At 34.6% G+C, this 72,089-nt stretch overlaps 1 protein-coding gene across 1 annotated transcript; it reads left to right on the forward strand.

Moving 5' to 3' along the window:
- The first annotated feature begins 17,624 nt into the window (after positions 1-17,624).
- On the forward strand, positions 17,625-27,794 carry LOC147391170 (small ribosomal subunit protein uS10y-like). The gene is made up of 3 exons (XM_086458141.1): positions 17,625-17,845; positions 17,957-18,070; positions 27,479-27,794. The coding sequence occupies exons 1-3, from the start codon at positions 17,734-17,736 to the stop codon at positions 27,619-27,621; spliced, it is 369 nt and encodes a 122-aa protein (XP_086314267.1). The 5' UTR covers positions 17,625-17,733; the 3' UTR covers positions 27,622-27,794.
- The last annotated feature ends 44,295 nt before the right edge of the window (positions 27,795-72,089 follow it).

The following is a 72,089-nucleotide window of genomic DNA, read 5'->3' on the forward strand; positions in this document are numbered from 1 at the left end:
GATATCTAAAATCTTGATTTAAGGCTATCTAACAAGAAAAATATGATTAATGTAGATCTATAATCCTCCTCGAAACTTCTGAAATCTTTACCTCAATCCTAGTTTATTGAGCATTGGTGGTGTACCTGAAAGCGCCCTCGATCCGCGGGGTGCGCGGATCCACTTTTGACCTTTGAGGTTTGGGAGTCGCCACCTAGTTATTACGGTCTAGGAACCGATCATTGACTCTAAAACAAAGACAACTAATTTATGAAAGAAAATATGGGTCCGGGGATCACGTTACAGGGTTGGAAGGTATTAAGCACCAACCCCGCCTGGCAAGTGCCGGTCTCTACTTCTTCCCAAAAATCGATTACATTGCAAAATAGACTAAAAATAACAAATAATTATAATAAAAAAAATATAAAAGAAAATTACCTTGTCGATTACAACGATTCCCTCAACACCAGCAACGAGTATCTACATATGTATTTCCTTGTTATTCGCCCGTCATCGAATTTGATTTTTGATCTCTAAGTTGAGGTATCTTCTTCTTAGATCTATGAGTTTTCTGATTTTTCTTATGAATTTGAAAGTGTTTTGGAAGGATTTTTGGGTGTTTTTTTAGCTAAAGTTGAGGTATGGATGTTAGGTAAGGAGTTAGGACTTCGAAATTAGGGTTTTGGAAAGGTTGGGGAAGCTTCTTAACCTACTTTTCCTAGGATTTATAATTTAATACGAAAATAGGGTGTGAGGACTCCTATTTATAGATTTTTTTTAAGGGTTGATTTAGATAGAATTAGTGTTTAATTAGAATTCTTTTAGTTAGAGTTGTATTTTAGTTAGAATTATTTTAGGTAGAGTTGTATTTTAATTAGAATTATTTTAGGTAGAGTTATATTTTAGTTAAAATTCTATTAAATACAGTTATTATTTAATTAGGACTCTATTAGGATTTTGACTTTTGGTCTTATTTGGTTGACTTTAAGATTTTGACTTTAGTCTTAATTGATTGACTTTAATATCTTAACTTTAGTCTTACTTAATCGACTTTAATTTTGACTTTTGACTTTAAAATTTTGATTTTAGTCTTACTTGATTGACTTTAATTTCTTGGAGAACCCCCCTCTATTATATATTTAATTCTTTGGACCCCCAAATGGAGGGGTCCTTGAAGAAATATCTTGCGAATCCTCAACAATTTTGCCTAAGAGCCTGATTGATCGATTTTTTTATTTTAAAATTTTAAATTAATTTTATTAATGTTTCACTTTAATTATTTAATATTTTATTTATTAATTTTAAAATTTTTAATTATAAAAATTGTGAAATTACCGTTTTACCCTCGGAGAGGACTTTTCGTGTTTCAAGTCGGTTTTTGATATTCTAGGATGTTTTATAATCTGTTTTTCATAAGGAATTCAATGAAAATATTGGTTTGTGTCATTTATAAAAAAATTTATGTGAAATGGTCGTGGACTTTATGAGGGGTATTTTCGTAATTTTATCAAATTCTGTGAAAATTGGTGAAATGATTTATTTGGTTTTGATTTGTTATTTTATGTGTTCGAAAGGTTTTTCCTAAACGTAATGTAGGCTCTAGGGATATTTTAAGGTTAGGGGTATTTTGGTAATTTGATCATCTTTTAATGATCTTTATCGTGAAGCTTCTTTTTGTCTGAAAAATGATGATTTCTAATCTTCTGGGGTTATATTTTCCTAGCATAGTATGGTTTCTACAGTTTTGTCAGTTTGAGATACCTCATCCGGATTTCTAAAACATATCTGGTAACAAAATAAAGCATTGGAATAAACATCCATCATTGGGAACCGTTGCAATCGGGTTGACGAGTTGATTAATTAGGCGAGTGCAAAAATGGGGTGTCTACAAATGCCCCTCTTTGGCAGAGGGTTGAAGCAAACTAAATAGCAAATCTATTTTGGTAGATAGTGCGATATCTGAATGCCAAAGCTAGTAACAGTTCATTTTGCAGCCTGATTTAGCAATTCGTGGGGGCGTTCGGATCCTTGAGCGTAAAACTCTTCCTGAACAAAAATGTTGTCAGGTCCTCGAGCGTGAGATCTCACTGACAGTGTCACATCTTTGAATTTTATAAAATTCTCCTTGACTAATGAAAAAGTGCACGTATGTGCAAAGGTGTGATGCTTACTGAGTAAAAATGTGTCAGGTCCTAGAGATCTTCTCTCACTGACAATAATGATTCAAAATTGAAATGTGCTTATGCAACAAAAGCAATCATGGCAAGGTCGAATAGTGAGGTAATTGGAGTCATAACATTGTAGAGTTCGAAAAAGTTTGAGTCTCGTTTATCGGACTCGAACCTATTATAGCCACGCTTCTTGGGCTAAAGAACTTAAACAATCCTGTTAATTCAATATATTTCAAACAAAGCTGGAGTCTCGTTTCTCGGACTCTGGCTAAGGTTTACAAGAACTTAAACAATCTTATTAAAATTGGAGTCTCGTTTTTCGGACTCGAACTAAGATTTATAGGCACTTCAAAAAAACTTAATCATTCTATAATTCAAAAAGTTGGAGTCTTGCTTCTCAGACTCGAACCTAGGTTTGTAGGCACTTCAAAAAACCTACTCCTTCTATGATTCAAAAAGTTGGAGTCTCGTTTCTCGGACTCGAACTTAAGTTTGTAGGCACTTCAAAAACCCTACTCATTCTATGATTCAAAAAGTTAGAGTCTCATTTCTCAGATTCGAACTTAGATTTATAGGCACTTCAAAAAGCCTATTCATTCTTTGATTCAAAAAGCTTGAGCCTCGTTTCTCGGACTCGAACTTAGGTTTGTAGGCACTTCAAAAAGCCCACTCATTCTATGATTCAAAAAGTTGGAGTCTCATTTCTCAGACTCGAACTTAGGTTTGTAGGCACTTCAAAAAGCCTATTCATTCTATGATTCAAAAAGTTGAAGTCTCGTTTCTCGGACTCGAACTTAGGTTTATAGGCACTTCAAAAAGCCTATTCATTCTATGATTCAAAAAGTTGGAGTCTCGTTTCTCGACTCGAACTTAGGTTTATAGGCACTTCAAAAAGCCTACTCATTCTATGATTCAAAAAGTTGGAGTCTCATTTCTAGGACTCGAATTTAGCTTTCTAGGCACTTCAAAAAGCCTACTCATTCTATGATTCAACAAGTTGGAGTCTCGTTTCTCGGACTCGAACTTAGGTTTCTAGGCACTTCAAAAAGCCTACTCATTCTATGATTCAACAAGTTGGAATTTCGTTTCTCAGAATCGAACTTGGGTTTGTAGGCACTTCAGAAAACCTACTCATTCTATGATTCAAAAAATTGGAGTCTCGTTTCTCAGACTCGAATATACTAAGCACATTTCTCGGGTTATAGAAATTTAAACAATCCTATTAATTCATTCTATGATTCAAAATCGAGTTCAAAGTTTGAAAGATTAGGCCTTTATTAACCTATCATGCATCTGGATTCATAATTATCATTGGACTTCATCGGACTTCTAAGTAAGATTTTTATTTTTATCATGTGATTAAGAACAAAACTTTAGAATTAAATGACTTTAAAAAATGCCTCTAGTTTCAAGGTTGGCTTTAACTGGAGCTTGACTACGAGACTGATGGAATGGATTACGCTTGAAAAATATGGACTTTGATGTATGACAGATAGAAGAACTAACGTTTCTTTAAATTTAAGACTCTTAAGGTTATCATATGTGCAATAAGGGATTGATCATTTTCTTTCGAATTTCTTTTGAAAAATGCTTGAGCTGGACTTAAGAAAATCTTGATAAATATTAAAATAGAAGATCTTTCTCTTCAAAGTGGTTGATGGTTCTACATCTTCCATTAGTGAATACTTGAACAAGTAAACATACTCTTGAAGGTCCTACAATGTTCAAGATGACTTCTGATTTTTTTGACTTCAACATTGTCTTCGTCGGATGTGAGCTCTTGGCTGAAAAATGAATATTGTGAGTTGAATGGTTCTGCATTTTCTAGTTTATGCACAAGCTTCCTTCTGAATTTTTCTTCTTGATGGGACCTTTCCTCCCATTTGGTGATGCCCTAATTTTTTTCTAGATTGTCTCTTCAGGTTTTCAATCTAGCGGGTTTTATTTTTTATTTTTTGATGATGTCTTGACTTTTGCCAAAGTCGCCTTTTCAGGTTTTCAACCTAGTAGGCTTTCTTTTTTATGGTTATGCCCTAAATTTTGCCTAAGTCGCCTTTTCGGATTTTCGACTTAGCAGACTTCTCTTTTTTCTTGATGATCTTAAATAACCAACTCGACAGCTTCTTGGTTCCCTATACCTTAACCGAGTCAATTAGCATTTAGGAGGACTTAATAGGTGGGCTTAGGATATGATTTAAAAAGAAAAGATATAAGGCTCAACTCCCCAAAATGCCCCTAGTTTGATATTCTCTCTTTTCTATCAATTATTTTGATTTTTTCTAAATGCCCCTAGTTTGGCATTCTTTTCTTTTTATCAATTCTTTTGATTCTTTTTTCTAATGCCTGTAGTTTGACATTCTTTTCTTTTGAACCTTTCAATAGGGGATTTTCCTTTTAAATGACACTTTTCTTAAGAGAGTACACTTATTCTTTACGTGACCAGGCCTGAAGTAACTTCTCAGGTTGCCTATATACCCCAAATATTTCTTTTTCTTTTGGGATCAGGTCAAAACGTAATTCATACATAGATTCCCTTCCAAGGTTGGTCGATGTGGTTAAGAAAGAAGAGGCTATTACTTTTATTTATTTTTTTTTAAAGGCTACGAAGGGCTAAAGAAGGTTTTTTTTCCTTTTTTGGTAAGATAGGAAAATTGTTCGATCAAAGAAGGCCTCATTTGGTAAATGCTGCTTGACTTGGTCAAAGTTTCAAGAATTCGATATCTGGCTTGCTTTGTCGAGTAAAGTCTTCTTTTGAGAATGAATATTCTTCAATCTTCTTTTGTGAAATCGAGTATGATCGAGTTTTCTAACTATTCAACTCCTCTAAAACTTTGAGAAAATCTTTTATTCTTTTATAAATGAAAACTCTCCTCTTTTGAGTGAAAAACATGGTAGATCCACTTATAAGTCTAAGCGTATTTGTCGATGCTTGTAACTATATCATTTTTTACTAATAATCTTTGACTTTGAAAATCATCATCGACTTTATGTCTTGATTTATTCTGGTGCAATCTATTCTGATGAGACCATGCAGGAATATTGTTGAATTTCTCAAGTAAATTTATTATTCTCTCATGTTCTCCTGAGGATAATGTATCACCGAGTTGCACTTCTTAAGTGTACTCTTTAATTCCAATATTTATTAAGTTTGATTAGTGAGCTCTAAGTCAATCCTCATGTTAGATATTATGCTCAAATCATTATTACACGCATGATAATCAAAAGCTTCTATATTTTATTGGAATTGAAAAACATAGATTGACAAACTCGACTACTGGATTTAAAGACTGACAAAAACTGGATTGAAACTCAAAGAAAACTCAGGGACAATTATCTACAAAGAGAGAAGGTCCTTTTGGGTGGATAAACTACTTGGACTTAACATTGGTACTTTGACTAGACGACTCTTTTGATGGACCCAAAATGACACAGATGAGGGTTTAGAACATTTAGGGGCACCTAAGATTAACCATTGATTCTGAAGGTTTCACTCTTAACCACATGATTAAAATTTTGATATAAATTAGCCCTCTGGTGGGAAATACCGAATCCAAATACACTATAAGTTATAGTGACCAAGAATGTGAAAAAGATTAATCACGGGTCTACCTTTGATTAGAATAGAACCTATGATCAAACAAAATATTTTGATCCTAAAATCAAATCTTTCTATATAAAGTGATCTAAATCTTTAAAAGTGAAACCAATTAGTCCAATTGATTTGGTATTGATCAGTTTGATCCATTTGTCAATTGGGCCAACTGGTTTAATTGATCCAAATTAATTGGTACATTTCACCGATTGGGTTAGATCGATATTGCGGATTTTGTTTGATTATTGTGGATCGGTCCGCCCACTTACATGTTGGTTGGATTGAATAAAGCAACCCAGGAACACCCATAGTCAGTTCGGGTTGTGACATATAGGAAGGCTTCTAGACTCTAGGTTTACTATGTGCAATGCAATTTATCTAGCCACCCTCGCCCAAGTACACCTATTACCTCTCAAGCGTACTCAATCAGACGGTACGTGGTGACTTGGTTTGTATACCGTACAGGTGATAATCTAAAACTTCAACTTACTTCTCTTAAGCCAAAAACAGTCAGTTTGATCCCCAATTGAGAGGTGGCGCACGATGCTAAGAAAGAGCCCACTTAAATACCTCTCGTCTAGAATAGACATAGTATATCCCCCTCGTACAGTAGGGTACAACGGGGCAAGATTTCGCTTAGACACCGGTTTTGACCAAGAAGTGCAATTGATATACTTAGATTATCTTTTACATACCTATAGGTACGGGTCAAGAGTTGTAGCTTTCATAAATGATTTGGCATCCCACGAGGGGACTGACTACGTACTAGTACTACATTGGCAATCGGGACATATGACTGTGTGGCTCACAATAGGTCAAAGACTCAGGTCGCTCCAGCCTTGGTGCATCAATATACCTCTTAGAATCACCTGATCAGACGGTACTGATGCCCCAGTTTGATATACCCTAAGGTATGTGACTGGAGTTGTGATTTTCATGAATGACGTCGCATCTCCGAAGAGATCGGGCCATGCACTAGTGCCACGTTGGCTATATGGGACGTGCAAACTTGTAAAACAGTAAACGTGCATGTGGTGTGTGCAAAATAAGGTGGGGTATGCCCAGGACTTTTTCAAATAAATGGGTCCATAGGCCTAATCAAACCATCACAACATGAATATTACCCACATAATTCATCACATCAAGATTAAGATCAAAGCATGCACATCAAAATATATCTATCAAGATCATGACAAATCAATTAATGAGCATGACATATAATAATTGATCAAACAAACATTGTAATAGGCATAATTTTTATAATTTTTAAGGTCCAATCAATTATCACTTTTGGGTGATCCAAAATAAATTGAGATTCCAATAGATTTTACATTGATGATAGAATGACAATTGTTGAGATGAGCTCACTCTCAGAAACATTAATTGTGCTAATATTAGATAAATTCATATTTTCTGTGAATTAGAAAAATACAATCCGAACTTGCATCGATGATATCTAAGGTTCCTGATAACGAAATCGAGTGAATTCAAGTCCTAAATTAATCTATTCAATGTGATCTACGTTTTATTAATAGGTGCCCAGACCTAATTCTAACTAGAATGTTCTATAAAAATGCTTTAACATTGTTATCCCAACCTTCATTCAGCAACAATTCTAGATTTACAGATTGAACTTGTATTGATGATATCTAAGGCTTTCGATAATGAAATTGAGTGAACTAAGGTTCTAAATTAATCTAATCGATGAGATCTACATTTTATTAAAGGTGCCTAGACTTAATTCTCACTAAAATATTCTATAAAAACGTTTTAACATTGCTGTCCCAACCTTCATTCAGCAACAATTCTAAATTTACAGATTGAACTTGCATCGATGATATCTAAGGCTTTCGATAACGAAATTGAGTGAACTCAGGTTTTAAATTAATCTACACGATGAGATCTATGTTTTATTAATAAGTTCCCAAACTTAATTCTCACTAAAATATTCTGTAAAAATGTCTTAACATTGCTATCCCAACCTTCATTCAGCAACAATTCCAAATTTATAGATTGAACTTGCATCAATGATATCTAAGACTTTCGATAATGAAATTGAGTGAACTCAGGTTCTAAATTAATCTACTCGATGAGATCTATGTTTTATTAAGAGGTTCCCAGACTTAATTCTCACTAAAATATTCTGTAAAAATATTTTAATATTGCTGTCCCAACCTTCATTCAGCAATAATTCCAGATTTATAGATTGAACTTGCATTGATGATATCTAAAGCTTCCAATAACGAAATTGAGTGAACTCAGGTTCTAAATTAATCTACTCGAGGAGATCTAAGTTTTATTAAAAGTTCCCAGACTTAATTCTCACTAGAATGTTCTGTAAAAACGTTTTAACATTTTTGTCCAACCTTCATCATTCCATTATTTTCATATGTCAATTTGAATCTTTCATTATTTAGGGGTCATCAAAAGTGATCCTTAATTGGAAAAAAATGCAATACCCAAAATCATCCACAATCAAGTCACAAAAATAAATAAATAAATAAATAAATTGAACTAAATAATAAAAAAAATTAGGTCATCCCGGCAATGCTCCCATACTTGGGGTTTTTCAAGTCTAATCCTCAATATTCTCTAGTGAAGTCGCCACTGAAAGCGCCCTCAATCCGTGGTTTGCGCGAATCCGCTTTTGACCTTTGAGGTTTGGGAGTCGCCACCTAGTTATTACGGTCTAGGAACCGATCATTGACTCTAAAAATAAAGACAACTAATCTACGAAAGAAAATACGGGTCCGGGGATCACGTTACGGGGTTGGAAGGTGTTAGGCACCAACCTTGCCCGGCAAGTGCCGGTCTCTACTTCTTCCCAAAAATCGGTTATATTGCAAAATAGACCAAAAATAACAAATAATTATAATAAAAAAAATATGAAAGAAAATTACCTTGCCGATTACAACGATTCCCTCAGCACCAGTGAAGAGTATCTACGTATGTATTTCCTTGCTATTCGCCCGTCACCGGATTTAATTTTTGATCTCCATGTTGAGGTATCTTCTTATTAGATTTATGAGTTTTCTGATTTTTCTTATGGATTTGAAGGTGTTTTGAAAGTGTTTTGGAAGTGTTTGAGGTATGGATGTTAGGTAAGGAGTTAGAGCTTCAAGATTAGGGTTTTGGGAAGGTTGGGGAGGCTTCTTGACCTACTTTTCCTAGGGTTATGATTTGATACGAAAATAGGGTGTGAGGACTCCTATTTATAGATTTTTGTAAGGGTTGATTTAGATAGAATTAGTATTTAATTAGAATTTTTATAGTTAGAGTTGTATTTTAGTTAGAATTATTTTAGGTAGAGTTGTATTTTAATTAGAATTGTTTTAGGTAGAGTTATATTTTAGTTAGAATTCTATTAAATACAGTTATTATTTAATTAGAACTCTATTAGGATTTTGACTTTTGGTCTTATTTGGTTGACTTTAAGATTTTGACTTTAGTCTTAATTGATTGACTTTAATATCTTGACTTTAGTCTTACTTAATCGACTTTAATTTCGACTTTTGACTTTAAAATTTTGATTTTAGTCTTACTTGATTGACTTTAATTTCTTGGAGAACCCCCCTCTATTATATATTTAATTCTTTGGACCCCCAAATGGAGGGGTCCTTGAAGAAATATCTTGCGAATCCTCAACAATTTTGCCTAAGAGCCTGATTGATCGATTTTTTTTATTTTAAAATTTTAAATTAATTTTATTAATGTTTCACTTTAATTATTTAATATTTTATTTATTAATTTTAAAATTTTTAATTATAAAAATTGTGAAATTACCGTTTTAACCCTCGGAGAGGACTTTTCGTGTTTCAAGTCGGTTTTTGATATTCTAGGATGTTTTATAATCTGTTTTTCATAAGGAATTCAATGAAAATATTGGTTTGTGTCATTTATAAAAAAATTTATGTGAAATGGTCGTGGACTTTATGAGGGGTATTTTCGTAATTTTATCAAATTCTGTGAAAATTGGTGAAATGATTTATTTGGTTTCGATTTGTTATTTTATGTGTTCGAAAGGTTTTTCCTAAACGTAATGTAGCCTCTAGGGATATTTTAAGGTTAGGGGTATTTTGGTAATTTGATCATCTTTTAATGATCTTTATCGTGAAGCTTCTTTTTGTCTGAAAAATGATGATTTCTAATCTTCTGGGGTTATATTTTCCTAGCATAGTATGGTTTCTACAGTTTTGTCAGTTTGAGATACCTCATCCGGATTTCTGAAACATATTTGGTAATAAAATAAAGCATTGGAATAAACATCCATCATTGGGAACTGTTGCAATCGGGTTGACAAGTTGATTAATTAGGCTTTTGCAAAAATGGGGTGTCTACAGTACTTGCAAAAGATTTTCCTACACACAAGTTAATCTTTGTGTTTTTATCTCTTAATCGTAGAGGATTGCATTCAGGGTACAATTTTTTTCCTCTCTTTTAATAATATATATGTAAGATAATATTTTTGTGATCTCCACCATGAATGGTGTCTTGATTGTGCATGTTACACAACTACTCCAAAAATGAACGTAAGAGCCAACTCCAACTGTCCTTTAAAACTTCAAGTATGGAGGCTTTGGTAATCGAACCAAACTCCTATTGTCCTTTGTTTTGAAGGAAGCCCCTTTGAATCGCGAATCATTGCTTCATATTTGAAGAGGAGATAAAAGATTTAAAGCTCCACCTCTATTACTATTCACCTTTTCCAATAAACCCTATTGTATCCCTTATTTGCATAAATGTCAATTTTAGCCTCCTATATTCATGTAACATGATTTAAATGTCACTTTTGTCCCTTACAAATTTTAAAATCTTTTCATTTAATATTTTCAAAATCAAATCAAATCAATTAATCAATCAAGCTCGATGGAAATTTATCACAAATTACGTTTGATTGTGATCCACCAATTTTGCAAGATATTCTTGTTTATAAAAATAAATTAAAGTAATATATATATATTATATGGGGAAAGTTTGGCAGACAATCTTAGGGGGGCAAAGTTGGGAAACAAAATTTGTTCTACATGGCTTAAAAGTTTCAGATTGGGCTGATTTTTTATGAGAATGATCTCTATGGTGAGGAGATCATCCTCACAAAAAATCAGTCCAATCCGAAACTTTTAAGCCATCTAGGAAATTTTTGTCTCCCAACATTGTCCCCCTAAAATTATTTGCCAAACGCTGCCTTATATATATATATATATAACATAAGCTTTGGTTCAAGTTATTACCTCAAGATTACAAAGCATCATATCACATTTAAACTACTTCTATAGTTGCTAGATCATTTATTTATTAATTTTGTGTGTGTGTGTGTGTTGGGGAGGGGGGGCATACGATTTTACGAGCCTAATCATAATTGTGAACAACTATTAATTTTTCTTTGAACAAGTATTATAATGTTTTGTAATGTTGAGATTATAATTTGAGACAAATCTTTCTAATGTTTAGAGAGTGTGGTAATTTTTTAATTGGGGTTTGATAAATAGTTTAAGAAATTGGGGGTGTAATAAATTAAAATTGGGGTGCCATAGCAATTCTCTTTTTTTTTTCTTTTAATTGGAGTATATTAAGTGAAAGTTAGAGTTCTAATAGCAACACTATTTTTATTATATATATATATATAATGTGCTTGAATAGTATTTTAGAGTAATGAATAGTGATTTGAAGGTGGAACCCATTGGAGTAGAAAAGTGGCTTGGAGCCTTCATTTTGAAGAAGATTCCAATTTGAAGGAAATTTAAAGCTTTCGGTTGGAGTTACTCTAATGCCTCAATTTTAAGATATTAGAGTCGCCAATGATTCTAGCTCAACTCCGAGCCCCTTGCCATTTCCCCTGAATCCACTAAAGGGACATCCCATTTGGACTTCATACTTAAGAGGCTTGACGTAATTTGACTCAAGTCTCAGGATGACTTGACTCAAATTTTGAGGTAACTCATGTTACTCCACGGAAAATCATAGAATTATCTCCCATAATCGTCCCTTCTTAATAAGTGGGCATCAGTGTTCGACTGCCAAAGAACCTCTCACAAGAATTTATTATGCCCTGAACATAGGTACAATGATGAGATCATCTGATGTTGAGTCGATGCTATAATGTGTCATCACTATGCACATTCTTTAGCATTTTTTTTGTCCATTGGGTCATACTAATATAATAATCGAATCCCTTCTCTTCTTCCTTTATATCAAGCTAGTTCCTTAAGTGTTTTTCTCTTCACTAAACTATCCTACCAAATCTATCTTTTGGACTTAGGTCCATCTTCTTTTTGAAGAAGTGCATTATTAAATGAACTTTTCCTATTTTCAAAAAGGGAGGGGAAAGAGCACCTTTGTTCCCTTCCTGAATTTGGAAGGATTGGTTTATGAATTCAATGTTTTCCTCTCATGCAATTGGGAGTTCATGGATGCCCCAAAAGGAAACTTCGTCTCCCCTTGCATACATTGAGCTTTCAACCTTACAAGTACATTTTTTTAATTTCTTTTCACCAATGCTTCGATTCTAAGTGACAATATTTTTACATTGCTTTTGATTTACAACTTATGTTATTGGATTTTCTTTTCTCCTGGTGCAAATGAAACAACACATCCGTTTTTTTTTTTTCTATTGGTTTTTGATAAAGTATGTTGTAGACACCCTACATTGTCCAAACTCAATGCAAGATCAAATCAAATAGCTTGTAAGCCACTAGAGGGAGCTTCATATTTTTTTATAAAATATTTACATGTTTGGCCCAAGGGTCATACCAAAGTTCTACCCTATTTGTCAGACTAAGATTTTGACTCACTATATCAGACAAAAGTTCGACCCATTGAATCGGACCCAACGTTTATCTATTAAGAATTATGGTCCCCACCATCCACTAGGTCTCTAAAGCTTGTGTTTGTTATGATTAAAACATGTGGCCTTCTCTAATTCGTTGAGAGCAACAAAATAAAATATCTTACGAGGGTTTTACTATTTTAACATCTTGGCTTTGTTTAATCTCAAGTCCACTCATGCACATGGTCTATGACTTTACTTTTTTGCCCCCACCTTCAATGAAAATTCTCCAATACAAATTTAGTTTGTAATGCAAATAAAAAGATATTCTAAGCTAGTTTGAGGATTAATTAATGGGAAATGTTCAGCAACAAACATTTTGGCAAACATTTCGGCAAAACATTTTTCAAAAGATGGGTTAGAGGTTTTGGAATGGGCTGATTTTTGGTGAGGATGATCAGCCCATTCCAAAACTTCTAACCCCATCAAAAATGGTTTACAAAAAATGGACGATCCACAATTTTTCAACTTGTAATTGGGGCTAAAAGTTTTGGAATGGGCTGATTTTTGGTGAGGATGATCTCCTCACCGTAGAGATCATCCTCACCAAAAATCAGCCCATTCCAAAACCTCTAACCCATGTTTTGAAAAATGTTTTGCCAAAATGTTTGTTGCTGAACGGGACCCTTAATTAATTGGACTTCAAGTCCTCAAAAGTTCTGTAGAGAATTTTAATGAAAACTTTCCACCTTAATCTTAATTTGTTATTGTAATGTCTTGAACATTTATTATGCATCTCGAGGTAACTAATTTTTATATATTATGAGTAACTCGTGGAATTTTAGTTACTATTGGAATTGGTCTTGTAGAAGGATTTAGGGGAGTAAATTTAGAATATTTGAAAAACATAACTCATGTTATAAATATATGAGAATCGAAGTTCAAACAAAAAAATTTGTATATGTCTTGATAAGCGTATAAATAACCCATCAAAATACGAGCTTTTTATATAAGTCATTTTATCAAAATTCGAGGATACCATAGATTTGTATAAAAAATAGACTATAAGTTTGAGCAAATCGAAGTCTCAAGCGTTAAGTTATTAACAAAAGAATATAATTAAGTAAATTATCATTACGTCCCTAATATCATATAAATACCAAACTTAAGAGAGAAAATCAAATTTCTCTTTCTTTTCCAACGGAGAACACCTAAACCCTAAACCTTCAAGCATCGATTAAAGCACCTTAGAGCAAGAATCGAGAGTTCGTAAAGAAGAAAAAAAGTTTACCTCGTTGAGATCTTCATTCTAAGTCAAAGAGCATGTGTTGGGACAAAAAACAAAGTTGGATTTCAAGTAAAGAGCAATTTTTAGAGTCATTCTTAACAAAATCGCATTATAGAAGATGAAAAATATGTAGAAAACATTTTCATCTACCTTTTAATTACTAAATTTTGAAGAAACATAGATTTATCAAAGGTATTTTGTTGAAGTTTCACATTTAGAGTTAATTCAATTAAAATAATACATGTTTAGGCATTTGATTCTATAGATTTATTTTTATTTAAGTTAAATAAGTTATTTTTACATTACCTTAAAAGTTTTAGGAAAGAAAATAACATGAAACAAGTTTTAACAAAATTTTAAGGAAAAATCCAAGAAGAAATTATGAGGAACGCATGCTTCACCCCTTCGATTGATATAATAGTGATCTCTAGTCATTATTTTGTGAATAACAATCCTTGATTGCTATGATGGTCTGATTGTTATTGTTTGTGTGTCATACACGTTTTCAGCACAGTATCAAATACGTTTCAACAGAGTGTTAGACACATTTCAACAATTTATTTTCGTCAAATGTCATATTTAATTTGAGTTTTTCATTTAGTTTAAGGTATTTAATAAAAATAAGGGAATACCTCTCATTTGAAAATAATAAAAATAGTTTAAAAATTAAAATCTCAAATAATCAAAAATTAATTTTTGGGTTAAAAAGCAAAACACAAACTTTAACATTTTTGTCAGATTTTCAAGTCTCATTTTCTTTGACCTTCCCTTCAAATTAAGCTCCAAAAATTATATAATATCAAATATTTTAATTAAGACTATTATTTTCGAAAATCCTTTTTACGTTTAAAGAACTTTGAAAAATCATATGTTTGACTTTTAGCCAAATTTTCATAGCTTTTTAGAACTTTAACTATTTATTGATTTATCATGTTTTTTGAGTGTGTCTACTCACTCAACTAAGGTCATCATATGGATTGTGGTTGATACCTTAGAATCACAAATATTTTAAAAAGATGTACTTTAATAGATAATTAGGAAAATAAATGATTAATTGACTGATTGATAGATGGATGGATAGTGAGAACATACATTTTTTACTATTTGATGGGATAGTGATTCTAGTCTTACGTCGTGGCCATGCCATGAAAAAGTGATAAATGGATAGATGGAAACAATATCTCACATTCCCATGATCACATGACATACGATCGATTGATGGATGAATTGACAAATGTATCTATGAGTCATTATCAAAATCTTATTTGTATTTTGTTAGAAAGAAACTATGTATATGTACACAAATCAAAACTATTTTTGTTTATTAAAAAAGAGTTGTAGAAAACCTATAATGAGTGATGTGTTGCTATATTTTCAAAAGTGGTAGGTCAATCACTTGAAAACAATAATTATAATAACAAGAAAAAAAATATGAGCATTTGGGGTTTGATGAAAAAGAAGAAAAAGAGGCACTATTAAGTAAGCCCAGATATTCCAAAGCCATATTACTAGATTCTAGATTTTACACAAGTTACTATAACAACAACAAGTCCAAATTAAAAAATTCGAAGAAAGAAAAATACCCCTAAAACATAAATAAGATTCAATGTGTGCGTGTGTGTGTGTTTGGAAACAAGAATGAAGAGAATTTGAAAGAGCTTTAAAAGTAAGGGAGATGGAGAGCTTGAAAGCTCGAGCTTTGACTGCAATGGTTTTGTTCAGCTTGGTTCGATCAACCGTGAGAGGATGAGGAGCAGTTAGTTGCGATTACAATAGAGAGATGTCGAAAGAGAGGGTTTGTTCTATTGGTCTATGGTTTTTGAAAGAGAATGAGAGGAAAAGAGATGTGGGAAAAAATGAGTATAAAGAGGGGATACTAAACATGTTTTTGGTCTAGGGTTTCTAAGAGAGGAGGAAAAGAGACGTGAGAAGAGATGAATTAGGGTTGAGGGAGGGAGGGCAACGTAAAATTATAAGTATAGAAGGAGGTTTCTGTAAAATAATGGAAAAATCTTTAAGTTGTAATGAAGATTAGAATGATATCGTTATATCGAATGTGATCTAACGGTTTGTATGAATAGGGTGCTCATTGTCTCCCCAATGTTGACTACTGAACACGACTCATAGTAAAGTTATGCCTTTTCATTTAGTTTCTAAAAAACAATGCCAAATTATGGATGCAAAAAACTCACAATTAGCCTCAAAATTTGCATAGTCTTTGATCCTTTCCTTGATCCAAGTTCAATGAACATGAAGGATTGTACTTACAAAAGATTTTCCGATAGACACAAGATCTTGACCTCGTAAACACAAAATCTATCAGTTGAAGATTATCCTTGAGATAATATCATAAGAATATGTATTGTTGAGATATGCATAAAATCTCAACCTTTAAATTTTGTGTTTACATGATCAAGATCTTGTGTCATATTTTTGAGTTAATAGAACTTTCTCTCTCTTTCTATATATATATATATATATATATATATTCTTGTAAGATGAAGTTTATGTGATTTCCGACATGAATGATGTCTTGATTGTGTAGGAGAATCACATGACTATGCTCTCGGACATTAGAGTTGATGTCACCAACAAACCTTGCTTGACTCTTGTCATTCCCCCCAAATCTAGTCCAATCTAAATGGATGTCCTATCCCAGACTGGGTCTTAGAGTATAACTTGATATAATTTCTCAAATTTCAAGATCATATAACTCAAATCTTAAGGTGACACATGTCACTCCTTGCCTAATTGGAGAATTATCTCCTAAAGCTACCTTTTCTGTGTGTTAAGTGAACTAGATACAACAATATATGATTAAGCATTAGAAAAATAAAAAAAAATACAAAATATATATTAATTTCAAGAAAATATATCTATATAAGGAAAATGTTTATGCATGACTTGTACTTTCCACACTTGTATACTTGTTTAATTTTCGTTTAAAGTTCATAGAATATGCATTCTTTTATTTATTTATTTTTTATCTATAATTTTTTCAAAATTCTAAATCTTATAACATATGCACTATCACCATGGTTTCAAAACTCGGTTTGACGTCTTGTCTCGTCCAAGGACGAGCTTGAATTGTCTTGGACGAGACAAACCATTTAACTTGATTTATTATAATAATAGATTTACATATATTTAATTAAAATAATTATAATTTTTTTTTTTTTATAAAATAAGGTACGTTAGAAGATTTTTAGTCATAAAATCATGTTTTCTTTATATAATAAATAGTTAAATTCTACAAAAAAATTTACTTATTTTAATCAAAATCTATCAAATCCGAATTGAGTTGGTTGAGTTTTATTGTTTTGGCCGAGATTTTTAAAATATTGTTCGAGGTACGTCATTTGTCTTGACAGATGATGTGAAGGTTGAGACACCAGGCATATCCATATCGTTGTTGAACAATATTGAGATGACTCGCCCAAATATTTTATATTTTACAAAATATTTTCTTTTTCGAATTGATCTAGATATAAAATCAAAATATTGAAATCTCTGTCCTTCTAAGTAACACAAACCAAAACTGATTAACAACATCGAGTCTATATCACATCTACCCATAATAGGTGTTGAGAACATAAGGTTACCAAACAATCCCTAATGTTTTTCTCTTTTAAGTTTAGGAATTAGGAACACGTGTCATATGGACCGATAAATCCAAACAGTCGGCCCAATTAACCCAGTATTAACTTTCAAGTAAACATGGCGTATCGCTAAAATGCACCGGGGAGATAAATCAGTAAATGTAACCTCCCATTCTCACAAAACCCTAATTCGATGTATTCTCGTCATCATATTTAAAGAAAGAAAGTAAGTTGAAGAGCCTCTCTCACCTCAAAGCTTGGATTGTCTTCAGAGGAGAAACAAGAACTCTCTCTCTGCGTGTGTGTGGAGGAAAACAAAATCAAGTTCAAAATCGATCATGGCGTACGCAGGGATGAAGCCTACAAAGCCTGGGTTTGAGGAACCCCAGGAGACTTTGCACCGTATCAGGATCACCCTTTCCTCTAAGAACGTCAAGAATCTCGAGAAAGGTTTTCTTGTTTTTTTTTCTTTGTTTGTTTTTCCAAATCAGATCATAGAGTATTGGATGGTTAAGATGACTTTTTTTTTTTGTTGTTGTTTGGTTTGGTTTGGGTGCACAGTGTGTGCAGATCTGGTTCGTGGAGCAAAGGACAAGCAGCTGAAAGTGAAGGGACCGGTGAGAATGCCCACTAAGGTTCTCCATATCACTACCAGGAAATCTCCTTGTGGTGAAGGTACTCTCTCTCTCTCTCTATCTCATGATTGGGTTTATTGTTTCACTCTGTTTCTGATTGTTCTGTCTGAACTGAATTAACCCTTGCAATGTGTATTTCATTGTCACTGTCAGAATTTTTCTTTTTTGCTCATCGATAGTTATCATTATCTTGATAAGAATTTTGACCGAGAATTATGACATTATTTGAACCCCCAAGGGTTGGTGAGATGGCCACACCTCAGGAACGGGAGGTTTTGTGTTTTGAATCCCCCTTGCCGTTTCTGAAGAAAAAAAATAAGTTAATTGAATAATGAAGGCTTACATGATAAACTGTTTCTTTGGAGGAGGAATGACTTCCTGCTCCACAAAGGATTATGTGACCTGGTGTAACAACCGAGCCTATGTGTACATCCTAAGCATGAGCTAAATATGATTCATGACTCCATCCCCTTTAGAGACAACCTTGTGCTCAAGGTTGATATTAGGGAATTGCTCTGGAAGTTTTTCTCATCATCCCCATCTGACTGATCACCTTCGGAGGGTGTTGGCTGAAATTATGCCTTCTGATCATCTGTCAATCTAGAATAGGCTATGGTTGTGTCTGAATAATGCCCTTTGCTGTGATACTTGTCAAGTAAATGTTAATGGTGTCATGGTTGATGAGTACTTTCTTGAGAGAAGAGATATAGAAAACATTGGATGTATGTTGGAGCCCACATGTAATTTAAGCTTATACACAATTGTTCCAACCCACACCAAAATCTCGCAGGGTTCATAGAAGTATGGTGATAGTTTCTGCAAGCTTCACATAATTACTTACATTTTTTTATAAGGTTGTAGCATTAATAGACCAAATCACCAATTCAAAATTGTCATTTTGTGTGATGTTGATATACATTACTTTTCATGCATGCTTGGGCCATTTGAATGCTATTCTTAAGTAACCAGATAATGCGATCATGGCCATTGAGTTTCACATTGACAAGATGGACATTAGTGGTTTGGTACAACCGTCTATCTTGCCTTTATGTTGCTCTCTATTTAATTTATATTAGAAATGGTTTTTCTTAGTCTTGTCTCAGGTGACAAACAAAAATGCTTTGACGATCAAGTATGCAAATAATTCAGTAAAATTTGGATTTTAGGAGGAAAAAAATTGTATGTCTTTGCCTTTTAATGGACTTTTATTTATAGAATTTATGTTGATAGATCATTCTCGAGAGTTGACATGTGATTAGACAAATATGTATTGACATCATATTGTCTTTGTTTATCTTATGCTCATATGATGAAGGCAGATATTATTGTAGCAGATTAAATCTCTCATTATGTTTACCAACCTTGGTAGGTCAACAACTTTGTCAGTCTAATCATTCTGGTAGGGATATCAGTACATAAGGTCTGATCAACCACCTTTGTCAATGCGCATGCGTGGATACATGAATTATCATCTTTTTTGAGGATATTATTGGCTCATCTTCTGTAATATGATAGGCAATGAACATTTACTACAATGTGTTCTTTTGAAGTGGGGTCAACTTAGATTAGGCTTGCAGATCGAGAGACTTATTCACATAAAGGAAATTTAATAGGTGTTATCAATATTTGATCTTGTAATAGGTGCTTAGTAGGATGCTATTGATTGTTGATCTCGGGATATTGTTTTCTATGATGTTATTGATGATTGATCCAGTGAGGATGCTTATTATTAAGGAATTATAAATCTTTGAGAAATTGTATCTCATGCAGAACTCTACTACTTTTGTCCCCATGAATCAGCGATTGTTATCACTTTTGAATGTGCATGGGATCCCAAATAGACAGATGATGTGTTCCTATAAGGATTTTCAAATTTCTTGCCCGCAAAAGTTGTTTAGTGGGACTGTTTCAAAGCATTTAGTAAAATAATCGATTTTTTACAAGTAAAGTTACTTGGGGCTCTTGTTAGCTTCTTGATGATGTCTAGACCTTGTTGAGTGATGGGGCAACAATGGTGAAATGGAGAGTAGACTGAAGGACAGTAGAAATATTGATATGGAGAGTGATAACATATTTATAGAAAGAGAAGTTGACTCAACATTTTAATTTTGGGGTATCACTAATGAGGGTAGTAATGCCCTCATTCCAAGCAAATTTGGCAGAGCAAGGGAATGTACCATAATCATGTTGTCATATAATGGGCTACTTGGGGAAATGACATGTCCACCTAGTACCAAGACAAATGTCGAACCATAGAATGGGTGAAGTGTGGCCACTATAGTTGAGTGGGATATGCTAAAAGGGTCTTGATTCACCATGTAAAAAAAAATCAAGTGCTTCATCACTTTTTAATTCATCATCTTTTCAATTTTTTTGAAAATTGAAGTTTTTGCCCAAAATTTGATTGTGTCTTGAGATGAGAGACCAGTAATCTCCCATTCAAGAAGGGCATTTATGATAGTAACAAAAATATGTTATTTAAGGTATATATGAAAATTCATATGGAAGAAGATGACCTCATGCTATCCTGAGAAGACATAACAATTTATCTACACATACGTATTAACAAAAGTGATTGACCTGATTTAATATATTAACATCCCCTGTCAGAGTGGTTAAACTGACAAAGTGGTTGACCTGCCGAGATAGGTAAATTGAAAGGAGTATACAATCTGATATAATGATGTCTGTCTTCATCACATGAGTATGAGATTATTCGCGAATTAGTGAGAGTTTGATACGTGTTTATTTAGTTATGTGTTAGTTCTCAAGAGCATAATATATGTCGAGTGATTCAAGATTTGGCCAAACAATCTAAACTTTATCAATAAAGGTTTATTGGAAGGTAAAAGTAAGTAATTTCTTCTACTTAAAATTTGAACTCTGTAGAGATTATCTACTAATTTATTGTCAACATATTTTTATAGGTTACAACAAACGAGATTAGGATAAGTCAATTCCCATTAAAATCAAAATGGGGTTACAAAGATTAGAGATGATTAGATTTTTGTACTCACATGTATCATAATCACCAAATCCTTTAACTGATTGAAAAAAGTCATGATTAAATCGTGACTTTTTCCCATCACTGATTTAATCAATGATTTAGATCTAACATTTTCAATAAGGTGTGATGTTTATGAATTTTGCGATTAAATCACAATCATTGTGATTGAATTAGAAAAAAAACAAAAAATGATCTTTATACATTAGTTGAAGGATGTAGCCTAGATGAAGATGATGGCTACCACTTTATTGACAAAATGTAAGATTTTTACAATGCAAATGATGATAACATTGATTTTGATGGTTTTGTAGACTTCTGGTTATTATTTATTTATTTTTGATAACCAAGACATGTGGTTATTTATGGTGGATGTATGGATGATATCAATATGGGATTCGATGATTTATTATTGTAGTTTAACGTGGGATTTGGTACAATATTATAGCACCAACTATAAAGAATAATTATACATGCCTAATCCTAGTTCTTTTTTTTTGTCTTCCAATTTTATCGAATTTTCCAAAAATTTCCCATGCCAATTTATTTTTCGCACTTGGACTCGTCTATTTCATACAAGGCGCTGGAAAGGGCTTTGGCAATTGCAATTCCAACATCATTACAAGAGATTGGGAAGGACTTTAGCTATTCCATCCTATCCAATTCATTTGGGGAGTCGGAAGGGCTGACTATTCAAATCATCAAGGGATGAGTTAGGGAGGGCTTTGACAACTTGAACTCATCTAAGGGATTGGGGAAATTGAGATATTCAAAGGGATTCAACTATTTCATTTACAAAAGAAAATTTGATGAGGACACAATAAAGATAGATTTGAAGTTAATAGAGACAACAAAACAAAATACATGGGATTTAGCATAATTAGATTTGGTTCCTTTGTGATGAATTATGTTTCTTGTAGTGCATTAGGTCATTATGGCCAAAAGCTTCTAAACCATCAGCGTACTATTTTTTTTTTCTAATTAATCTGATGGGAGTATATTATCAGGATTGTGGGAAGGCAATGGGATTGTTGCAATCCCATTTACAAGGGCTTGCTTGGTCATGGTAGGTGTAGAAGGGTTTGATGGATTTGTTGGTATGACAAGGTGTGTCATGAGGTAGAACTTTGCATTTGAATAGTTTGTTTCCTAGGCATTGGATGGATCTTACAATGCTAGGATTTCATAGCACTGTAAGATGGATTTGTTGGTATGACAAGGTGTGTCATGAGGTAGGGCTATGCAAACTAAACTATAATGATGTATTTGTGATCTCAAATAAATTACCAAGAACAAATAAAAGTATAAATAAGTTACATCTACCACAGGATATAAAGAAAATCTAATAGTTAATTAAATTGTGATCCTAGGCTAAGTTATAATTTTATAGGACTATTTCTAAATATTAAAGTAAAGGATCCTAACGAAGATAGAACTTCCAATCTAACTCATGGTCTCTATCCAATTGCTATCCAATAGCCAGTTTGAATTCTTTTGTTCTATGAAAGACTTCAAGAATTAGTTTAGGCCTAGAGGGTTTTATTGGCTATTTCGAAGGGTTTCAACTTTCAACAAGCCAATTGACTATGGTTTAACGGGTAATTACAAAATTTTGTGGTAGGGGTAAAATTAAACATTCACATTCACAAATAAAAAGGTGAAAGAAAAATAGGGGTACAGTTTAAATTAGGGTAGGTTGAAGAATGTTTAGGATGAATTGTAATAAGGTCAAAGGGTTGGTATGAGGCTGTACTTGGTGGGGAGGTGGGATATGGTATAAAAAACATTTTCAATAGACTGTATGAAGGTTTAGGGTTAATTGGCTAGTACTGAAGGCGTTTTTTTGTGCTGGCAGCAGTATGGGGTTGTTGTGATGATTTGGTTGGATTGGGTTGGGGTAGGAAAGTATTCAGTTGGAATCTAGATGGGTTTTGGGTAGATTGGGATTAGTCCAGTTAGCACCAAGGGTGCTGTTTTGGTGATGGCAATAGGTTTATTCAGGAGTTAGGGCAGGAATAACGAAGCTTTGGTGATGACTGATGAAACTATAGATATCTAATGTTTGGCTGGGTAGAAATAGCCAAACAAGGTTCGACTGAGGATTAGGTGGCTGGGTTTTGGTTTAAATAGGTAATAGCAGAGAAGAATAGGCGAAAGAGGAGAAGAGAAAAGCGAGATTTAAATCATACCTGAAGGAGAATAGTAGAGGATAGATGTTACCTTGGAATTAGGGGTGCAATTGGTTCGGTTTAGAGCCAAATCAGGACCAAACTGACGTAGGTCGGTTCTACTAAATAAGAATCAGAACCAAAACAAATTTCCATAGAACCAAACCAAGTCAAACTAAGGTCGTTTTGGTTCGATTCATTTGTATGGGTTGCCAATATCTTATAAACCTCTTCGAAAGCAATATATTTTAATGGAAATAAATACGTAATGAACATGGAAATTTCATATAATAAGTCATTTGTCTATCTATATGTAAAAAATCCTTTAAAAGAAGTCATTAATCTATGGCCTAATTCCTAAAAGGTAGCAAGTCATTAAGGATTCAGTTTGGTTCGGTTCTATACAAGCCTTGAACTGAAATCCAAACAAAATTTACTGGTCTCCATTTTTTCAATCCAGAACCGAACCACTACTTATCCTAAACCAAACCAGCCCAGCCCAAAGCTATCAGTTTGGTTCGGTTCTTGAGTGGACCAAGTTGCACTCCTACTTGGAATCACCAAGGGGGTCTCACACCATATCCAGTTATTGAAGAAGTCTCAAGAAGATTGGTAACATTTTATTCATTGGTTTCTAATCCAAAAAAATGAAATAATAATATATTTGTAGGACTCTAAAATCCTAATCTGATCTCAATCATTAAAAATAATTGAAGGTTAAGATTAAAATATTACTCAATAATCCTAATTAATATTGAACACAACTTAAATAGAATTAAATTGGAACTAATGTTAATCATTTATTAAACCTATAGTAATATTAATATAAATTTCTCTAAACTGCACAAAATATCTCTAGATAACAAAAAAACCCAATTTCTAGTCCATCGATTGAACCCTCATTGGGCCAAGTGTCTGTAATAAGAATTGTCCAATAAGTGGTCCAAGTGATTTCCTCACTTTCACTTTGGATTCTTAGCAACTCTTTTGCTTTGAATGCCTCTTTGATGCAGGACGGTAAGGGGAGAAGAAAATTTTGGGAATTAGAAAATTTTGTTTAGGATTTGTCTAGGATAGGGTAAGCCTAAAAGTAAAATATTTATTTTTCTCGCAATTACGACGAGATAGATGAAAATGGTTAAAGGTTAAGATTTATAGGGTAACGATTAAAGGTTAAGAGAATGGCGAAAAAATTAAGGGTTGAAGTTTGTAGCTTTCAAGAATCAAGAATTAAGAAAGGGATTTCAAGAATCAAGATTTAAGAAAGAGGTTTCAAGAATCCTACACTTCAAGAAATCAAGAATCAAGAATTCAAGATTTATTGAAAAATTAAGAAAAGGATTATAGGGTTCTTGATGTGAATTCTAAAGCTCGTCATGGTTTCTTAATATCACATGTCTCTTCAAAACCGAATGCTATCCCCACTACCAACTCTAAAAATGATCCACTTTCGAAATTTATCATACCCTTTTGTGATAATTTCCCATTTCTTTCCCTCTCTTTGTCCATTTCTTATTCCCTTTTTACCAGCTTGGCTTATATGTTTTGCTACACGTTGGTTTCCTTTTCCTCAATAGATTGGTTCCCATCTTCGATCGTGGAGATGTTTCTCCATCTCTTAATGAGAGCATTATTGAAGTCATTGGGTCATTCATTGGACCATTTTTATTACATATATTTAACCTAATAAAGGGTTGGACAACCAACCTAGTAGTTAGGATTTGTTTTATTATTTAAGGGTTAAGATTAATTTTAGTTTGGTTTTATTTAAGTCGTGTCAAATGTTAATTATGATTACTTGAGTCATGTTTTAATCTTGGTCCTTGATATTTTTTAATGGTTAAGACTAGATTAAGGTTTTGAAGTATTATAAATATATTATTATTTCATTGTATTGTATAAAAAAATTACAACTCCCTTTCAAGAATCGAGAACCTCTCCAGTGATTAGAATGCTTGGTGTGATGCCAAGAAGCTTTGGATTGATTCAGAGGTAATTATTTCTTCTTATTCTTCATCTACTCTTCTTTCTTTCTCTTCTTCACTTGTTTTTTTTTTCTATTTTATTCACCAATACCTGTTGGAACCTTTGATTGAATCCATCCTAAACTTTCATAGAGCCTATTGAATCTTTCTAAAATCCCGCTGGCCTTATTGCAGTATAAACATCTTTGACTCCTCACCCCCAGCCCTATTATACCTACTTTGTTGCTCCAAAACCTTGCTACCCAAATTGAGTCCCATATAAACCTAAACTGAATTCCCTAAACCCTTCAGCTGAATTCTATTGCATCATCCCTTTTGTTAGAAGTATTACTACTGGATTTGATGGGAATGCTTATTTTTTATTCTTATTGCAAAACTTTGCGTTTCACGTACCCAGTTGACCTTGTTGAAACCTTTCCCAAGGGAAAATTAAACCTTTTGAGCCTAAAACCTATTCTTGAAACCCTTGATCCCTCAGAAAAACTTAATTGATGTTGGATTGAAGCCATAAGTTAAGTTGGCTGTTCTATCTTTTTTAGGATCTTGTACTATAATATTTGGGAATAGCCATGTAGGAGCCTATCATTCTATGTTAATTTGCACTGGCTTGAATCGTCTGTCCTCATTCATTTAACTCGGGCTCCCCATGCAATTCTACCATTTCTATCATTTCATTGGTAAAAGACTGAAGTCAGAAATGATACCCTGGAGAATGTCTTGATGTTCTGCAATATTCACTCCACCTTTCATCTTCGTTTGAATTGTTTAGTTCGTCTTTGAGATGCGAATAAGGTAGCATTATCAAATTTCTTCATTGCAAATACCGAAATAATTCAACCATGTTTATGAAATTGAAGTTTTATTCTATTCATGTTCTGAATTTCGACTAGATGACTATCTTGATTCCTTCGTTCCCCATGGCTTCTTCTACCTTGGAATATTCTATTGAGTTTGCGCAGGAAGCTCTTGGACATAAAATTATTGAATTCTATTTACAACTTAACAAACTTCACCATGGGGCATATCTTGAGGCATAAGCCTTACATGCCTTCAAAGAGACTAGTGTGGATACATATGGATGTTGGTTGGAAAAAGACTAGATGTCAAAAATAAGATTGAGAGAAAATACATGAGTGCACTTAATAGGTTTGAACAGAATATTAAAACTATTCTGAGTGGAACATAGTATAACCAAAGAATAGGGTTTGAAAGATTTAAGCCTAATTTAAGCTTAAAGGGTTAAGTGGTGAAGGGTAAACACAATGTTTTGCAATAAGGTAGTGTAATTAGACTTAAAAGTATGAAATAGAGTTAGGTTTGATGGAAGGAGGGTTTGAAGGTTGTGGATTGGGCTGTACATTTTTTATACAAGTTTTGAAGGATTTTGGGTAGGTTTAAGATGCAAAAGGGAGGGTAGGTTTGGGTGGTTTCCTGTGGCCCAAGAAGTACTTGGTTGGATTGCTTTGAGTTTAGAAATCTAAACAAGTATAGAGAAAGATGGAAAGGATGAGATTATAGTGAAGGAGATGATAGTTTTACTTTTGTATTATACCAAGGATTTCAATGACATCACAGCACATGGTTTCTAATCACTAAACTTTAGAAAAGAGATATATACAATTTCCCTTCATTCATTCATTGTTTAATAATAATTTCTTACAATGGTTTAAAAAAACTAAAGACTTTTAATTTGACTTTACCTTGTACTATTTCCTAAAATAGTAACTTTTTCAAAAATAGTAAGATTTCTAATTCTAAAAAAAAAATCATACTAACTTTAAAATATCTGATAGTAGACTTCTAAAACAAGTACTCAAAACCTAAAACTAACAAAAGACTCTTTTATCTCTAAAATTTGTCCAATCCATTAATGGGTTATACTATTCTATGATGACTAATGTCCCCATCACTTATCACATTCTTAGGGGTGCTTGCATAAAAAACTCAAGAACTAATATTGCGTTCTTTTGGAGCAATACTTCGCTATAGTATCTCCATTTGGTATCTGCACTTTTTTAGTCATTAAGTGATGCCAGTTACAGGAAAAGAATGGCCAAACAATGTTTTGGCCCTCATGACTGGATTTTTTTTCCTTGGTTGTTTCAATGTTGATTGCATATCCTACCCACATAAACTTGGTACATCTTTAGTTGTGTATTTTGGATTTTCACTTTGATATCAGCATATACTGCGGATGATGCATACTTGGATGCACTATATATGCGTTTCTTGGCATAGATGATAATGCAAGTAATTGGAAAACTTTTCTGTTCTCTTTATATGATTCTCAGGAACAAACACATGGGATCGATTTGAACTCCGCGTACACAAACGAGTGATAGATCTCGTTAGCTCTGCTGATGTGGTGAAGCAGATCACCTCCATCACCATTGAACCTGGTGTGGAGGTTGAGGTTACGCTTTCTGATCCATGAGCATATGCTTGTTGTCTCTATTTTCTTGATACTATTTTTGTTCCTTGACTGTGTGGTTAATATAGATGTCTTTTTTTATTATGTTTGGAGTGGAAGAGGTACAACCTGCATCTTATCATTTAATATGTTGAGGGATTCGTTGGTTTTTAATGTGAACATGTCTTTGATCTCGATGATGGAACTCGAACTGTATCTTTCCTGCTTTTTTATGCCCCTGCTTGATGTTTCATGCGAGTGGCCAATTTTTTGAATCCTGTTCTCTTGCTGGATGCACCAATCCGGGGGTTTAGTCTCTCAAATCTGCTTAATGTTTCTTTTGGCGTGTTTGGTTCAGATTGTTAGATTTTGAGTTTGGCTAGGGAAAATCAGTTGTGGAAACCGATTTCGGAATCTCGGATCTTGTTATTATTTGGCTCAGATTGTTATTTTGGGAAATTGATTTGAGAATCTCCTTTGTGATAAACAAAATTATGTATGCATCGGTTCAATGCGGAAAAGTAGTAAGAAATTGATTCAAAATCGGGTCTGCATCTTTTTATCTTATTTTAATCAATTTCTGATTTTGATTATCAGGAATGACTTTTTATATTCCAAAACAGCCTTAGTATTGGATTCTAGATTTTGTTAAAAACCAATTTTAGAGTACAGAACAAATGCCCCATTGTTTGAGAAGAAGTCATGTAAAGGAAACAAAATGAAAAATAGAATTTTTGAGGGAATTTGGTACACGCTAGCTTTATCTATTGCCATTTTCAAAGGAATAGATAAGTGTATCTGAATATCTGTATATGTATGTATGTATTTACGTCATTGTGGAAGTATAATACCATTTTAAACTCAGATGGATGAACAAATTTTGTATAAAAATAATTACAGTTAATGTCACCCGTGCCTATCATGGTATGGAAGTAAACAAAATGTTTTTAACTGGGAGCGTAAGAGGCTCAAGACGTTTGGCTGAATCCCTCGCCTTGCCTCGCCTGTTCATCATTAATAATTCTACCGCACAGCGTATAGGGAAGAGGCCCAAGTGAATGTGATTTGAACTGCTTCTCATATCTCAAGAAAAAGAGAATTGTCAGAGGATCAGGGTTTATTTTAGACAACTTCTATTCTCACACCAACACTAAATGTGCTAATTTTAAATTGGTGATGTTATGTTTTCTTGATGATATAATGGTGACATTTTAATTTTTTTCAAAATTCTCTTCAAATGCTTAATTATTAAATCAAAATTTCACTGGTAAATCACCTTGACCTCTTGCATTTTCAAAAACACTCCCTTGATATCACCAATTTATAAAGGGGTGTTTTCCAAAATGCCCCTACTTTCGACATATGAATTGGGGTGGTATTGGTGTCTCGTTTTATCTGGTCCTTTGTTGTTGTTGTTGTTAGACTTTCAAGGCAAAGTTGTATAAAATTAATCTACTCTCACAGGGAGCTCCCTAAGTATCAGGGCTGCAACTTTGGGCTGGTTGGAGGGTAAACCCAGGTGCAACCCAAGCAGTAGAAACTTCAATCCGAGCTCAACTCAACGCAACCATCAGGCTTGAGCTCACTAACCTAAGTTCAACCCAAGCTTGATATTCCAAAATTGAATTGAGCTTGGGTTGACCCTAGTTAGGTAATTTTGGGTAGGTTGGGCTCATTGAACACCCTTATTTCATTTTAATCAATAAACACATTTTTTTATCTTAGAAAAAAACAAAAAACAAAAAACGAAAAATAAAAAACCAATAAACTTTATATAAACATACAGAAATAGACTCAAATGGAAAGAAAGGCAAAAAAAAAAAAAAATAATTATTTTCCGTAATTACTAAAAATATATGTAGGAAGAAATAAATAAATTAAAAATATTAGTATATACCATCGGGTTCGGGAGGAGTCAAGTTACTCAAACCTCTGACCTGAGCTCAATCTGAATTGAGGTTTGGTTGAGATATTCTAACCCAGATTCAACTCATGTTCTACATAACTTGGCTCAGGCTCACCCATCAATTGGTTGACCCCAGATTGAGATTGGGCCAGCTCGCCCAGGTTGCCACCCTACTATATATCAGTAATTTGTGGCCAATATTGTCAAAAGAGTTTTGGGTAATAATGCTTATTTTGCTATTCACAACTTTTATTGTACGCCTGGCCTCCAAAATGTAAAAAATTAGACTTGTTTTCAATCAATCAACAACATTCACCCATTGCAAGCTGAAATGGATCAAAAAGAAATATTTCTTATAGGAACAAAATCATCATTAATCTGAAAAGTAAAAGAACCTTACCCGAAAGGGTAATTCCACTTTTAATGGGAGGAGTATCCAGAAGGGTGTCCTGTTTCTGGGTCTACATGAAATTGGAGAATAAACACATTCGGCTGTGTGCATGGCTTGATTAAGATCTGAGTTGCTTTAAACTCCAACTAAAGCATGCCAGTAGACACTGTTCCCATATTCTAGGAACGTATTTGATCCTGAGTTTTGTGGGAAAGGGAAATGCTTGGCAATGCATAGGGGAGCAGACTTGTTTGCTCCCAAGGATATTTTCGGGTCTCGAGTTCAGCTGTGTATCTCCCTTGCCTACAAGCTATGTACCGATTATGTGTCCTGGTATTGAGAGGTCTATGCTATATGGACTTGAGAACTGTTTTAAGAAATTCCAATCAAACATGAAATCTTCAATCATAGGTTTGGTCATGGTTAATGATGATTTCCCTCGATTCAATGCACTTACATGCCCTTTTTTTTTTTTTAAAACTCTCATTTGTTAAATCTAATGCAAAAGGTATACATTTTTCTAATTTCCAAAAAAAAAAAAATAAAAAAAAATCATACAATTTAAAAATGTCGTAGAAGAATTGGCCATGAAGGACTTTCCCATGATTAACAGGATATAAAATTATGGCACCATCACAAAAACGCTGGCACAAAAATAATTAAGTCCAAGCTTTGGCCTTGAGTGTATAACATCATATCTCGCCAAAAAGAATCCATGAATTTTTGCAGCCTAGAGTGCTACTTCCAATGTTTTCCAAAATATTGGCAAAGATTTCTAGAATTCTATGATCATTGGAAAACCATCAAGGGAGTGACAAATTAGCTTAGTTGGTAATGATCGAGGAGTGTTATCTCACAACCTATATTCAAATCCCATTGAACCCACCTTCACCTCTACTAACTAGGGGTGCACATTGGATTGGATAAATCCGAGAACCGAACCAATCCGAAGCTTTTGGATTGGATTGGTTCGGATTGAACACACTCGTGGTTCGGGTACGGATTGAAAGAAAAAAAATCCGATTGATTTGGTTCGGTTCCGGATTAGACATATAATAGAACCGAACCAATCCGAAATCCGAACCAAATTTATATATAATATTAATATATATTTATATCTTTAATTATTAAAAAACAGAACTTTCGTTCTATATTTCTCTCCTTCTAGTTAGAAGAAGCCGAAAACCTCGCCACCGCCGTCGATCATCTCCCTCACTCACCTCACCTCGCCACCTCGCCATCTCGTCGGAAAACGAAGAGGTCACTCTCTCTCTCTCTCTCTCAACTATGTTAGGAAGAGGTAACAGTGCACTAACCCATATTAGTACTAACCACTAGCCCCTCTCTTGCCTAGCATAAAATAAAAAGGGAAAGTTATCTTAAGGACCCTGGCGGAGAGGCTACTTTCTAAATATTCCATAAGTCTTGGGTAGTAGCTTGATGGTCCATTTAGTAAACTTTCTGTTTCTTAATGGTCCCTCAACCTCATCTCACATTTTAATATTTTTTAAATACTCAAGCTACCCCTTTTCTCATCTTCTTCACATACTTGGATTTTCTAATGGTGATTGCAATCATTTCCAACTTTTTTTTTTTTTAAATTTTGAATAATGTATGGAAATGATATACTTCTAATTTTAAACATTTGGATATATATATATATATATATATATATATATATATATATATATAATTCAATGATTTACAACAAAAAATAAAGAACAAAGTTAAGATTCCGAAATTTTTATATAGTGTTGATCTCACCACTTTTTATTGTCAAGTTTGATATTTTTTTTTCAATTTTCATTCTTTTGACTTTTGTTTCTTTTTGATTTTTTCACTACATTCTACATTCCATACTTCACTTCTTTTTTTCTTTCTCAATTTTTGACATGACATTTTTCATCATTTTTTTAAGTAAGTAGTCTTTTTAAAAGTACCCAGTCTTATCCTAAGGTTGTTGTCCAAGACGTAAATATTCAGTTCTACTTTTCTTTTAAACTAGCCAACAAAAATACAAAGAAGTTAAAGTTCACTAGACTCAGTTTTCCCTAACACTCCAAGCAAACGAAAGTTTCACCTCACTATATTAATTTAGATTCTCAGAACTAGTCAGATGTGTAGTGAATTTTTTAGAGATGCAATACTTTAAAAAATCTAGTAAGTAAATGGTAATGACATGACTCAAATCTCAAGGCTCATTATTGAAATTTAAAATTTTCTAATTTTAATAAAATGTCTACTCATACTTTCTTTTTGAACACAAATACCAAAATGTTCTTTTTATATTTTTTTGGATTATCCAACTTATGTACTACCCACCCGTAAACCTAAATCAAATTTAGTCCTCAAAATTTGTAAATGATATGTAAGAATTAAAAGAGAAAGAAAGTACTAGTTGGATAATCCTGAAAAAGATTCTTGTATTGTAACTAAATATATGAATTTAAGCAAAAATACAGAATTTGATAAACAAATAAAAAAACTACAAATAACAACTAAACTATACTAATCATCCTCATCCTCATCATCTTGGTCCTACGCTCATCAGTCCTCTTGAGTTGATCAAGCCAAGCCACATAATTAAAGTCCAGATTGGACACTTTCTCTCGATGCTCAGTTGTCTACTCGCCGAACTTTGGCCCATGTTGTGCATAGCCATGTGAGCTTGGGTGTTCTGTAATTCCCTTGAACTCTGGCATCCACATACTTTGGACACATCACTACGTCACAAACAGTTAAAAACGACTAAATAGTGTGGACAAAACGACAGACTAAAGCCATCGTTTATATATGACGATTTTCACCAATTGTTTAACCCTTAATGACGTTTATAATAATCGATTATTAACAACTAATTTAATTCGTCATTTAATTAGTAAAAGAATCACTATTGCCACACCAAATTTTGCTAATGTTACACTGATGGTGGTGGCGTAAATAAAAATTGAGTACCACTATTGTGCCGCACCAACTTTACCAAATCTCATTTTCGATTTTTCTTTGTATCTTCTTCTTTTCTTCTATATATGTATCTTCTTCCTCTATAACACCCTAGAATTTTAAATCTCTAAAGAACAAATCCCAATTTTCGATTTCTTCTCTCGTTTGTATAGCTTCTTCCTCTAAAAAATCCTAGAGTTTTAAATCTCTAAAGAAAAATCCGATTTTCGATTTCTTCTCTCACGATCGATTTTGAGTTTCGGACTTAAGAAACCAAGCGAGGTTCACGTAGTAGTTCTCTCTCTCTCTCTTAGGCATAATGTTTTTCTACATCCATATTGAGAATGATCTCTATCTATTTCTTGAAATTAAGCTAGGTTTGCTTGAAATAATGGAGATTTCTAATGGTGAAATAGATTGTCATTCCACAGATGTTGATTGATCACTTCTTAACCTTTATTTAATTTGCAGATCTCAAAGTTCTGTTATGGATTCTGCGATTCCAGTATTGATTCGAAGGTTCGCTCATTGTTGGTTCTACTCATCTCTTGAGGCTGAGTAGATTGATCTGGTTGGATATCTTCCCGATTTCTTGGTATGATTTTAACGATCCTCACTGATTTTTTTTTTAGATTCTAGACTGAACTTCACTTATCTCCTTTAAGAAAATTTTATCACTCATCTATGAAATTTGCTATTGATTTGAAATTATGCATTTTTTTTTTTCGTTGATTTTGTTCTCTCATGGAGAATTCAAGTTCCTGTGAGTTTGGTTCGAGTGAGAAGTTTTGTGATCTCTCATCTAAGCAAATGATTTTTTTTTATTTTTTTATTTTATTTTCTTCTATTCATGTATGGAAACTTTTCCATTCATCAATTAGTATAGAAAGTTATATATGATAAAAACTCTGGAATTTGATAGAAAAAATATACAATATAATAATTTTTCACCATAGGTCTAGAATAATATATCTAGCTAGATGTCTTAGAAAGTTTGGGAAAATAATTAATGATAATTTAAGTTTTCTGAAAAAATCCTCTCCAATTGTGTATAAAGGGGAGAAGTTACTATTTGTGATCATCCTCTTTTGGATAACTAATGGGTATGAAGACCTTTAGTGTTGAGAGAACTCTTGGAACTCAATGTGATAATATTAACTTTGTAAGGTATAATTTCTATTTAATTAATTGGTTGATCATTACATGAGCCCTATTCGTGTTTGGATGTCCTCCAATTGCTTATAAATTTACACTCCTCCCACAATTCCCTTAATGCCTGTGTTTGGATTGAGAAAAATTTAGAGAAAAGAAGAGAAAATAAATGTGTTTTCTCCCATTTCTCTATAAATCTTTGAAGATATCAGTCTAATCCCAGCTATACCAAGGAACTAACTTCCTACAACCTATGAGACATATCACATGTTTTCTTGTGAAATTAATTAAGATTCTTTTGTTTAGGTGAGTTTAAGGGGAGCCACTTTACATCATCATCATCATCATCTTATCTTAACATAATCTATATTTCTTTCATCAGCTCAACTATGTTTAAACATTTTAAGTATCATTTTCCATTTCTTTGAGAAGAATGATTCATTGAAATTAGTGTTCTCTAGCCCCAAAAGTGGACACTTGATGCTCTATTTTGGTCCTACTGACCTCATTAATGGTTTATCTGCCCATTCAAGAGTTAGCAAACAAAAAAAATAAATTACTTCCATATGAATCTCCAAGCTCATATATAGGTGGATCAAGGTCACAAAACTTGGCGATTTTTCCAAAAAAATCAACGACATACAAATAAAAGACAGAGCTCTATCCCAATCCTTACACAATTTAGAGAGATGGTCAAATTTAAACTGCTGTGGAGTGTGTTGTTGTTGTATTTTTTTTAAGATGGGGGTAGGGGGGTCTACCGGAATATATAGTGCTATAATCTTAGTGTTCCTTCCATCATAGAACCGAAGTTTGGGCAAGCTAGAGTTATATCGCTTGGGTTGGGTTCAACACCAAAATCGTAGCCAAAGTGTTTTTGTCCTATAGGGGGTAAAGTTTCAAAATGAATTGATTTTTTGTGAGGGTAAAGATATAATCCTAAAAAAAAAATAAATTAGCCTATTTAGAAACTTCGAACCCTAGTAGTTGAAGAATCGTGGACCGTTAATTTTGAAACCACTTTTTATAGGGTTTGAAGTTTCAGAATGGCTGATTTTTTGTTTAGTATTGTTTTAACTATTGGAATTAATTGAAGGTGGGGATTTTTTTTCTATATTTATGGATGTTGTTGGAATCTATCTACATATGGTGTTAGTAGGTTTGATAGTTTGAATCTATCTATATATTGTGCCATTTCTATTTTGGGTTGCATAGTTCTTTGATTTCTCTTGCAAATTGTATATGTTGTGTAAGATAGATAATAGAGTGATTTGATGAAATATACTTGAAGTTGAAAGTCATTCAATTGTTTGTAAGTCATTCAATTGATTAATCTCCACCATGATAGAATTCCCATTCCTTCCTTTAAGAATTTTGGTTTTGTAACTTGTTTGTACTGTGTTTGTTTTAACTATGTTGTTGTTTCTCCACTCTCTCTTACTTTTCACATTTTCCTCTTTGAGACTCTATTTCTCTTAGTTCTTGTATTGGTTTTTTTTAATAGTTTGTTATTTTTTATATTTCTTAATTATTATTTACTTTGCAGGAGGCCATCAATAGAATGATTGCTAATGACCCTTCTCTAAAACATAACGAGTTAGACACCATGACCCCGTGGCTATGGTATGTGCATTATTTTGATTATGATATTTTGTAATTATGATATGATGTTGTGTAGTAGGCAGTGATATTAATAAGTATGATATCATATCGTTAGTAGGTATTGATATTATATATATTTTGTACAGGTTTGTGATCCGATAGTAGGGGTCCGAGTTCGGGGAAGGGGTTCAGGTGTTTCCAGATTTCCGTGTGTGTTTCAATTCCTTACAAGCAAGCCTTTGCGTATGAGACGACAATCCTTCATAATAGAGTGGATAAGTTGACAAGAAGATGTGCAAAAGATGAATGAGACTTTACAACAATCAAAATTTTTCTACTAGGACACCAATGCGGTCTTCCACCAATCTCTATAGTTTCTTCACGGTACAACATTGGTATTCAACCTACATTTTCTTGAATGTGTTCGTTTCAATTTCAAATTTATTTGTTGGAAGTAGCCTTAGTAATCTTTCATAGAATTCCTTATACAACTATGTTTACTAGTTTATCAGACACAGACCATTCAAGTGTGAATTTGTGGTTCTTTAGTGATAGTTCATATTACGTAGTTCATATCATGAGTCATGACTTTGTAGGTAAGGCCCGATTCTTCACATCATGAGTCATATTTAGACCCATCAAACATACAGACATGCCCTTGTAAGTTGAATCGTTACAACGACCAGATGATTGTGTTGCCAAAGGAAGACTGATCGGGGCATCTAATGTTGATTTAGATAGTTATGATATCCTTATAGATGAGGTCCTTGATGGAATGTGATTCTACAAAGTGAGATGAAACATTCGTGATTGGACATGTGATGATGTTTTGATTGGCCAAATTTACAATAAAGATATACTCTAAGAGGTACTTTTCTTTGGCTACCCTCTTCTTCTTACTTTATTCATATATATCTTTAAGTTTTGCATATCAGAAAAAATATGTATTGTGAGCATGTGTGTTAACTTGAAAGTCTATTATGGTTTTTAAAATCAATATTGTGACTATTTAGATTCCCAATATGGTTATGTGATAACAAAACATGTTGGATTTTTAATTTAGTGGATCTAAGGGATGCTGATCATTCATTTTTTATTTTTAACATTTCAGCTATGATTCTCATTGCGCAGAAAAAAACATCTCATTGTTTCTCATGTTGGATTACCAAAGTTTTTGAGAGGTTAGTTTATCATCATTAGAGGCTTTGTTGGTGGGTGTTGACGTGTTGCTGAGTTGGTAGACATTTGAGGTTGCAAATTTTCTAATATGCATAGGTTGGATCTATGTAAATCCAGATTCTAGTTGTAATGAATTCATTTTGAACTATAACTCACTTATTGTTTTAGTAATGAACCTTGATTTTAAATTGTAATTATTTGGATCAAAATCAATATAAGGAAAACAGAGTATTTTTCTATTCAATGCAATTTCCATTTATCTCACAAAAAAAATATTAAAACCACAAACAATGGCTGTCGTTAAAAAAATTTCGTCAAAAATAAAGATAATAACCGTCGTTTATAAGTTGCATGTCAAGGTAAAAAAAACGATGGTCTTCACTTGTCGTTTATAAAATTGACACAAAAATGAGGGTCGAGAACCGAAACCAGTCGTTTATTGCTACAGAGAAAAATCGTCGTTTAATGACATTTGTTTGCAGATAATATCCATCATTGTTGGAAAAACGACTTCATTTTTTACAACTACCCTTGCGACAGTAGGGACCATCGTTTTCTTTGGAAACGATGGCTTTGGGCCGTCGTTTTATTTGAATATGACGAAGTGCATGTTGTAAAGGAGTGACCTTCCACGAAGGGCTAAAGTGTCTCGATACTTCTCCTAGTGCCAACTAGGTTAGTTTAAGCCCCCATCTTCCGCTGTAGAATCTACACACTAAATGTGGCAAAACAAGCAAATGTGCTTGCGTTCTAGTGATGCTGAGCTATTGATTAGAATATTCAAGAGAAAAATTGAAAGACAAAACTGTGTGTTCCGACTCTGAATCTCGTGTAACACATATAATGGCTTAGAGTACATTAGAGTAATGTTCTAAATACCAAGATGTTAGAATGCTATCCAGCGCCAACATAGCATCTAGTTTAGAGCTAAACACTTAGACTAGAGACTCTCGTCTTTAGTGCAAATGTCTTGCTTAATAAGCCCTAAATGTGTGATGAAGAAATCAAAAGAAAGATTGGAAGTCTACTTACCATTTGCTAAGGAGCTAGCCCCTTAGATATCATTGATATCGACATTGTAGACGGTGAATTCAATATTTTGAATTTAAGGTGATGATGGGATCTTTGGACAGCAAGATACATTGAGGCATAAAATTCCTAGATTAATGAGTCAACATATGTCTCCATGCCAGTATAGAAGAGAGGATGCCACCCCCATGTGTTGAATTCGTAGTTGAAACCACACTCCAAGATTGGATGCAAAGGCATCACTATACTCTAATTCGGGAAGGATGGTTCTTGTGGCGAAAGATATAGTTTGCAATCAAATAAGAGGGAAAAACGATGATGTTGGAGAAGTTCGGGAGGAAGGCTTTGTTTTAACCGCGATGTGATAAGAGCAAGGAGTTGGAAAGTGAACTTGAAGGAGGGTGATCGAAATGTGGTGGAGATGGTTTTTCCTCGATTGATTTTTGTGAAGGTGTTTGCACAAATTCAAATCCGAGGAAAAAAAATCTGGTAGAATGGAGGAACAATAGGTTGGACTTGAAGAAGAATGAAGTTAAACTGAGTTTTTTTGTGGTCTTTGTGAGTTTCGCCCCCACTTCAAAATTTTCCATGGTTGGTTAATTGGAAAAATTAAAATGGTTTGAAAATGCGAATTTCTTAAGAAAATAAATTTCTTAGAAATGTAACCCCTACCCTTAATTCCGCTTAATTCAATTTGCACATACACACCCTACCCTAAAAAAAACTAAAAAATCCATGGGTTGCATCTTAGAAGCCCTAAGTCTTAACCGTCTTCTTCGGCCAGATAATTGACAATTTGTAATCCTAATCTAACTCGATCTTCAATTTATACCTCGTCACCCACTATAATGGAATAATCTAGATATGGCCTAGGTCTTTTGTCCATGACCTTTATTGACCTTGACCCTCGTTGGGGTTCTGAGCTTCTACGACCATAATTAGTGCACCTAGTGACTATGTATGGACCTGACCACATCTAGTTTTGAAGTTTTCAAGAAACATGATGTAACCTTGTATCATAGAGTAGAATTTTATGCTTTAGTGAAATTCTTTACTTAGGATGAGCTTTATTGTGCACCATTTTCATTCTTTCCTTACTTTCTTGGCACAATTGTAGGAATCATTCCTATTTCTTTCCCCCTCATTGATTGAAGTTTCTTGTACTTCCCTACCTGTCAAGATTAAATTTAGGTGGGTTAAATGCCCATATGCCTTTTGTGTTCTAACTGGATTGGAAAATGATAAGTTTTTCTAAAAAATGAGTCTATAAAGATACATTCTTAGGGGTTTCTTATAAGCTGCGCGATATGCCCATAAGACCGTTTGTGAATCGCAAACTAATTCTCCTTACAAATGGTGTTGACAGTTTTGTCCAAATTGTCTTTATCTTTTTATTAGAGATTTTCATTTGTCCCCTTGCTTGAAGATGACAAGGGTAGAAATTTATATGTGATTCCATACTTTCTCGTTACAAATTCGAAAGCAATTGCAAAAATATTTCCCCCATCGCTAATGATAGCTCGGGATGATCCGTAACGAGCAAATATGGTTTTTCTTTAGGAACATGACTATGTAGACACCCACCTTTTTGCATCCGCCTGATTAATCAAGTCGTCGACCCGATCGCAAAGGTTTCCCAATGAATGGATGTTCTATTCCAATGCTTTATTTTGTACCAGATATGTTTCAGAAATCCGGATGAGGTATCTTGAACTGACAAAACTTAGAACCACGCTACGCTAGGAAATACGACCCCAGAAACATAGAAATCATCATCTTGCAAATAAAAAGAGAAGCTTCACGATAAAAATCACTAAATTACCAAAATAAACCTCTAACATCAAAACAACTCTAGAGCTTGCATTACGCTTAGGAAAACCACTCAAACACAAAACAATAAATCGAAACCAAGTAAACCACTTCGCCAATTTTCACAAATTTGACAAAATTACGAAAATACCCCCCTCATAAAGTTCACGACATTTCATACAAAAAACTTCATAAATGACAAAAACCAACATTCCCATTGAATTCCTTACGAAAAACTGATTCCAAAACATCTTGGAACATTGAAAAATGACTAAAAACGTAAAATCCTCTCCGAGGGCAAAAACGTAATTTCACAATTTTGCATAATTAAAAAATTCGAAATTAATAAATAAACATTAAATAATAAAGTGAAATATTAAATGAAATTAATTTAAAAAGTTGAACCGAAAAAAAATCGATTAATTGGACTCTCAGGCAAAATTGTTGAGGGTTCGTGGGATATTTCTTTAAGGGACCCCTCCATTTGGGGGTCCAAATTAAAGATATAATAGAAAGGGGTTCTCCAAAAATTTAAAATCAATCAAGCAAGACTAAAGTCAAGATTAAAGTCAATCAAATAAGACCAAAGTCAAAAAATAAAGTAAATCAAGCAAGATTGAAGTCAAGGTCAATCAAGTGAGACTGAAGTCAAATTAAAGTCAATCAAGCAAGACTGAAAGTCAAAATAAAGAAAAAAGAAGTCAAAAAAAGAAAAAAAGAAGCAAGTCAAAACCCTAAATTAAAACCCTAATCTAAACTAATCAAGTCAATCTCATAGACTAAGGTCAAAACCCTAAATCAAAACCCTAATCTAAACTAATCAGTCAATTTCATAAGACTAAAGTCAAAACCCTAAAACCCTAAAGACTAAGTCAAAACCCTAATTGAAACCCTAAAAGAAATCCTAATCAAACCTAATGCTTCTAAAAACTTATAAATAGGAGCCTCCACACCTATTTTCGTATCAAAGAAGAAACCCTAGAAAAAGTAGGTGAAGAAGCCTCCACAACCCTCCCCAAAACCCTAATTTTGGAGTCCCAACTCCTTCCCTAACACCCCTACTACTTCCGATTTTAGCCTAAAAAACACCTAGAAACCTTTCAAAACACCCCAAAAATCCACCACAAATTCAAAGCATCCAGATCCAAGAAGGAGACAACCTTTGCCTCGGAGATCAGAAATCAGATCCGGGAACAAAACGAAGCAAGGAGTACGGTACAAGGAACTGTTTTTCAGATCTGAGGGAATAGTACTTTTGCAGATCGAAGGTAAGGTTTTTTTTATTATTTTTTTAATCTAGGTGTTTATCTTAGCGATGTAGTTATATTGGGAATAAGTAGAGACCGGCATTGGCCGGGCGGGGTTGGTGCCTAACACCTTCCAACCCCGTAACATGATCCCTGGATTCAGATTTCTTTAGTAGATTAGTTTTTTTATCCATTGTAGGGTCAATTTGGTTCCTAAACCGTAAAACTAGGTGGCGACTCCCAAACCTCAAGGGTCAAAAGCGGATCCGCGCACCCCGCGGATCGAGGGCGCTTTCAGTGGCGACTCCACTGGGGACATTGAGGATCAAACTTGAAAAACCCCCAAGTATGGGAGTATCGCTAAAATAATTTAGATTTTTTTATCATTATTTGCATTTTTTATTTTTGTTATTTTGTTATTTTTTTTTATTCTTTTCGATTACTAAGCATGCGTTGGGACTTTGAATATTGATAGCTTGACGTATATTTTAATCAAGCATTAGTCTGTGGGTCAATTGAGGGTCATTTAGGGTGACCCTACATAATGCAAAATCTCCAAAGATTGGGTGTTATTACGAATGAGTTAATGGTTGTGGAGCAGGGAGATCGTCGTTTTTTTTTTTAAAAAAAAAAAAAAATTTTGGCATACGTTGATCCATCCTTGGATGTTTTTTGAGGGAGAAAAACTTTTAATTTATTTTTTATTTTTATTTGTAGGGAGTGATCGATCTTTTGGTTGGCAATTTCTCTAATTTGATATGAACGATTTTTTTGATTAGATAACGTTGCTGTCCGTTGATCCGTTGACAGCAAGCAAAATGGTCAAAAATAAAAGAAAATAATAAGAAAAAGGGGGTTTAGAGGTTCTGTTCACAGAAACCCACAATCTGTTTTTTTTTAGGTGGTGTGCCCCTAGTCAAAATTTATATTTAACGACCGCACCTTTAATGCTTTTAATGGGATAAGTGGTGTGCCCACAACCAAAATCGGTTTTTGTTATGTTCATCTTCTCTCAAGTTGAGAAGGAAGGAACATCAGAAGATGAGAACGTCTCATCCTCTCTACTTTTGTCCCTCTCCTTCTCTCTGTGTGCGACACGATTAAAAGGGAAACTGAAATTTTAATGTCGTTGGCAGCAACCAAAATGGAAGGACGATTGGATCGGTGTGTTTTTTGAAAAACCCATATGTTTTTACAACTGTTTTCACAACTTGTTCATCGTCTCTAAAAGAGAGATCCATTCCAAATCATCTCGGAACCCAGATCAATCGTTTTTAGTAACGGTTCGGTCTGATTTCTTGCTCCAATCAATTCAGAAGCTGAAAAACCGTTAGTTTCCTCAGCTTACAATGGTTTTGAAACCCATTTTTTTTTTAAAAAAGAAAAAAGAAAAAGAAGAAACGATGTGAAGACCGATTGAGAAAGATCAATGGAGAGATCAATCCGAGATTTGTTTGATCAGAATTTTCCGATTCATCGAGCTAATACAGATTTTGTTTTCCAATTCAAAGCAGAAATTAAGATCGATGGCTGGTTCGATTATTGGAATTTATTTTATTTTTATTTAAAAATGTGTCTTTTTTAGGGAGAAACGTTGGAAACTTTAATTGGGTCAACCTCAATCTGGATATTCTGATATATGAAGTTGGTTTCGAAATGGAGATGGCGATAATGTCTCGTTGCAAAAATTCCAATCGTCATTTTTTTTTTTATTCCATTGGCCGAACTCTCAAAATATTTGTCATGGTTCGGAACCATGACACAGTAGGTGTTAATCCGACTTGGGTGTATTACTTGAATGAGGATAAGATGGAATTCAACATCATTAGTTGAGTTATTAAAAATTTTGGGATAAAAGTCAGCGAATTTGGACGTGGATTGATAATGGAGTGGGTTTTAATGTGATATTTTCTAACCAATAAACATCTTTGTTCGATTGATTTTTTTTTTTTTCAGTCTTTTTTATTTTTTTTATTTTTGAATTTTTATTGTCACACTCATCTTTACCCATCGCACATCACTTTAAAGGTATCCGCCGATGCTACTTTCGATCGTCAACGTGACAATAGAATTTCTCTTTTATTGAGCAATGTTTCAATTTTTTTTTAATAGTAATATATATATTTTTTTAATAAAAATTCTTTTTTCAAAAAAAAAAAAATAAAAAAAAATAAAAAAATCCAAAATACCAATATGAAAAGATACCCATAATTCCTGACTACCATACTATCATTAATTCATCATTCATGGAGACTTCGATTCATTTTTTTTTCGGGTCACCCAAAATAACCCTCAATTAAAATACATAAGGAAATAATGCTTGCTTTTAACATTGATATGCTTAATGTGCTTATGTGATTGGAATGGTATTGATCTTGATTGAATATTCATATGATTCGAATGATTTTTTTAATATTCATGTAATCCAATGTGTGATTGGTTTGATTGGGCCCATAGGCCAATTTGTTTGAAAAAGGCCCCGGGCACGCCCCACCCTGTTTTGCACACACCACATGCACGTTTACTGTTTTACTCACTTACACGTCCCATTTAGCCAACGTGGCACTAGTGCGTGGTCCGGTCTCTTCGGAGATGCGACGTCATTCATGAAACCCACAACTCCAGTCACGTACCTTAGGGTATATCAAACTGGGGGCATCAATACCATCTGATCAGGTGATTCTGAGAAGTATGTTGATGCACCCAGGCTGGAGCGACCTGAGCCTTTGACCTATTGTAAGCCACACAGTCACATGTCCCGATTGCCAACGTAGTACTAGTACGTGGTCGGTCCCCTCGTGGGATGCCAAACCATTTATGAAAGCTACAACTCTTGACTCGTACCCGTAGGTATAAAAGATAGTCTAAGTATATCAATTGCACTTCTTGGTCAAAACCGGTGCCTAAGCAAGATCTTGCCCCGCTGTACCCTACTGTACGAGGGGGATAGACTACGTCTATTCTAGACGAGAGGTATTTAGTGGGGGCCCTTGCTCAGCATTGTGCGCCACCTCTCAATTGGAGATCAAACTGGTTGTTTTTGGCTTCAGAGAAGTGAATTGAGGTTTTAGATTATCACCTATACGGTATATCAAACCAAGTCACCATGTATCGAAAGGTATATAGGTGTGCTTGGGCAAGGGTGGCCAGATAAAAATGCATTGCACATAGTAAGCTTAGAGTCTAGAAACCTTCCCAGTAGGTCACGACTCGAACTTATCGTGGGTGTTCCCGGGTTGTTCATTGAATGGAATCTTATGAGACTTTGTGATTGATATGAATGTATGTGAATGATGAGATCAGAATGCATGTGAATGATGAAATGGATATATGTGGATGATGAGATCAGAGTGTATGATTGTCCTCAAGGATAAAAAATGTTATTTTTGAAAATCAAAATGGGTGCACCGACCCAATAAAAAATCCATCTCTTGCAAATGACCCAGCTCAACTCGATCCAACAATCTTGATGAACCGGGCCATTTAAATCGAAATAGAAATCAAATTTTCAAAGAAGAAAAATAGTTTACAAAGGGAAAGTATTTTCCAGAAAAATATTTTCCAAAAGAAGTGTTTTCCAAAAAAAGTATTATTCTCTAAAAAAAATGTTTTCCAAGAAAAAACGTTTTCCAAAAAATATTTTCCAAGAGAAGATACTTTCCAAATAAAAAACTATTTTTCAGAGAAAAAATATTTTTCAGAAGAAAATGTTTTCCAAAAGAAAAGAAAAAGAAGGAAAAATAATTTGCAAAAGATCTATTTTTGCATGAAAAGTTTTTATGGACCTTGGAAAACTACCAAAAATGTTGCAAAAAAATAATCAGATTTGTGAAATAAAAACATTTTTTCCAATATTTTTCAAGAGTGCAACATAATTTTTCTTCTGAATAATCATTGAATGGATTGAATGGATGAATTTTTAATGGATTGGTGCACAAAATTCAATAAAATCTCCGGGTTCATTTAAAATGTTATCAAGGGGGTGACACTGAAATTGGTTAAATTCACCTTCAAAGAGGTTTAAGGGTTATCATTGTATCTAAGCTCAATCGTCTATCGTCTAGCTAGGGCTGTAAATCCGGTCAGTTAGAGTAAACATCAATATCAAGTCAAACAGTCAGAAATGACCTCAAAAATTTTCAACATCGTCCAGTTGTTCTTTGAAGATCATAGTGCTTCAATCCTACCGGTTATAAGCAATATCTGAGTCCTCAGTCCTAATCACACTCGTGTGGGTACTTGTCTTGAGTTTTCATGAGTCATTTGGGTTAGCTCGAGTCCTTTTTTCCAGCAAGGTCATGCCTTCCTTAGATTGAGTCTACTCTTTCCTATTGAGTCAAGTTAGTTCATCGAGTCTTTAGAGGTGTCTGTTGCCCCATCTAAAATTGATCGGATAAAAGAAATTTTTGAATACTTCGAGCACATTAACAAATTAACTAATAATTTGATAGATTTCGTTTCTGAACAAGAAGATAAGAGTCGGGCTCAACCTTTAATCGAGAAAGGAAAAGGTCTTTGACCTCGAAACAAAAAATAATTCCTAAAGAGATTCAAATAGAAACCATCTTATCCCGAAAGGAACACGAGGGGATAATGAATTTTTTCAGAAATTTCAAAATACTTGTTCGTGTGATCATATGAGGGTATGCTAGGTACAAGCTTGGGTGTTGTTCAACATGGAATGGATACTCGTCTATATCAATGGAATCAAAGAAGATGTTATAAAATGTATCAGTGCTATCCTCACTACATCTTAAGTTTCAAATCATATATTATCAGTCGATATGGGGGTACCTTTTGAATTGATCTTTGATAATGAGTCGTACTTCAAAGCATAAATCATTACTCTGTGTTCAAAGTTGAAGATCCGGAATCACAAATCATCCTCCTACCGTCTCTACCGTCCTCAGATCAATGAAACGGGTTGAAGCAGTTAATAAGAGTATCAAGACTATCATCAGGAAAATGAGTTAATAACATCGAGATTGGTCAGAAAAATTATCATTCACACTGTGGACATATCGAACTCTAATTCGATCCTCTACTGGAGCTACTCCTTACTCCTTAGTGTATGGCATGAAAGCAGTCTTGCCAGTTGAATTGAAAATTTCGTCTCTCAGGGTCTTGTTGAAAAATCATTTGTTAGAAACAGATTGGGTTCGTCAACAGTATGAAGAAATAAACTTGATCGAAGAAAATGATTTAAAGCCCTATATCACGTGCAAGCTTATCAAAGAAGAGTTGCCCGTGCATTTGATAAAAAGATCAAGGTTCGTCACTTACAGGTCGGGGATTTAGTACTCAAAGAGAATCGGGCACCTATCTTTGACCCTAGAGGGAAGTTGAAACCAAATTGGGGAGGTCCGTACATCATCAAGGAGATACTACCAGGAAAAGCTGTCAGGCTTCAAGATCATGATGGAATCGAGTTACCAGAACCAACCAACCTTGACCAAATTAAACGGTACTACATTTAAGGAGGCCATTTTTGGCCGAATCAATTTTCCTATTACCTAATTCTTTATCTCATTTCTCAACCCCTTTGCAGCCTGTTCAAAAAGAGAAAAATTGTGCATTTTATTTCTTAGCCTGATCACCTAACCTAGGGGAGGGAAAAATCCGAACTACGTTTTGGTCTGATCCCAAAAATTTGGGGTACGTAGGCAACCTGAGAAGTTACTTCAGGCCCGACCACACCAAAATAAAAAAATAGATTCCCCGATGAAGAAAAAATCAAAAAAGAAAAAATTCAAAAGAATGGGGAAGAAAATTCCAGAAAAGTTTAAATGAAATGCCATACAAGGGGCATTTGGGTTTTTGAGCCTCAAAATCCCTTTCATTTTATGCCTAGTCCCAAGCCTACCTATAAAAGTCCTCCTAAGTACCATGTGAAAAGGTCAAGGAAGGTAGTAGAACATGATCAGACAGTAATTCTAGAAGATCAGAAAAAAAAAGAGATAAAAAAAAATGAAGCCTGAAAATCCGAAAAGGGCGACTTAGGCAAAATTAAGGCAAGCTCGCAAAGTTGAAAATCTGAAAGGACAACTTTGGCAACAATCAGAGCCAAGAAAAAAAGAAAAAGCTCGCTAGATTGAAAACCTGAAAAGGCGATCTAGGCAAAAGTTAGAGCAAGCTCGATAGATTGAAAACCTGGAAAGGCGATCTAGGCAAAAGTTAGAGCAATAAAAAAGAAAAAAAAATAGAAGAAAATCCCCAAGCTGAGAGCAGTCCGAGCTGAAACATCAGAAATCCGAATAATCAAGTTCAATACTCAGCTTAAACCAGGCATAGATTCAGAAGCCACAAGTATCTTGTCTACGATCGATCTGAAAATTCTTACTTCCCCAAGTGAACCAATGGAGAGAATGGTGAATTCTATGATGAGTCTCAAAAGAAAATATTTTGTTCTCTTGAGCCTGACTCAAAATCTTTAATAAAATTAAAAGTTGGATCTTTATTGCGCTTGTGGTAATCAAATATTTCAAACCTTCATACAAGGGGCATTTTTTCTTTCTCCTCTAGATATGTAATTTCCCCCCTTTATACTAGGGGCATTTTTTAATGATGTGTTCAATTATTTTCAATGCCATGTTTATTGTCAAACTAGGGACATTTTGTTTTTGAGCAATGTTAATCCTAAAATGAGAACTCCAAACCTAAGGTTACCCTCTTGATAGCAGTTTTTCAAAAAACTCTTAAGGTTCAAACTCAGGTTTTAAATTTACAAAACTTTTTTGATAAAACCTTGAGGTTCAAACAAATGCATTCTGAATCTCACATAGGAGATAGGACATCCATTCTGTCCCAAATCTATTCATGCCCAGATTCAACCACTCTTCTCCAGACTCATTTTCGATCGTTTCTCTCCCAGATTTATTTCGTTGTTCTTAGTTTTACTCAGTCAGTCTCTACCAAGGGTTATCTTGGATTTTGATCAGTTGCCGCCAAGGATTATCTTGGATTTTGATCAGTTGCCGGCAAGGATTATCTTGGATTTTGCTCAGCCAGTTGCCGCCGAGGGTTTGCTCGGATTATGCTCAGCCAGATGCCACCGAGGGTTTGCTCGGATTATGCTCAGCCAGATGCCACCGAGGGTTTGCTCGGATTATGCTCCGCCAGTTACCGCCGAGGGTTATCTCGGATTTTGCTCAGTTGCCGCCAAGGGTTATCTTGGATTTTGCTCAGCCAGTTACCGCCGAGGGTTTGCTCGGATTATGCTCAGCCAGATGCCACCGAGGGTTTGCTCGGATTATGCTCAGCCAGATGCCACCGAGGGTTTGTTCGGATTATGCTCAGCCAGTTGCCGCCGAGGGTTATCTCGGATTTTGCTCAGCCAGATGCCACCGAGGGTTTGCTCGGATTATGCTCCGCCAGTTGCCGCCGAGGGTTATCTCGGATTTTGCTCAGTTTCCGCCAAGGGTTAACTTGGATTTTGCTCAGTTTCCGCCAAGGGTTATCTTGGATTTTGCTCAGTTGCCGCCAAGGGTTATCTTGGATTTTGCTCAGTTTTCGCCAAGGGTTAACTTGGATTTTGCTCAGTCTCCGCCAAGGGTTATCTTGGATTTTGCTCAGTCTCCGCCAAGGGTTATCTTGGATTTTGCTCAGTTGCCGCCAAGGGTTATCTTGGATTTTGCTCAGTTGCCGCCAAGGGTTAACTTGGATTTTGCTCAGTCTCCGCCAAGGGTTATCTTGGATTTTGCTCAGTTGCCGCCAAGGGTTATCTTGGATTTTGCTCAGTTTCCGCCAAGGGTTATCTTGGATTTTGCTCAGTCTCCGCCAAGGGTTATCTTGGATTTTGCTCAGATGCCGCCAAGGGTTATCTTGGATTTTGCTTAGATGCCGACAAAGGTTATCTTGGATTTTGCTCAGTCTCCGCCAAGGGTTATCTTGGATTTTGCTCAGATGCCGCCAAGGGTTATCTTGGATTTTGCTCAGTTTCCGCCAAGGGTTATCTTGGATCTTGCTCAGTTGTCGCCAAGGGTTATCTTGGACCTTGCTCAGTTGCCGCCAAGGGTTTTCTTGGATTTATGCTCAGTTTACGCTCAGTTTAAATTTACTTTCATTTTGACTCATTTCCAACTCAAACTCTTTGAAATCTATCTCAGATTTTGAGCCCACACACTTGCACAGTTGTTATATCAGTCAAGGAGAATTTTTTAAAATTCAAGGATCTGACACTGTCAGTGAGAGCTCGCGCTCAAGGACCTGACATTTTTCTAGTTCGGGGAGAGTTTCATGCTCAATGATCCGAATACCCCGACGAATTGTTAAATCAGGCTGCAAAATGAACTGTCACTAGCTTTGGCATTCGGATATCGCACTAATCTACCAAGATAGATTTGCTATCTAGTTTGCTTCAACCCTCTGCCAAAGAGGGGCATCTGTAGACACCCCATTTTTGCATCCGCCTGATTAATCAAGTCGTCGACCCAATCGCAAAGGTTCCCAATGATGGATGTCTATTCCAATGCTTTATTTTGTTACCAGATATGTTTCAGAAATTCGGTTGAGGTATCTTGAACTGACAAAACTTAGAAATCACGCTACGCTAGGAAAATACGACCCCAGAAACATAGAAATCATCATCTTGCAAATAAAAAAGAAGCTTCACGATAAAAATCACTAAATTACCAAAATACCCCTAACATCAAAACAACTCTAGAGCCTGCATTACGCTTAGGAAAACCCACTCAAACACATAAAATAATAAATCGAAACCAAGTAAACCACTTCGCCAATTTTCACAAAATTTGACAAAATTACGAAAATACCCCTCATAAAGTTCACGATCATTTCATACAAAAAACTTCATAAATGACAAAAACCAACATTCCCATTGAATTCCTTACAAAAAACTGATTCCAAAACATCTTGGAACATTGAAAAATGACTTAAAACGTAAAAAATCCTCTCCGAGGGCAAAACGGTAATTTCACAATTTTCATAATTAAAAAATTCGAAATTAATAAATAAAACATTAAATAATTAAAGTGAAATATTAATAAAATTAATTTAAAAAGTTGAACCTAAAAAATCGATTAATTAGACTCTCAGGCAAAATTGTTGAGGGTTCGTGGGATATTTCTTTAAGGACCCCTCCATTTGGGGGTCCAAAGAATTAAAGATATAATAGAAAGGGGTTCTCCAAAAATTTAAAATCAATCAAGCAAGACTAAAGTCAAGATATTAAAGTCAATCAAATAAGACCAAAGTCAAAATAAAAGTAAATCAAGCAAGATTGAAGTCAAGGTCAATCAAGTGAGACTGAAGTCAAAATTAAAGTCAATCAAGCACGACTGAAGTCAAAATTAAAGTCAATCTCATAAGACTAAAGTCAAAACCCTAAATTAAAACCCTAATCTAAACTAATCAAGTCAATCTCATAAGACTAAGGTCAAAACCCTAAATCAAAACCCTAATCTAAACTAATCAAGTCAATTTCATAAGACTAAAGTCAAAACCCTAAAACCCTAAAGACTAAGTCAAAACCCTAATTGAAACCCTAAAAGAAACCCTAATCAAACCCTAATGCTTCTAAAAACTTTATAAATAGGAGCCTCCACACCCTATTTTCGTATCAAAGAAGAAACCCTAGAAAAAGTAGGTGAAGAAGCCTCCACAACCTCCCCAAAACCCTAATTTTGGAGTCCCAACTCCTTCCTTAACACCCCTACTCCGATTTTAGCCTAAAAAACACCTAGAAACCTTTCAAAAACACCCCAAAAATCCACCACAAATTCAAAGCATCCAGATCCAAGAAGGAGACACCTTGCCTCGGAGATCAGAAATCAGATCCGGGAACAAAACGAAGCAAGGAGTACGGTACAAGGAACTGTTTTTCAGATCTGAGGGAATAGTACTTTTGCAGATCGAAGGTAAGGTTTTTTTTATTATTTTTTTAATCTAGGTTTTATCATTAGCGATGTAGTTATATTGGGAATAAGTAGAGACCGGCATTGGCCAGGCGGGGTTGGTGCCTAACACCTTCCAATCCCGTAACATGATCTCCGGATTCAGATTTCTATAGTAGATTAGTTCCTTTTTATCCATTTTAGAGTCAGTTTGGTTCCTAGACCACAATAACTAGGTGGCGGCTCCCAAACCTCAAGGGTCAAAAGTGGATCTGCGCACTCCGCGGATCGAGGGCGCTTTCAGACTACCACTTTATGATCATTCTTTTTTACAAGCTACAACTTCGACCCATTTGGAAATGTAATCAATCACAACAAGGATATATAATTATTTGTGTGACATAGGAAATGACCCATGAAATCAATGCCCCAAACATTGAAGATTTCAATGATAAGCATAGGTTGTAGGGGCTTCGCATTATGAAATGAAATCTTTCCTAAACGTTGATACCTATCACACGCCTTGCAATATTCTTGGTACAATCGTAGGAATCATTCCTAATTTCTTCCAACTCATTGAGTTGAAGTTTCTTGTGCTCCCATACCTTGTTGAGATTAAAATTTAGGTGTTTAATTGCCTAATATGCTTTGTGTTCTAACTCGATTGGAAAATAACAAGTTTCTACAAAAATTGAGCTTATAGAGAGATATATCTTATGGATGTCTTATAAGCTATGCGATATACCCATAAGATGTCTGTGAATCGCAAAAACCAGTCTTTACGAATGGTGTTGACAGCTTTTTTCGAAAATTGTCTTTATCTTTTTATTAGAGATTTTCACTTGTCCACTCGCTTGAAGATGACAAGGGGTAGAAATTTTATATGTGATTCCATATTTTCTCGTTACAAATTTGAAAGTATAATTGCAAAAATGTTTTCCCCCATCGCTAATGATATCTCGGGGTGATACGTAATGAGCGAATATGGTTTTCTTTAGGAATGTGACTAAGACTTTATGATCATTGTTTTTGCTAGCTACAACTTCGACCTATTTGGAAATGTAATCAATCATAACAAGGATATATACGTATCTGTGTGACATAGGAAATGACCCATGAAATCAATGCCCCAAACATCAAAGATTTCGATGATAAGGACAGTTGTAGGGGCATCTCATTTCAGAATGAAATCTTTCCTAAACGTTGATACCTATCACACGCTTTGCAATATTCTTAGCACAATCGTAGGCATCATTTCTAATTTCTTCCAACTCATTGAGTTGAAGTTTCTTGTGCTCCCATTTCTTGTCGTGATTAAAATTTAGGAGTTTAATTGCCCAATATACTTTATGTTCTAACTTGATTGGCAAATAACAAGTTTTTCCAAAAATGAGCCTATAGAGAGACATTCTTATAAGCTGTGCGATATGCCCATAAAGCGTCTGTGAATTGTAAAGACCAGTCCTTACGAATGGTATTGACAATTTTTTCCAAAATTGTATTTATCTTTTTATTAGAGCTTTTACTTGTCCACTCGCTTGAAGATGACAAGGGGTAAAATTTTATATGTGATTCCATACTTTCTTGTTACAAATTCGAAAGCATAATTGTAAACTGAAAGCGCCCTCGATCCGCGGGGTGCGCGGATCCGCTTTTGACCCTTGAGGTTTGGGAGTCGCCACCTAGTTATTACGGTCTAGGAACCAAATTGACCCTACAATGGATAAAAAGAACTAATCTACCACAAAAATCTGAATTCGGGGATCATGTTACGGGGTTGGAAGGTGTTAGGCACCAACCCCGCCCGGCCAATGCCGGTCTCTACTTATCCAAAATAAATCTACATCGCTAATGACAAACCTAGATTAAAAAAATAATAAAAAAGCTTACCTTTGATATGCAAAAGTTTTATTCCCTCAGATCTGGTGAAAACGGCTCCTTGTACCGTATTCCTTACTTCGTTCTATCTCCGGATCTGATTTCTGATCTAAGAGGTAAAGTATCTCCTTCTTGGATTTGGGTGCTTCGAATTTGTTGTGGATTTTTGGGATGTTTTTGAGAGGTTTTTGGGTGTTTTTTAGGCTAAAATCGGAGTAGGGGTGTTAGGGAAGGAGTTAGAGCTCCAAAATTAGGATTTTGGGGAGGTTGTGGAGGCTTCTTCACCTACTTTTTCTAGGGTTTTTTCTTTGATACGAAAATAGGGTGTGGAGGCTCTTATTTATAAAGTTTTTAGAAGCATTAGAGTTTGATTAGGGTTTCAATTAGGGTTTAGACTTTGGTCTCATGAGATGGACTTAGTCTTTAGGGTTTTGACTTAGGGTTTTGAGTTTAGTCTTATGAGATTGACTTGATTAAATTAGGATTTTGATGTCTTTAGGGTTTTGACTTAGGGTTTTGAGTTTAGTCTTATGAGATTGACTTGATTAAATTAGGATTTTGATTTAGGGTCTTGACTTTAGTCTTACGAGATTGACTTGATTAGTAGGGTTTTGATTTAGGGTTTTGACTTTAGTCTTATGAGATTGACTTTAATACTTGACTTTAGTCTTACTTAATTGACTTTAATTTTGACTTTAGTCTTATTTGATTGACTTTAATATCTTGACTTTAGTCTTGCTTGATTGACTTTAAATTTTTGGAGAACCCCCCTCTATTATATCTTTGATTCTTTGGGTCCTTAAAGAAATATCTTGCGAACCATCAACAATTTTTCTTGAAAGCCTGATTGATCAATTTTTTTGGTTTAAATTTTATGATTAATTTTATTAATATTTCACTTTACATTATTTAATAATTTATTTATTAATTTTGAAATTTTTAATTATTAAAATTGTGAAATTACCGTTTTACCCTCGGAGAGGATTTTTTACGTTTTAAGTCGTTTTTCAATGTTCCAGGATATTTTGGAATCAGTTTCTCGTAAGGAATTCAATGAAAAAGTTGATTTTTATCATTTATGAAATTTTTTGTGTGAAATGATCATGAATTTTATGAGGGGTATTTTCGTAATTTTGTCGAATTTTGTGAAAATTGGTGAAATGATTTATTTGGTTTCGATTTGTTGTTTTATGTGTTTGAATGGATTTTCCTAAGCGTAACGTAGGCTCTAGGGTTGTTTTGATGTTAGGGGTATTTTGGTAATTTGGTCATTTTTAGTGATTTTTATCGTGAAACTTCTTTTTGGTCTACAAGATGATGATTTCTATGTTTCTGGGGTCGTATTTTCCTAGCGTAGCGTGATTTTTAAGGTTTTGTCAATTCGAGATACCTCATCCGGATTTTTGAAACACATCTAGTAACAAAATAAAGCAATGGAATACACATCCATCATTGGGAATCATTGCGATCGGGTTGACGAGTTGATTAATCAGGCGAGTGCAAAAATAGGGTGTCTACAGATGCCCCTCTTTGACAGAGGGTTGAAGCAAACTAGATAGCAAATCTATTGTGGTAGATAGTGCGATATCTGAATGCCAAAGCTAGTGACAGTTCATTTTGCAGCCTGATTTAGCAATTCGTCGGGGTGTTCAGATCCTTGAGGGTAAAGCTCTCCCCGAATTAAAAGGTTGTCAGGTCCTTGAGCGTGAGCTCTTACTGACAGTGTCAGATCCTTGAATTTTAGAGAATTCTCCCTGACTAAAAGAACAAATGTGCAAGTGTGTGCACTGTGTGAAATTAAGTGAAATCTGAGTAAAAGAAAACTCGAGAAAATTTGAATGATATTTGAGACAAATCTGAGTAAAAGTTGGGAGAAAGTTAAATGTCCTACTCTACCTACTCTTGGTGAAAGAGTAATGAATTTATTTTTTTAGAGTCCTACTCTACCTGTCCAGGGTGAAAGAGTAATGAACTAATTTTTTTGGGAAGTTCTACTCTACCTATTCGGAGTGAAAGAGTAATGAACTAATTTTTTTTTGGGAGTCCTACTCTACCTGCCTAGGGTGAAAGAGTAATGAACTAAATTTTTTTTTTTTTTTGGAAAAGTTCTACTCTACCTACTCTGAGTGAAAGAGTAATGAACTAAGCTTTTTGGGAGTCCTACTCTACCTGTCCAGGGTGAAAGAGTAATGAACTATTTTTTTGGGAAGTTCTACTCTACCTACTCGGAGTGAAAGAGTAATGAACTAACTTTTTAGGAGTCCTACTCTACCTGCCCAAGGTGAAAGAGTAATGAACTAATCTTTTTCTTTTTTGGGAAAGTTCTACTCTACCTACTCGGAGTGAAAGAGTAATGAACTAAGTTTTTTGAGAGTCCTACTCTACCTGCCCAGGGTGAAAGAGTAATGAACTAATTATTTCGGGAAGTTCTACTCTACCTACTCGGAGTGAAAGAGTAATGAACTAATTATTTTGGGAAGTTCTACTCTACCTACTCGGAGTGAAAGAGTAATGAACTAAGCTTTTTGAGAGTCCTACTCTACCTGCCCAGGGTGAAAGAGTAATAAACTAATTTTTTTGGGAAGTTCTACTCTACCTACTCGGAGTGAAAGAGTAATGAACTAACTTTTTAGGAGTCCTACTCTACCTGCCCAGGGTGAAAGAGTAATGAACTAATCTTTTTTTTTTCGGAAAGTTCTACTCTACCTACTCGGAGTGAAAGAGTAATGAACTAAGTTTTTTGAGAGTCCTACTCTACCTGCCCAGGGTGAAAGAGTAATGAACTAATTATTTCGGGAAGTTCTACTCTACCTGCTCGGAGTGAAAGAGTAATAAATTAATTATTTTGGGAAGTTCTACTCTACCTACTCGGAGTGAAAGAGTAATGAACTAATTGTTTTGAGAGTCCTACTCTACCTGCCCAGGGTGAAAGAGTAATAAATTAATTTTTTTGGGAAGTTCTACTCTACCTACTCGGAGTGAAAGAGTAATGAACTAATTGTTTTGAAAGTCCTACGCTACCTGCCCAGGGTCAAAGAGTAATGAAATTTTTTTGGGAAGTTCTACTCTACCTACTCGGAGTGAAAGAGTAATGAACTAATTTTTTTTGGGAGTCCTACTCTACCTGCCCAAGGTGAAAGAGTAATGAACTATATTTTTTTTTTGGAAGTTCTACTTTACCTACTCGGAGTGAAAGAGTAATGAACTAATTCTTTTTGGGAACGAACAGGAGATTAACCTCGCATTTGAATTTTTTTTAATAAAAAGTTGGATTTTATGAAGGTCCGGTAAACATTTTAACTCTCTTTGAATCTGAGGAGTTTTCAAAATTGCTATCAAGAGGGTAACCTTTAATTCAAAGTTAACCTTATCCTTTGGGGTTGAAATTGACCAGGCATCAGAACAAAAATGCCCCTAGTTTGACAAGGAACATTGCACTGGGGATAATCGAATATAATTTGAAAATAAATGCCCCTAATGTAAGGGGGGAAACTGTACTATTTAGAAAAAGGAAGTGCCCTTGTTATGAAAGTTTGAAATTCTTGATTACCGCAAGCGCAATAAAGGTTTAACTTTTAATTTTGACTTTTTATATTAAAGATTTTGAGTCAGGCTCAAAGAAATTGGAACAAAATATTTCTTTCTGAAATTCATCATAGAATTTGTTTTTTCTCCCCGTCGGTTTACTTAGGGATATGAAACTCTTCAGATCAATCATAGACGAGATACTTGTATCCAATGAGTCTATATTTGGTTCAAACTGGGTATTGAAACTTGATCATTCGAACTTCTGATGTTTTGGCTCAGACTGTCTTTTCAGCTTCTCAACTCAACGGATTTTCTTTTATTTTTTCATTGCTCTAAATTTTACCTAGATTGTCTTTTCAGGTTTTCAATCTAGCGAGCATGCCCTAGCTTTTGCCTAGATCGCCTTTTTAGGTTTTCGATCTAACGAGCTTACAATTTTTTCTCTTTTCTTTGCTCAGATTGTTGCCAAGGTCGTCCTTTCAGATTTTCAACCTTGCGAGCTTGCCTTAATTTTTGCCTAAGCCGCCCTTTTTGGGTTTTCAACTTAGCAGACTTTTTTTTTTCTTCTTCCCTTCTGAACTTCTGGAGTTGATGTCTGATCATGCTTTGCTATCTTCTTTGACTTCTCGCACGGTACTTAAGAGGACTTTCATGGGTAAGCTTAGGACTGGGTATAAAAAGAAATGAATTTTGAGGCTCAAAAAAATGCCCCTTGTGTGGCATTTCATTTAAAATTTTTTTCTTGAACTTTCTTCCCCATTTTGGGTGATATTTCTTTTTCTTTTGAATTTTTTTCTTTTTAGATTTTTCCTTTGTCGGGGAATCTATATATATTTTTTTATTTTGATGTGGTCGGGCCTGAAGTAACTTCTCAGGTTGCCTACGTACCCCAAATTTTTGGGATCAGACCAAAACGTAGTTCAGATTTTTCCCTCCCCTGGGTTAGGTAATCAGGCTAAGAAATAAAAGGCATAATTTTTCTCTTTTTGAACAGGCTGCAAAGGGGTTGAGAAAGGAGAATAAAGAACTAGGTAATAGGAAAATTGATTCGGCCAAAAATGGCCTCCTTAAATGTAGTACCGTTTGATTTGGTCAAGGTTGGTTGGTTCTGGTAACTCGATTCCATCATGATCTTGAAGTCTGACAGCTTTTCCTGACAGTATTTCCTTAATGAATGAATTTCTCCAATTGGGTTCAGACTTTCTCCTATAGTCGAGGAGGAGTGTTCAATTTTCTTTGAAGTCTGATAGTTAAATCCTTGACTTGTAAATGATGAGCTTTGACCTTTTTGTCAAATGCACGAGTGACTCTTCTTAGATAAGCTTGCACATGATACAGGGCTTTAACTCGTTTTCTTCGATCAAGTTTAATTCTTCATACTGCTGTCGAACCCAATCTGTTTCTAACAAATGATTTTCCAACAAGACCCTGAGAGACGAAATTTCCATTTCAACTGGCAAGACTACTTCCATGCCATACACTAAGGAGTAGGGAGTAGCTCCAGTAAAGGATCGAATTGAAGTTCGATATGTCCATAGCGTGAATGATAATTTTTCTGACCAATCTCGATGTGATTGACATATTTTCCTGATGATAGTCTTGAGACTCTTACTAACTGCTTCAATCGTTCCATTGATCTGAGGACGGTAGGGGGATGATTTGTGCTTCCGGATCTTCAACTTTAAACATAGAGTAATGATTTGTGCTTTGAAGTACGACCCATTATCAGAGATCAGTTCAAAAGGTACCCCCATATCGACTGATAATATGTGATTGAAACTCAAGATGTAGTAAGGATAGTGCTGATACATTTTATAACATCTTCTTTGATTCCATCGATATAGACGAGTATCTATTTCGTGTTGAATAATACCCAAGCTTGTACCTAACATACCCTCATATGATCACACGAACAAGTCTTTTGAAATTTCTGAGTAAATTCATTATCCCCTGGTGTTCCTTTAGGGATAAGATGGTTTCTATTTGAATCTCTTTAGGAATTATTTTTTGTTTCAAGGTCAAAGACCTTTCCTTTCTCGATTAAAGGTTGAGCCCGACTCTTATCTTCTTGTTCAGAAACGAAATCTATCAAATTATTAGTTAATTCGTTAATGCGCTCGAGGTATTCAAAAATTTCCTTTATCCAATCAATTTCAGATGGGACAACGGACACCTCTATAGACTCGATGAACTAACTTGACTCAACAGGAAAAGAGTAGACTCGATCTAAAGAAAATATGACATTGAAAATTTGGACTCGAGCTAATTCAAATAACTCATGAAAACTCAATACAACTACCCACAATGGGCTTGATTAGGACTGAGGACTGAGACATTGCTTACAAACAACAGGATTGAGGCACGATGATCTTCATGGAACAACTGTGCGATATTGAGAAATTTTGAGGTCATTTCTGACTGTTGATTTGATATTGACGTTTACTCTAACTGATCGGATTTACAACCCTAGCTAGACGATGGACGATTGAGCTTAGATACAATGATAGCCCTTAAACCTCTTTGAAGGTGAATTTAACCAATTTCAGTGTCACCCCCTTGATAACATTTTAAATGAACCCTGAGATTTTATTGAATTTTGTGCACCAATCCATTAAAAAATTCATCCATTCAATGATTATTCAGAAGAAAAATAATTATGTTGAACTCTTGAAAAATATTGGAAAATAATGTTTTTATTTAACAAATCTGATTATTTTTTGCAACATTTTTTGGTAGTTTTCCAAGGTCCATAAAAACTTTTCATGCAAAAATAGATCTTTTGCAAATTATTTTTCCTTCTTTTTCTTTTCTTTTGGAAAACATTTTCTTCTGGAAAAATATTTTTTCGGGAAAACATTTCTTCTAAAGAACACTTCTTTTGGAAAATAATCTTTTTTGGAAAAGATTTTCTTTCTGAAAATTATTTGAAAATTTGATTTCCATTTTCAATTTAAATGACTCGGCCCACCATGATTGTTGGATCGAGATGGACTGAGTCATTATTGTAAAAGAATGGATTCTTTATTGGGTCGGTGCACCCATTTTAATTTTCAAAAATAACATTTGATCCTTGAGGACAATCATACACTCTGATCTACACCATTCACATCACTCACATACATTCATCAATCAACAACCCGGGAACACCCACGATAAGTTCGAGTTGTGACCTACTAGGAAGGTTTCTAGACTCTAAGCTTACTACGTGCAATGCATTTTTATCTAGCCACCCTTGCCCAAGCACACCTATATACCTTTCGATACGTGGTGACTTGGTTTGATATACCTTATAGGTGATAATGTAAAACCTCAATTCACTTCTCTGAAGCCAAAAACAGCCAGTTTGATTTCCAGTTGAGAGGTGGTGCACAATGCTGAGCAAGGGCCCACTTAAATACCTCTCGTCTAGAATAGACGTAGTGTATCCCCCTCGTACAATAGGGTACAGCGGGGCAAGATCTGCTTAGGCACCGGTTTTGATCAAGAAGGGCAATTGATACACTTAGATTATCTTTTATACCTACGGGTATGAGTCAAGGGTTGTAGCTTTCATAAATGGTTTGGCATCCCACGAGGGGACCGACCACATACTAGTACTACGTTGGCAATCGAGACATGTGACTGTGTGGCTCACAATAGGTCAAAGTCTCAGGTCGCTCCAGCCTGGGTGCATCAATATACCTCTAAGAATCACCTGATCAGACGGTATTGATGCCCCCAGTTTGATATACCCTAAGGTACGTGACTGGAGTTGTGGTTTTCATGAATGACGTCGCATCTCCGAAGAGACCGGGCCACGCACTAGTGCCACGTTGGCTATATGGGACGTGTAAGTGGGTAAAACAGTAAACGTGCTTGTGGTGTGTGCAAAACAGGGTGGGGTGTGCTCGGGGCCTTTTTCAAACACGTGGGCCCATGGGCCAGATTATGTCATCACATATGGATATAAAATGAATATTGATCAAGAAAATAATCCAAAACCCATCACATCGAAATTAAGATGAAATCAAACCCATCACAAATATATCTTTCAAGATCATGACAAATCAATTAATGAGCATGGCATATAATAATTGATCAAACAAACATTGCAATAAGCATAATTTTTATAATTTTTAAGGTCCAATCAATGATCACTTTTGGGTGATCCAAAATAAATCGAGATTCCAATAGGTGTTACATTGATGATAGAATGACAATGGTTGAGATGAGCTCACTCTCAAGAACATTAATTGTGCCAACATTAGATAAATTCAGATTTTCTGTGAATTAAAAAAATATAATCTGAACTTGCATCGATGATATCTAAGGCTCTTGATAACGAAATCGAGTGAACTCAAGTTCTAAATTAATCTACTCGATGAGATCTACATTTTATTAATAGGTATCCAGACTTAGTTCTCACCAGAATGTTCTGTAAAAACGTTTTAACGTTGCTGTCCCAACCTTCATTCAGAAATAATTCCAGATTTACAGATTGAACTTGCATCGATGATATCTAAGGCTTCTGATAGTGAAATTGAGTGAACTCAAGTTCTAAATTAATCTACTCGATGAGATCTACGTTTTATTAAAGGTTCCCAGACTTAATTCTCACTAGAATGTTCTGTAAAAAAGTTTTAACGTTGCTATCCAAACTTTCATTCAGAAATAATTCCAAATTTACAGATTGAACTTGCATCGATGATATCTAACGCTTCCAATAACGAAATTGAGTGAACTCAGATTCTAAATTAATCTACTCGATGAGATCTATGTTTTATTAAAAGGTTCTCAGACTTAATTCTCACTAGAATATTATCTAAAAACGTTTTAATATTTCTATCCAACCTTCATCATTCCATCATTTTCATAGGTCAATTTGAATCTTTCATTATTTAGGGGTCATCAAAAAGTGATCCTTAATTGGAAAAAAAATGCAATACCCAAAATCATCTACAATCAAGACAAAAAATAAATAAATAGAAAAAATAAATAAAATAAATCCAACTCAATAAAAAAAAACTAGGTCATCTTGGCAATGCTCCCATACTTGGGATTTTTCAAGTTTGATCTTCAATTCGATCCCCAGTGGAGTCGCCACTGAAAGCGCCCTCAATCTGCGGGGTGCGCGGATCCGCTTTTGACCCTTGAGGTTTGGGAGTCGCCACCTAGTTATTACGGTCTAGGAACCAAATTGACCCTACAATGGATAAAAAGAACTAATCTACCACAAAAATCTGAATTCGGGGATCATGTTACGGGGTTGGAAGGTGTTAGGCACCAACCCCGCCCGGCCAATGCCGGTCTCTACTTATCCCAAATAAATCTACATCGCTAATGACAAACCTAGATTAAAAAAATAATAAAAAAGCTTACCTTTGATATGCAAAAGTTTTATTCCCTCAGATCTGGTGAAAACGGCTCCTTGTACCGTATTCCTTACTTCGTTCTATCTCCGGATCTGATTTCTGATCTAAGAGGTAAAGTATCTCCTTCTTGGATTTGGGTGCTTCGAATTTGTTGTGGATTTTTGGGATGTTTTTGAGAGGTTTTTGGGTGTTTTTTAGGCTAAAATCGGAGTAGGGGTGTTAGGGAAGGAGTTAGAGCTCCAAAATTAGGATTTTGGGGAGGTTGTGGAGGCTTCTTCACCTACTTTTTCTAGGGTTTTTTCTTTGATACGAAAATAGGGTGTGGAGGCTCTTATTTATAAAGTTTTTAGAAGCATTAGAGTTTGATTAGGGTTTCAATTAGGGTTTAGACTTTGGTCTCATGAGATGGACTTAGTCTTTAGGGTTTTGACTTAGGGTTTTGAGTTTAGTCTTATGAGATTGACTTGATTAAATTAGGATTTTGATTTAGGGTCTTGACTTTAGTCTTACGAGATTGACTTGATTAGTAGGGTTTTGATTTAGGGTTTTGACTTTAGTCTTATGAGATTGACTTTAATACTTGACTTTAGTCTTACTTAATTGACTTTAATTTTGACTTTAGTCTTATTTGATTGACTTTAATATCTTGACTTTAGTCTTGCTTGATTGACTTTAAATTTTTGGAGAACCCCCCTCTATTATATCTTTGATTCTTTGGGTCCTTAAAGAAATATCTTGCGAACCATCAACAATTTTTCTTGAAAGCCTGATTGATCAATTTTTTTGGTTTAAATTTTATGATTAATTTTATTAATATTTCACTTTACATTATTTAATGATTTATTTATTAATTTTGAAAATTTTAATTATTAAAATTGTGAAATTACCGTTTTACCCTCGGAGAGGATTTTTTACGTTTTAAGTCATTTTTCAATGTTCCAGGATATTTTGGAATCAGGTTCTCGTAAGGAATTCAATGAAAAAGTTGATTTTTATCATTTATGAAATTTTTTGTGTGAAATGATCGTGAATTTTATGAGGGGTATTTTCGTAATTTTGTCGAATTTTGTGAAAATTGGTGAAATGATTTATTTGGTTTCGATTTATTGTTTTATGTGTTTGAATGGGTTTTCCTAAGCGTAACGTAGGCTCTAGGGTTGTTTTGATGTTAGGGGTATTTTGGTAATTTGGTCATTTTTAGTGATTTTTATCGTGAAGCTTCTTTTTGGTATACAAGATGATGATTTCTATGTTTCTGGGGTCGTATTTTCCTAGCGTAGCGTGGTTTCTAAGGTTTTGTCAATTCGAGATACCTCATCCGGATTTTTGAAACACATCTAGTAACAAAATAAAGCAATGGAATACACATCCATCATTGGGAATCATTGCGATCGGGTTGACGAGTTGATTAATCAGGCGAGTGCAAAAATGGGGTGTCTACATAAACATGTTTTCCCCCATCGCTAATAATAGTTTGGGGTGATCCGTAACGAGCGAATATGATTTTATTTAGGAATGTGACTACCACTTTATGGTTATTCATTTTGCAATCTACAACTTCGACCCATTTAGAAATGTAATCAATCACAATAATGATATATAAGTATCTGTGTTACATAGGAAATGACACATGAAATCAATGCCCCAAACATCGAAGATTCAATGAAAAGGATATGTTGTAGGTGCATCTCATTTCGGAATGAAATCTTTTCTAAACATGGACACTTATCACACGCCTTGCAATATTCATGTGCATTACAAAAGATTGTTAGTTAATAAAAACCAATATGCAAAACTTTTGTAGTGGTTTTCTTTCCTCTAAAATGATCACCACATGCGTGGTAGTGACAAAAGACAGAATTTGGGTATGTTTACTATTTGGGATGTATCTTTTGATAATATGACCATGAAAATACTTGATCAAGTAAGGTTCATCCAAGAAGTACCATTTCACCCTACTTAAGAATCTAAGATGCTCTTACTTAGATCAAGTACTACGTGTTTGTTCTATGATAATGCAATGACAATGTGAGTGTATTATAAAACATAGGAGTGTGAGATAGACATAAGTTGTTTATCTGGAAAATTTTCAAGAACAGGGAATGACTCAAGTTGTGATTCGACAATTAGATCAGACAAGAGGTTGACGACCACATTCTTATATCCTTTTGACCATGTTAGAAAAAATACTTAACATATACCATTGAATGGTAGCAGATGCATTTCATAACTTAAAGGGCATGAGACAGAAAGCGAATGTACCAAATAAGCACATGAAAGTTGTCTTCACTTGATCCTCAAGAGTGATTGGGATTTGATTATAACCAGAATAATCTTCTAAGAATTAGTGGGAATGGCCAGGTAGGTGCTACGATAATTGATCTATGGATGAAATAGGGAAATTATCATTACGGGTCATGGCATGAAGACAAGTTCATTGCCCTTATTGGCCACGATTGTGACTCCGAATGAATTGGGTACATCCTAAACTAGGCTAACCCAACAACTATCAGAGATAAGGTATATGATACTCGCATCTAGTAGTTTCACCCCTTCAGATCTAACAACTTATTTTAAAATATGGCTAAGTCTCCCTTATTGTTCTCGTGATGACTTAATGTTGTCCTCTATATGAATCTGATACATGACCACAAAAGGGATAATCCATTTTATGTTAGCTATGGTCCATCCAATAGACTTATGGTGTTCCCTTAACATTGTCAAGATTTTACCTTCTTGTTTAGAATCTAGATTAGACGCTATGATTACAGGTACGGTGTCAGAACCGTCAAGGGAGCGATATGTGAGCGTGTCTGGTAATGGTTTGAGTTCCAACTTAGGTGGCTCGACAATTGATGAGACAAGCATGCTAGTGGAAACCATGTAAGGTTCAACCTTAGGTTTCCACTTATTAAAATCTAAAGGAGGTCTAGATTCTAGGAGTACATTTACTCCTTCGATATACTTATCGAACTAGATAATTTTCTAGGGACTCAAAAGGAAAATAACTGTTAAAAGACTCATTTACGAGCGTATCGATCATGTTGACATCATCTATATTATGATTCTACAAATTATTGTGGAAGATGTTCAGATTGACCTTTATGTTTCCGAAAGCTAGTGTTATGACTCCATTCCTACAATGGATTACAACATCAGGCTTGGCTAGGAAAAGACGATCTAAAATCACGAGAACGTGATAATGAAGATTTATCATTGGCTCGATTTCTAATACTACAAAGTCTGTTGGGAAATAGAACTCATTGACCTTGATGATTACATCCACTACAATTTCCTTGAGGATTTTTACCAACTAGTATGCGAGATTAAGGGTGGTATTAGTTGATTTTAACTCCCCCATACTTAGTTGCTTGTATATTGGGTAAGGTAGGAGACTTACATTGGCCCTTAAATTTAGGGGACATTTTCCACCATAGTATCCTTAATAGTGATTGGGATCGTCAGACAACCTGTGTGGCGCCCCACCAAACGCTAACACAAATCCCCATGTCAGATCTCGAGGTACTAGGTGGCACCTCAAAATTTCGGCATGTTCTCCTCTGTTTATGTTAACATTCCAAGGCGATTCAACCTACACCTAATAAACGACATACAATCCTGTATATATATATACAAAATATAACAATAGCGGAAGCCTACATACATCTAATAACGAACGATAGATCATAGTACGGAAGGATAACAAAACACAGAATTATACAAATATCTTCACTCTAACAGAAGTCCTAACACTCAAGACAAAATTCATAATAGTCCTGGACAAATTGACACCACTAGGGGCTATAATCCCAATACTCACCAAGTGATGAACTCTGGCTATCTATCTGACCCACCAGATGATTCTCACTCGTGCTCTATACCTGTCTCGCCAAGTTTCAGATCGAAAACTAAAAAAATAGAGAAGGAAATGGTGAGTAACAATGGTTACCCAGTAGGGAAGCAAGTAATTTCTGTTAATAACCTCTCCTAACATGAATGAATAAACATACTGAATCATTTTAAAATATATAAAATTTTACAGAAAAAATTACGATGAATTGGTACATATAGTCAAAGATGAGCAAATAAACATTTTAAAACTGATATTACATCAACCAACAGTACTCAGTATAGCATTTTCTTTTTATACAAATCTAATTGATCAAATGAGAACATTAAACTTGCATTTCATTTTATATATTAAAATAAGGCAACATATACATATTACACATGGTGGAGTAGTGGGATTAGAGAGTTGGGATTCACGACTGGATTGCTCCCAGTCGGGACATGATGTTACAATTCTTTACTGGCTTTTAGTTCCTGATTTTGTGGCTGGTCGCTGCATTTACCACGTTTGGTTGACCATTTATCTAGCTCAGGCTGGCCGTTAGACATGACCATAAGCAATGGGTCTCTTTTCGATGTATCAGAACGTTTGACTACTATAGATTGTTAGTGATCACTAACTAAGCATCTTTGTCTATGCCTATTAGGCGTACATGTGATTCCCAAATATACAAACCATTTGTATACGACCACATTTACATTACAAGTTCACTAGTAAAGATAGAGAGGAATATCCCGTATTTCAGTTATGACTCCACTCTAATATGCGTCCCATACCACGTATGAGCTTGGTGGTCCTACCGTATATTCTAGGATTGTACACCACTCCGGATGATATGACGTACTATCCCTTCAAGCATTCACAAACTCTTTAACAACTCACAAAATAGCTACATATATATATATATATATTATTTTCATTTGAAGACAAAAGAGAAATTAACAATACAATATTGAGAATGGATATCCAGTTTCCTACCATGCAAGTGTGGCCAACCGGCCTAAAATAAATAACAGAACGGAAAAGTAAACAGCGCATCGATCTAACAGAAAGTAAATAAACATGTAACCAGTAACATTATCCCTGGATATCCGTTCACCAACCTATACACAACACAACAATGTAAAATGTAGACATTACCCCTCGGGTGTGACTCTGACATTTTACCATTTCATACCCTTTTTTCCTTTTTTCGGTTTTTATCATTTTCAATCTTTCAAACAAAATATCCATTTTCTGATATTCATCAACTCAATTTGAGTTCATTGAATATTAAAATCATTTTTTTCAATTATGAAATTTATTTTCATCAATAATATTGAAAAATGTACAACACTTAAATCAAAATGGGGTCCGAACGATGCAAAGGATCCAACTGTTAGAAATAGCCCGTTGAAATATCCTACACACGTATAATTTGTTAAAAAATACAGTTAAACATATCAAACATGCATGTTTTGATGTAAATTTGAAATAACCGATTAAATTCTATATTTTTGAAAACTCACCACAAATTTTTAATAAAAATCTAAATGCAATTTTCACAATCTACGATTACTAATAGAAATTGAGAGTTCGTTACAATCTCTGTGTGAAAGGATCGAAGCGCGTGTGCGAAAATCGAGGTGAACAGTGCAAAAATCGAGACGAGTTGAATTTTGAGGTGGTTGATTTTTGATTTTGACCTGGTGATTTCGAAGATCTCGATGCCATCGTCCTTTCTCCCTTCTGTGGCGGAGGACGGTTTGACCCTGAAACGGATGAAATCCGAGGTCGAAGTTACAAAACCCCCGTATATATATACAACTATTTTTTGACGATATAGGGTGAAAAAGAAAATAAAACGGAAGGAATTTAGGTGGGTTTTGTATATGTCGAGGTTGCGGACGTTTATCTCTTCTGAGTCGGAAGTTAACGACGAGCCGTTTGGAAGAGATCTAAGGTTGAAATTCGAAGAAAAATCAAATTAAAAAAAAAAAAATTGGCTGATTTTGGTTCGTTTAAAACGAAGGTGAAAATGAAAAAAAATTAAAAAAATTTATTTATATATATCTTGGGACGAAATAAGTATTTTGCCTATTATTTCAATCGATGATAACTTGACCTTTCGGACTCCAAAAGTGATGAATTAATACTCTATTTTATCTAATTTTTCGTTTCAGATCTAATGATATGGTCAATTTCTACAAATTTTATCTCTAACAAAAATTTACATTTTTGATCTGAGGTGACCCCTAAAATTGATGTCATTTTTGTTTTTGACGATAATTCGACTTTTTATACTCCAAAAATGATAAATAAATAGTCCATGTTCAATAATTTTTTTGTTACGAATCCAATGGTATAATCAAATTTTAATAATTCTTGCTCTAACAAAAAGTCACTATTTGAGCCTAGTCTGACTCGGTAATCGAGGATTTTGTAACTTTTATATTCGGACTTGCATTTGAGCGTGCTTATAGGCTAAAGTATGTTTTTCGATCATTTTGAATTCAATGGTAAGATCAGATTTCATTAAAAATGATCAGAAACATCCTAAAGTTTTACCCCTAAGTCCCACTTTCAAGATTTTCTCAAAATTCCACTATTTATTTTTTCTCGAGATACGAATTAAAAACTCGGGATTTTACAACCTGGGTCTTTATATTTGGTTGCGATTATTTGCTAAAAAAGACTCGAGGTTCGAGCTTCCATAACATTTTGACGAGGGACATATATCTTCCTCTTGATGGTCGTGAGGTCTTTTAAGAACTTGGCATAGGAAGGTATTTGCTTCATAACATCTAACATGGGTATGTTAATCTAAACATTTTCTAAAACTTCTAAGATTTCTCTGAATTGTTTAATCTTCTTATTTTCTTGAAGATGTTGAGGGAATGGTATACATGGGCTAATGGTTCACTAAGTGTTTCCTTATAGTTCTTCTGATTTTCTTGTTCACTAACTTATTCACTATTCTTTTTAGAAAGATGGACATGATTATTCACTTGCTTTCCATACATTAGGGTATGAATGGCATGGATAGTCTCATGGCCTGTGTTCGAGTTGCTACCTATTTTATATTAGCCTGGGGGTGTTATTTGCTTATTGGATTGACCTCATTGGTTGGGCAACATTTGGCTTGGGAATTGACCATTCTTTCTTTCCCCTATGGATTGTACTAGACCCATTTGGATTTTTAGCTTAGCAATGGCTTGATTTTGATATTGTTGATCTTGCAGAATCTTCATTTGTTGGTATTGCATCAGTTTCATCATAGTGTCCATCATGGTTTTTATTGATAATTTATGTTGGAGAGCAATATAGTTGGGCATACTATTTGGAACAAGAGCTCTACATTGATTGGATTGAGTCTATTTAGATGTTGTTGAGGAATTAGGGCTTAGGAGGAGTTTTTATGGAACCCTAGGGTCCATCTTGAGAATGACTAGGATCATGTTGTATATGGGAAAAGTTGTGGTGATACCTAGTATCAAGGTGATACATCTAATTATAGGAGTTAGGCATGGGTTTCTTAAAAGTCCTGTAAGAATTGATGGAATTGGCTTGCTTGGCCTTGATTGTTGAAAATCTTGGACAATACTCGATTGTACATTCAGTACTTTCACATAAGATACACATGGTTTAATGCTCACTCCCTACATTCATGGCAGGATGTGGCTCTTGGAACTAAACTTAGGTAGAGAAGACATTGCTAAGGTGTCTAGTTTCTGAGTTAGATTCTAGGTTCCACTAGCTAGATTGGCCATGAAATTTTTTAGTTTAGGGTTAGATTTGACTTCATAAATGCCTGGCCTTTGAGTTCTTAATTCTTCTCTATTGTATTCTCCGCCAGTACTACTTCAACTCTGGGTACTCTTAGCTAATAGGGGTTTGACATAGAATTTGCCTTTATGCATTGACTCGATTAAGGTTTTCTGTATTGCTGGTAATCCCTTGTAAATGGAATGTACCAGCTGCATTTTATCAAGCTTGTAGTGTGGGCACTTAACTTGTAAATCTCGGAATCTCAAGTTCAAGCAAATTCCTCATCGGGTCTTCCTTTAAAACTTATAATAGCTTCCCTAATTCTTTCGGTTTTGGCCATAGGGTAGTATTTGGCCATGAACCTATTTGACAATGCATAATCCTCAAGTATTAGTGAAAAATAAGCAACTTCACACTCTCGTCATCCAAGTTTTTCTTGAAGGTACTACAAATTGTCAAGGACTTGTTGAGATGTATGTAGGGTTGTTCATTTTCTAGCCCATGAAATTTGGACAGCATGTCGATGGTAGCCGAACTTATTTCGAAATTGTCTGCATCAACTTAAGGTAGAACTATACAAGAGGGGGGGGGGGTGAGTCGGTGTAAGAGATATAATTAAGGGGTTCTCTAAAAACTTAACAATCTTTATTGTACGTAAGAATTAAAATCCTAATTCAATACCCTAATTAAATCCTAATTAAATAACTTAACTTTATCTTTAAGAAACCTAGTCAAACTGAAAAACTCCTAAAAATTTTATAAAAAGGAGTCTCCACAACCTAAACTTGTAGGTCAAGAAAAATCTTCGAAAAGATAGGCCAAAAACTCTCCCAAGCCTTTTAAAAACCTTAACTCTAAAGTCCCAAGTCCCTGCCTAACACCTAAATCCCATTTTTTACTCAAAAAACACTCAGAAATCATCAAAAAACACCTAGAAACCCTTAAAACACCTAGACAAATTAGAAAATATTTAGATATAGGAGGAGAATACCTCATCTTGGAGATTGGAAGGGGATGTAGTGATGAAGATAAAAGCAGGAAGACTTACACGAGGAATGCTCTCTATCAGTTCTAAGGGAATCGACCGTCGCAATCACCCAAGTAAAAAAAAAGGTATTATTTTTATTTTAATTTTTAAGTCATTTTTTTTGTAATGTAAAAATCTTTGGAAAATAGACCAGTATTCGCTGAGCGGGATTGGTCCCTAACACCTTCCAATCCCATAACATGATACACAGACCCATTTTTTTTTGTAAATCAGTATTTTTTTTATTTATTTAGAGTCATGTATCGGTTGCTAGACTGTAAAATTAGGTGATGACTCCCAAATACTAAAAAGTGGATGTACACCCGTTGATCGAGAGCGATTTCAATGGCGACTCCATTGGGGACTGAAAGTGCCCTCAATTCGTTTGGAGTGCGGATCCGTTTTTGACCTTTGAGGTTTGGGAGTCGCCACCTACTTATTACAGTCTAGGAACCGAATTTGGACTTTAAACGGATAAATCAACTAATCTACTACAAAAATATGGGTCCAGGGATCACGTTACGGGGTTGGAAGGTGTTAGGCACCAACCCCATCCGGCCAATGTCGGTCTTTACTTATCCTAAATAAAACTACATTGCTAACAAAAAGACCTAGATAAAAAAAATAAAAAAATTTTACTTTCTAACGCAACGATTTTATTCCCTCAGATCTAATAAAACCGTTCCTTGTACAGTACTCCTTGCTTCGTTCTGTTTCCGGATCTGATTTCTGATCTCCGAGACAAGGTATCTCTTTCTTAGATCTGGATTCTTCAGATTTGTTTATGGATTTCTGGGTGTTTTTGAAGGGTTTCTAGGTGTTTTTCGAGCTAAAATCGAAGTATGGGTGTTAGGTAAGGAGTTGGGACTTCAAAATCAGGGTTTATGAGAGGCTAGGAAAGCTTTTTGACCTACTTCTCATAGGGTTTATTATTTCATACGAAAATAGGGTGTGGAGGCTCCTATTTATAAACTTTTTAAAGTGCCTTTTAGATAGAGTTAATGTTTAATTATAATTCCTTTAGAGAGAATTATTATTTAATTATAATTCTTTTAGAGATAATTATTGTTTAATTATAATTCTTTTAGGAAGAGTAATTATTTAGTTAGAATTCTATTAAATAGAGTTATTATTTAATTAGAACTCTATTAGGATTTTGACTTTTAGTCTCATTTGATTGACTTTAAGATTTTGACTTTAGTCTTATTTGGTTGACTTTTAATATCTTGACTTTAGTCTTACTTGAGTGACTTTAAGATCTTGACTTTAGTCTTACTTGATTGACTTTAAGATTGAATTTAGTCTTACTTGATTGACTTTAATTTTTTAGAGAACCCCCTTTATTATATCTTTAATTCTTTGGGCCCCCAGATGGAGGGGTCTTTAAATAAATATCTTGGCAACCATCAACAATTTTGCCTAAGAGCCTGATTGACCGATTTTATAGGTTCAAAATTTTAAATTAATTTTATTAATGTTTACTTTACATTATTTAATATTTTATTTATTAATTTTAGAATTTTTAATTATTAAAATTGTAAAATTACCGTTTTACCCTCGGAGAGGACTTTTTACGTTTTAAGTCATTTTTCAATGTTCCAGGATGTTTTTGAATCGATTTTTCATAAGGAATTCAATGGGAATATTGGTTTTTATCATTTATGAATTTTTTTGTGCAAAATGATTATGAACTTTATGAGGGGTATTTTCGTAATTTTGTCGAATTCTATGAAAATTGGTGGAATGATTTATTTGATTTCGATTTGTTATTTTATGTGTTTGAATGCATTTTTCTAAGCGTAAAGTAGGCTCTAGGGATGTTTTAAGATTAGGGGTATTTTGGTAATTTGATCATTTTTTAGTGATTTTTATCGTAAAGTTTCTTTTTGTCTGCAAAATGATGATTTATATGTTTCTGTGGTCATATTTTCCTAGCGTAGCATGGTTTCTATAGTTTTGTCAGTTCGAGATACCCCATCTGGATTTCTGAAACATATCTAGT

Source organism: Akebia trifoliata, chromosome 11 (genome assembly GCF_017979445.1).
Source record: "Akebia trifoliata isolate Shusen 1 chromosome 11, ASM1797944v1, whole genome shotgun sequence".
NCBI lineage: Eukaryota > Viridiplantae > Streptophyta > Magnoliopsida > Ranunculales > Lardizabalaceae > Akebia > Akebia trifoliata.

Bases quoted from the DNA above. Each gene is read 5' to 3' on its own strand.
- LOC147391170 (XM_086458141.1), top strand. From the start codon at position 17,734: ATGGCGTACGCAGGGATGAAGCCTACAAAGCCTGGGTTTGAGGAACCC. The intron at 17,846-17,956 runs GTTTTCTTGTTT...TTGGGTGCACAG, and splicing joins CGTCAAGAATCTCGAGAAAG to TGTGTGCAGATCTGGTTCGT. The intron at 18,071-27,478 runs GTACTCTCTCTC...TATGATTCTCAG, and splicing joins GAAATCTCCTTGTGGTGAAG to GAACAAACACATGGGATCGA.